Source organism: Miscanthus floridulus, unplaced genomic scaffold, assembly GCF_019320115.1.
Source record: "Miscanthus floridulus cultivar M001 unplaced genomic scaffold, ASM1932011v1 fs_222_3_4, whole genome shotgun sequence".
Taxonomy (NCBI): domain Eukaryota; kingdom Viridiplantae; phylum Streptophyta; class Magnoliopsida; order Poales; family Poaceae; genus Miscanthus; species Miscanthus floridulus.
This window is the reverse complement of record NW_027096408.1, coordinates 57,822-120,000: the sequence shown is the minus strand read 5'-3', so window position 1 is coordinate 120,000 and position 62,179 is coordinate 57,822. Positions and strand designations below refer to the sequence as shown.

Below are 62,179 nucleotides of genomic sequence, written 5' to 3'. Positions count from 1 at the left end.
GCGGCGTTGACTATTTGAGGTACCTTCCTCTTACTGATGCAGCCATGATGATTCTACAATTTGTTAGCTTTCAGAAAGCTGAAAACTGTTATCAGTTAGTGCAACTGTCGTTGATATCTCAGTTAGCTTTCTCAGCTGAAAACTACTATTAGTTGTTCGTCTGATCTTCTTCTTCGTTCTATTTGTTTACAGGTTGAGAACCAGAAAGCTAGTTGTAGTCATAGCAGAACAAGCTACTCATGTATGGAGTTGTCATGCTTTTATTATTTTTTTTAACGGCATGCTTTTATTTTCTAATTTCATAGTATCTTGAAAATTTGCTAATTTCTTTGGCTGTCATGATGATGTATGGAGTTGCAGAAATGCCAATGCATAGTACCTTAAAAATTTCTAATTTCTTTGGCTTCATTTTATGTAGTCAACGTAGCTGTGAATCCATTATTTATCAAATAGCAACACAATAGTATACAAAATGATATTCATAAATGATCTTTGCTACATGCAAAGCATTAAACAGTTTGCAGACGCCCCTTTGTCTGTGGGTTGTACGATCTGTCTTTCTACCCATCTGTACATCAAATTCGAAGCTCTTACAGACGACCTCCCATCTGTGAGTTGTACATGCCCTAAAGCCGGCCAAGTCTGACGGCCACGCCCAAAGTCCAAGCCACTTGCACCTGGAAAATGCTATGAAATAGATTAGGTAGAGTCTTTGTACTTGTTTAGCATTTGGTTTAAGGTTTGATATAATCATGGGGATCGGTGTGGCTTCTGGCATTCACACAAACCGAGGATCGGTATCATGTGGCCTCGAATTCCAATGCTTGCTGCCTCTTGACAGAAGAATCCAACGAGCGAAGCTTCCAAGCCGTCCTAATTCTGATGCCTCCCGTTTTCAAAGCCACCGACGGAAAACCGACGGATACAGACTGTTCGGCTGGAGTGAAACGATCGTAAATTTTCAGTTGGAATAGTATTTTTCTCTCACACAAACCAATCAGCAGTACTTCTTCACAAACTAGCTCTAGCCAAATGAATAGCCTGTCAGTTGTTCAAGATTTAGGGCCGGTTCGCTTGGAGGAATTCTGGAGAAATTTGGATGGTTTAGCAGGAATGCTGAAGGAATTTGTAAGAGAAAAATACTGTTTCGAATAAAAAAATAAGTAGGATCAAACCGAATTTAAGGGCACAGCGAACGAAGCCTTACACTCCTGAATCCTGATGTGCCTCGCCGCCGACAAGTGTAGGCAAAGCTAGGATTACTGTTTGACTACATAGTTGATAGAAAATAATATTGGCATCTGTGTCTTAAATAGGTTTGTTATGAAAAATATATTTCATAACTAATCTAATAATATTTATTTATTATCATAAATTTTAGTATTTTATAGATTTCATAAGATTGAAATTGTTTGACTTCTCGATGAGCAAGAATTCCATTCTTCTTAAAACGAAAGAAGTAAATAATAGAGTCCAGACTCAGAGCGTAGGGCTTTCGTATCCTCACGACTCAGGATAACCTGCTGCTCAACTTCAAGTCTTAACAGGGCTTTTTGTCAAAGAAAAAGTCTTAACAGGGAAGTTCGGCTCAAATCTGCTCGGAACACATAAGCAAACTAACCTCTAAATGCCACTGCAATACTGCATATATCTAATCCAGTCTCAACTGTTAATGTCTACAGAGATCGTCGAAACAGGTCGGGAGTTCCGAAGCTACCAGCAAAATACCCCAGAACCGGTTACAGTCTACAGCTCTGACTCAGAGTTCAGACTGCAACACAAAAACTCCCCAACCTGACAAGGCAGCATACAAGTATCTGAAGCAGAATCATAACTGACCAAAGGCATTTCAGCCACTCAAACCGCAAAGCAAACAAACAGCAGCACAAGCTCAAAATACGACCCAACCCCTGTCAAGTTCTCAGTGTTTCTTCATTCCAACATATCATCCTCCTCCTAGAGTTCTTCATCCGTCAGTTGCTTGGCGCCACCTTCAGTCCTGCGTCGTGCCGCCAGAAGACTTCCTGCCACTTTCAGCATGGTGTCAACGCCCTCAATCAGCTCTTCCTTGTCCATTTCAGCATACAAACCTGTCCAATAGTTCATTAGAGAAACTTAAAATTCAATAGTTTCTCCCAAATATGCTCCCAAGTATCCCTTAAATTGTCAATCAGCCATCTCCTAAAAGTTACCACAATTTCACCCTTTTTGACTTGAGCTACACTTAACTCTTTATTCTCACACAATTCATATAAATCTGGAAATAATGTCTCCAAAGGTTTTTCATATAGCCAAGAGTCCAACCAAAAGCAGGTTTAACCTTTCTTACATGCAAATATATGTCTTTAACTTTGAGTAAATCATACCAAACAGGAAAATCATTATATTTGTGCTTCACTTGAGGAATAGAACCAGTTTTTGAGCAGTCAAGCAAGCATTGCGAGCCAAGGCGAGGGCAGACGAGTGGGTGCCAGATGCCAGTGCGAAGGCGAGGATGGAGGGAAGGTGGGCTCCGGCTTCTGATAGCAAGGGCAGAGCTGCGGACGAGCAGGCTTAGCCACCACCACCGCAGAGTGCAGCCACCAGCCGTGGGAGCCGTGGAGTGCGGGCGTGAGCAATTGCAGGAAGAAGAAAGGAAAGAAGAAAACAAAGAGAGGGACTCACGGGTGGTTTCCACGGTCAGATGCATGATCCCACTTTTTACTGCCCCCAAACCAAGCACAAGATAGAGACGGTCCCATCCCTCTCAACCAAACATGAGACGAGATCATCTCATCCATAAAAACTGGGATGGGAACTGTCCCATCCCACTTCTTCCAAACTAAACACTCATATTCTCCAAAGTTGAATCCTCTCAATATTACCACTAGGCATAACAATTAAAATGTTGACCTGCTCTTGAGATTTTTGCTACATCTCTTTAGTAACTACTAAAGGTTTGCACTTTAATGCCTCCATCAGTAGTAAAACTTTAAGTGTGGTAGGCGGATGAGGGGCATAACAACACAGCGACTAGAAACACCTAGTTTCTACTTCATAAGCATACTTTTATAAATTTAAGAAGAGCTAACCAAGTATTACTGTTTTTTAATTTCAACTCAATGGAGAAGGATCAAGACACCAAAAATACTTGATTGCAATCTTTTGAGCTCATACACTAAATATTCTTAGTGCATATTAATTCATAACCTGCAGCAGGACCACTATTTCAACAAAAGATGGCATTCTCTCTGTTCTTTTACAAGGGCGTTTCCTTACTTGCCACTGGCAAGAGAATCTCAATCCCCGATATGCCATCAGGATATGTCGACAACATGTAGGTCCAAGGCCCAGTGTGTCATAGACAGAGGTGATGAAAATTTCAGATTAATGAGATTCACTATGTCACGTGAAAGATTATTCCTTTTTATACTACAAATATTTTGCAGTCTCTAAGACAAAGTTTTACAATTAATTTCTATACATTAGTGAAAATAGTAACAAATAAGAAGCTATGGAAGTATCTTCAGTTATAATTTATAAATCTAATTCTGTAGATTTGAAGTGCTCAATGCAAAGGCTTCAACATATATCCATGGTACATATTCTAATATTTGACCATAAGGCTTCTAAAGTGTCATTCATATAAGTATTATTCACAAGACGCAAAATGTTTTGTTACCTTGCACTTATGTTCAACATAGCAGCCAGAACTTGGGAACCCCTTCCTAATACCAAAAAGATTTCTTTTTTGCAAATTGAAAGGCTAATAGTTCATGCGAGGTACATCGTAGACATGGCGACTGGTGCAGAAGTTTCGAAAACTTCATTAAAAGTGCAATGATATAGTCAGATAACTCATTTAGATATACATTAAATGCTTTAAAATCCCTCACATATATCATCACTTACAGCATGACACCCATAACTCCTTGACAGAATGCTAGTTTTCTTAAACAAAGAGGTCAATAGCAAGATCAATATGGTAAAGATTATCTACAAAGATATGTAGGAATATTAAATGAAAAAATAACAGTACTCTATGAAATGTGTCATCAAATTATTCATTTCATACATTAGGATTCGAGTCAAAAAATTTATTTTCTATAATGCTTATTTTTCATCTATATTAATACATTACACATTTAAATGCTGGAAAGATATGTAACATAGCTAGATATACATGAATCTGTGTGCATACGTAAAAAAAAAGAAGAGAATCTTCTGCAGCTTATCAGACTTCCTCAGCACCAAGCTGGCAACACCTTCAGAACAAACCTTCCTCTCTCACATTTGGAGGCTGTTGCCTGACAGAATGGCCAGGCACAGAACACCATTTTGTGCTAGCAAGATTGGAGAACGGCCCTCTGAAACTTCTGCACCGGAAGGGCACTCAACCAACACTAGAGTATGTTTGTCCAAATCAAACTCAGCAATGCCATAGTAATGACCAAGAGGCATCCAATACTGCCAACCAGGACGCCGGGACAACCAACATAATAAACCACAAACGGAACAGCCGCTGAGACGAGATTGCTCCATTTGCCTGTTTGTGATGAGTAAATGCAGGCGAACACCTGTGTGTGTCGCACCCTTGGCCGCCGGCGATCGCCGTCGACGTGAGCACACAAGAGTAGTAAGTGACGAAGGCGCCGGCAGGGTAAACCCCTCTGCCTTGGCTACTTTTTACTTTTCTGAAGATTATTCGGTCCAGACAAAGGTTCAGCACTTATGTGCTTTCTTACACCGACTGACCATCAGGTCCCACTGAACAGACTCAAATTGGAAAACGTAAATAGATGTTTACGCCAACAGTTTACGAGACACGGTTTCTCTGCTCTTACATGTCGCCCAACACGACATCTCCTCCCCCTGAGCTGCCGCTTGTCCCCAAGCTGGCGCATCTGAAAATCTCTTCTTGATCACATGGTAGTCTTCCCACGTCATAGCTGATGCTGGCAGACCGGTCCAGGTGACCTTGACTTGAGGAATCGCCGTATTGCCTTTCTTCACCAATCGACGCTCCAGAATGGCTTCAGGCTTTGCCGCTGCAGCTTCCAAGTCGGTAGTCACTGGAAGTGTGTCATACACAGGAGTATAGTCTGCAATGAAAGGTTTCAGTTGAGAAATGTAAAAAACAGGATGAATTAGAGATCCTTCTGGCAATTCAAGCTGGTAGGCCACATTTCCAATTCGCTCTTGTACTGTATAGGGTCCAAAGTACTTGTAAGCGAGCTTTGGAAAGGGTCTGTTAGCCACTGAGGATTGTGTGTATGGCTGAAGTTTGAGCAACACTTGATCGCCAATAGAGAAATGATAGTCCTGCCTTTTCTGATCAGCCAGCGACTTCATACGGTTCTGTGCCTTAGCTAGATTAGTCTTTAGGGCTTGTAAGTGTAATTCCCTGTCTGCAATGATCTCAGCGACAGTACTTGAGGTTGAGTCTGGGACAGTAGGAACCGCCCCAACATTTGGCTCATAGCCATACAGAGCCTTGAAAGGTGAGCATCCCAGGGAAGTGTGATAGGATGAATTGTACCACAGTTCAGCTAAGGACAGCCACTGAGTCCAAGCTTTTGGGGAGTCTTGCACAGAGCACCGGAGATACATTTCCAAACATTGGTTGACTCTTTTCAGTCTGGCCATCTATTTGTGGATGGTAGGCAGTGCTTAGTTGGATATTGACTTTATATAGCTTAAAGAGTTCTTTCCAAAAGTGATTGAGAAAGACAGTGTCCCTGTCAGTGACTATTGTGCTTGGTAATCCATGTAGTTTGACTACATTGTCCATGAAAAGCTGGGCAATATTTGCTACAGTGTATGGATGTTTGACTGGCAGAAAATGTGCAAACTTGGTAAGCCTAGTCTACCACCACCAAAATGACACTGAAGCCTTGGGATTTGGGTAATCCTTCTATAAAGTCCATGGACAAATCCCTCCATACACCCTCTGGAATTGGTAGGGGCTGGAGTAAGCCCAATGGATGATTGTTGGAGTGTTTGGACTGTTGACAGACAGAACACTATTTGATAAAGGATTCCATATCTTATTTCATACCTTTCCAAGCAAAGTGCCTTTTAAGTCTTTGGTATGTAGCAGCCATACCTGAGTGGCCTCCAAGAGCACTGGAATGACATGCAGCAAGTATTTTGGTTTGTAGTGCTGCATTTTGAGCAATCCAAACTTTGCCATGATGCCTTATCAATCCTCTGTCCAAACTTGTAACCCTAGGCATCAGGACTGGAGATGGCTAACTTTGTTAGGAGTTGCTGGGCTTGAGTGTCTGTAGTATAAGAATTCAGGACTTCCTGTATCCAAGCAGGTTGTACTGAAGACACAGCTTGTAATGCCATAAGATGGGCTACTCTAGAGAGGGCATCAGCAGCCATATTTTCTTTGCCTTATCGGTATACAATTTTGAAATGCAGTCCCATGAGCCGTGTCATTGCTTTCCTCTACATCTCAGAGTGTAGATTTTGTTCATTGAGATAGGCTAGGGATTTGTGATCTGTCACTATGATGAACTCTTGTCTTTGCAAATAAGCTCTCCACCTTTCCACTGCCATGATCAAAGCCAAGAACTCATTTTCATATATGGATAAGGCTTTATGTTTCTCTCCCAATGCTTTGCTAAGATAAGCAATGGGTTGACCTTTTTGCATCAACACATCCCCAATACCATCCTGACAAGCATCTGTTTCAATTGTAAAGGATTCTTGGAAGTTGGGCAGTGCTAGGACAGGTGTTCTTGTCATCGCCACTTTAACACTGTCAAATGCTGACTGGGCTGCAGGAGACCAACTGAACTGTTTCAGTCTCAACAAGTTGGTCAGTGGTTTGGTTAGGACTCCATAACCTTTGACAAACCATCTATAGTAACATGTAAGACCCAGGAATGCTCTAAGTTCTATGAAGGAAGTAGGAGTTGGCCAATAGAGCATAGCTAATATCTTGTTTGGGTCTGTGGACACCCCTGCTGCTGAGATAATATGGCCTACATATTCCAAACTTGACTATGCAAAAGAACATTTGCTCTCTTTGAGGAATAGTTTTTGTTTTCTTAATTCAGCTAAAACTTGTTGCAAATGATGTTTGTGGTCTTCCATAGTGGCACTAAAGATTAGTATGTCATCTAAGAAGACCAACACAAACTTCCTGAGAAATGGCTGCAAAATTTGGTTCATGATGCACTAGAAAGTAGCAGGTGCATTTGTGAGTCCAAATGGCATCACCTTGAACTGATAGTGGCCGTGATGAGTTTTAAATGTAGTTTTGTACTCATCCTCTGGATGCATTCTCACTTGATGATATCCTGACCTCATATCAAGCTTGGTAAAGAACTTAGCTCCATGTAATTCATCTAAAATCTCTTCATTGATTGGCATGGGAAACCTATTTTTGATTGTGATGTCATTCAATTTTCTATAGTCCACACAAAATCTCCATGTACCATCCTTCTTTTTGACCAAAAGGACTGGTGAGGCAAAAGGACTATGGCTATGAGCTATTAAGCCAGCATGCAGAAGCTCCTAAACTTGTCTCTCTATCTCAGTTTTGTGTAATGGTGAATAGTGGTAAGGTTTAGAATTAATGGGGATAGATCCAGGCAATAGTGGAATGGTATGGTCATAGGCTCTTTGTGGTGGTAGGGTTTTGGGATCAGTGAACACATCACTATAGGTTGAGAGAATGGCAAGAATTTTAGATGGTGGGGAAGTTGCATTGGGTTTGGTTAGATTGGTGGCTGGAACATAGTCTAGTAGAACAAAAGCCCAAATGTCATTACCCTTTGTGGAGTTAAATACCTTAATGGCTGAGATAGACTAAAGTTGGAGAGGAGGGTCTGTTATTCCTTTCGGCTTGACAGGTTTGCCCTGGACCCAAAATTCTAGTGTTTTGTGTTGCCAGTCACACTGCATGGGACTATTGGATTGGAGTCAATCAAAACCAAGGATGGCATCATATGGATGCATATCCAAGACCACCATATCAGTAGATAGTGTATGGCCTTGACAATACCAGGACAATCCTTGTACTTTTTTGTTGGTGGTCATCCATTCACCATTTGCTAGCTTGACTTTTTTCTCTTGAGTGGACACTGTAGGTAACTTTGTCAAAGCAACAACTGAGAGCTAATGAAGCTATGGGAGCTACCACTGTCCACAAGGATGAGCATCACCTTATCCTAGACTCTGGCTTTTAGCTTGATACAGTTTGTGTTGTCCACACTAGAAATGGCATGCAGTGACAACTAGCAAAAGTCTTCATGAAGTGTGTCTTCAGCTGCTAGTTGGTTGAGGACCTCATTAGAGAGTTCTTTGTCAAGATCATTGATGACCAATGCATTGACTTGAGGTTTGTTTCTCTTAGGACATACTTCTAGGTGACCAGGAACAAATTTGTCACCACAGTTGAAACAAAGGCCATTTGCCTTCCTGTAGTCCCATAATTGCCTATCCTTCCACAGAGAAGTGAGTGGAGTGGCTGGCTTGGGTTCAACTCTTGGTGGCATGTATGGTTTTGGTTGACTAACATTTTTTTGATATCTAGTCTTGCTTCTGTCATAGACCCCCTGCTGAATCTTAGCAATTATGGAAGCCTGATGCACTGTTGTTGGCATTTGACTCTCTACGGTTCCCCTAATTTCTTCCTTGAGACCTCTGATGTAATGAGGTGTGAAGAACATGTCATCATAATGAGGATTGTGCATGGTGACAGTGAACTGCAATGCTTGGAACTAGGGTGGTGTACTCTATCACTGTCCCAGTCTGCTTGAGATCCAATAAATCATTCATGGCTATTCGGTAGTCATTGGCTCCAAACTCCTCTTCCATGACAGCACAAAAATGATCCCAATCCCTGAAAGTATGGTTTAGTTTGTAAGCTTGGTACCACTTAGCAGCATTACCCTCAAAATGCAAATGAGCAGCCGTAATCCACATGCCCTCTGGCAGATGATACAAATCAAAGTAACTCTGACAATCATCCTTCCATATCTTAGGATTTGTACCATCAAATTTGGGAAATTGCATTTTGGGCATAGCTGGGCTAGGCAAAGTGTCTCTTTCCCTAATTCTGTGTGGGTGTCTTTTGATCTTTGAAGTTTCTACCTTAATTGTTTCTTTATCTCTGGCAAAGACATTTTGAAAGGATGCCTTCTCTCCAAACAACATGGATGCCCCATCATCATCATCATAAGCAGCCTCCTGGTCAAACTGTCTCATTGTCAATTGTGCCACTGCTACCCCATTGGCTTTGACTTGTTGAGCGATCATGTGTTGTTCAGCAGAATAGTTATCCATGGCTACTCCCCTGATATCCATCTGGGCTTTCATCTGCTGTTGAAGTTCCCCAATATCATTAACTCTTGTGAATAACAGATCGAATTGCTCCATGACCTTGTCCATGAACTGCTTCTCATCGTCCGCACTTCTGGCCATGGTGTCCCAACAGAATCTGGGTTTGTTTCGATGGTTTAAGTGGAGCCGTGGTGACCAATGGAGTTTCTAGAGGAGTAGAGAGGGGAAGGGGGCAGGTAGTCGACACCAAAACCATCACTGACCCAACTCAACCCAAAGGAGGGACCTCTAGGATCTCACGTCGAACACCATGCGGGCGTGACGGAGATCAACCTGCCCACCGGAATTACGAGCTGTAGATCAAAGTGACGGGATTGAGATGGTACCGGAGAGGGAAGAGCAGATGTGGAGCAAAAATAGCGACTGCGGTGATGGAGGAGGTGGGGAGGTGGTAGGACGTCGTACCAGTAGAACCGTCGGTGAATGCGTCGGATGTGCGGATAAGAAGCGATGAGGAAGAGCGTTGCGCCCATCACCCACGCCAAGGATAGAGTGTCTCTAATACCACTTGTCGCACCCTTGGCCAGTCGGCGATCACCGTCGACGTGAGCACACAAGAGTAGTCAGTGACGAAGGCGCCGGCAGGGTAAACCCCTTTGCCTTGGCTACTTTTTACTTTTCTGAAGATTGTTCGGTCCAGACAAAGGTTCAGCACTTATGTGCTTTCTTACACCGACTGACCATCAGGTCCCACTAAACAGACTCAAATTGGAAAACGTAAATAGATGTTTACGCCAATAGTTTACAAGACACGGTTTCTCTGCTCTTACATGTCGCCCAGCACGATAGTGTGTCATTGCTGCGGGTGACAACAACCACTGGTCCACCTTGAAGGGGTAGGGCAGAAATCGCCAGTGGACGTGGTTGTGGTCGCTGGCAGCAGCGCAAAGTACCACACCGTTCCAGATCGTCCTCTCTCTGTTATCCAACTCTGTCGGAATGGCAACCCGGCGGTGGTCGCCTGTTGGGGGATCCCACACAACTATCTCCTTCTCCTTCAGGCTATAGAGGAGCATGCGGCCGTGGCGACATCCAAAGTTTCTTCCAATTGTTAGGGTCACAGCCACCCTTCTCATCGATGATTGGCTGGACAGAAGTGCCTAGGTGGGATGAGATCTGGCGGGTCCATTACGGATCTGAAGAAATGGAAGTCTACAAATTCATCGAAGAAGTCGATATAGGGGCGATTTGGGTAGCGGGAGCGGAGGCGACTGATGGAAATGGGGATCAGTGACTGAGGTGGCACCAACGCTTGCAGACAAGTGAGGCACGGGGGAGCGAGGAGGGCCACGGCGGTAGGTGGAAGAGGATGTCGTCAGTCGTCTGGTAAAGTCACCGGCGCGGTAGCGCTGGCGGTGGCGGCCGTAGTGTCATCTCATGTCTCGCCGCCTCCAATGGAGTTAGGGAGACTGGAGACGGCAAGGAAGTTCAGATCCTAGCGCATGGCAGCGATAGGATTACCAGGCAGGGGTTCCATGGTGGCCGTGAGCGTGTCGACTCAGGATGGAGAAGAGGTGAGGGCACTATAGATCCGCCTCCGGGGCCAGCGAACGCGATGGTGCTGTGAAACCCTAGCCGCCTACATGAGTGAGCAGATTCAGAGCGAGGGAGGGAGTGTGGACTATGGAGGGATGAGGGAGCCGCGGCACAGAACAATTTTTTTTTCTCTGAGGGGATGTCTGCCCTTCGTCCCCGGTCTCCCGTACGGTCTAATATACAGCCCAAACAAATAAGGGAATCCATTATAAAAAGATGGTAGTTGTTTATGAGTTAATAAAAACTTTCCACACCATTTCATTCACCTTCCTGACATGTGGGCCCAACCAAGAAAATGTCCAAAATGTCCCATCTCTACCAATCCCTCCCCATGTTAGGCTCCTACCCCTCCAGCGCTGCCTGCACTCTCGTTCGAGCAGCCCGTTCTCATCATCGTGGACGCCATGTGCGCATCCTCGCTGCCATGGACGCAGTCTCCTCACTCACGGCTGCAGCCGTAGCCGCGCCATCCTAGTCGCCTCGCTCGTAGTGTCTGGCCAAATCACGGCGAGCACCTCGCGGATGACTGTCATGGCCTTGGCGCTCCAGCCCGTCTCGCAGGACGACCATGCACGCGAGATGGCCCACACGTCTGGGGGGTGGGGGGCGCTTGTGGCGGCACCCATGATGATGACCCATGCGGCCGTGGGGGTTGGGCGGGGTGCAGGTTAGTGGTGATGGCAAGCACCTCGCTGGTCCAGCTCCTTGGTCAGCGCCATGGCCGTCTACGTGAGCACATCCCTGTGCATGTGCTTGTGCATGCTGGTGAGGCGGAGGTGCATGGCAACAGGTGCAGCAAGTCTAGCCACTACGTGGTGTCGGTGCCGCTGAGGTCGATGACTTGCACTGTCTTCTCTGACTCCATGGCCTTCAGGACGCACTGGTTAGGCGGTGACGACCGCAGGCGGAGGAATGAGCAGATGTCAAGGAAGCGGCGCCTCACGGTGGCGAGCTCGGTGAGCGAGGCCCAGCCCGAGGTAGGAGCAACGCGCGGATATAAGGAAATATGTGGTAATGAGATACCCCTCAGGGGCTCTCGGTGTTTCATTATATAGAGGTATTGTACAGGGATTACATGAAGCAGTTAGACTACAACAAACCCTAGCTACAATTGTGGGATAATATCACCACATTTACAATCACCGGAGCATATCAACTCTTAATTGAATATCTCATCATTTAACATCCTCCCACAATCTCAGCCACTTGCAAGGTTGAGATTGAATCTAAATTCTCGTAACTTTGCTGTAGAAATAGGCTTTGTAAAACCATCAGCTACCTGATCACCAGTGTTAATAAATCTAATGTCCAACAGTTTTTGCGCCACCCGTTCACGCACAAAGTAAATTGATTTCTATGTGCTTCGTCCTGGCATGGAAAACTGGATTAGCAGACAAGTACTTAGCACCAATGTTGTCACACCACAACTGAGCCACCGAGGAGTGTGATATACCAAGTTCTGTTAACAATCTTTGAATCCACATCATCTTCGCCGTCGCATTGGCTAAAGACTTGTACTCGGCTTCAGTACTAGAACAGGGACACTATGGGTTGTTTGCGAGCTGCTCCATGACACAAGATTTGGCCCAAAGAACACTGCAAATCCCCCCATTGATCTCATGTCATCAACACATCCTACCCAATCGGCATCAGAGAACGCACTTACAAGAGTGGAATTGGATTTCCGTAGTTTTAGACCCATCGTGAGAGTCCCTTTGACATAGCGCGGAATTCTTTTCACAGCACTCCAATGCACTGTTGTAGGTGAATGAAGGAATTGGCAAACTTTGTTCACCGTGAAGGATAAGTCTGGTCTGGTGAGCGTTAAGTACTGAAGAGCACCAACCACACTCCAGTACTTGGTGGAGTCTGCTTCCCCAAGACTGTCACCCTTAGTGAGACTGAGCTTCTCGGCTGTAGAGATAGGGGTGTCAATCAGCTTGCAATTCCACATGTTGGCGCTTCACAACATCAGTGGCATACCGCTGTTGAGACATGACCAGGCCATCACTGCTTCTCTTCACCTCGATGCCAAGAAAATAGTGAAGATCACCAAGATCCTTGAGTGCAAACTCGGCCTCAAGATCTGTGAGCAATGCCTTGGTTGTTGCCAAAGATGAACTTGCCATAATGATATCGTCAACGTACACCAGCACAAACATAGTAACTATCCTTTTGTGATAAAAGAACAGAGATGTGTCCCCCTTGGACGGTGTGAACCCCAGCTGAACCAGCTTGCTGCAAAGTCATGCATACCAAGCACATGGAGCCTGTTTGAGACCATAAAGAGCCTTATCCAGTTTGCAAACATAGGTTGGATGTTTCTCATCTTCGTATCCCGGAGGCTGACACATATAGACCTCTTCCTCAAGAACACCATGAAGAAAGGCATTCTGTACATCCAGCTGGCTCAAAGACCAACCCTTTGAGACTGCCACTAACAAGACAAGGCGAATGGTTGCAGCCTTAACAACTGGACTGAAGGTATCCTCGTAATCAATCCCATAACGTTGCTTGTAACCCTTCGCAACAAGACGTGCCTTGTACCAATCGATTGTGCCATCAGCTTTCTGTTTGACTTTATATACCCACTTGCTCCCTATGATATTCTTGTCTCTCGGTGCAGGAACCAGATGCCAGGTTTGATTGTTCATTAAGGCAGTGTACTCCTTGTTCATGGCCGAAGCCCAGCGATCATCTTGCAAAGCGGCTTTAACACTGGCTGGTTCGGCTGCATCAACGGAGCTGTGAAGACCCCAGCGCACTATGCCATCAGTGTTTGCTTGGGCTTGGTGATGCCATGTTGTAACCGTGTGCCATGACGATGTGGAGGCAGAGTAGCCATAGCTAGCACAGACGAGGCTAAAGGAGCAGTAGCCGTAGGGGATCCAGAAGAAAGATCTCCTGACATTGATGAAGACACGGGCGGCGAGGTGGCACCAAGACCAGGATCAAGACCAGGATCCGGTGTGCCAGTAGACGGTCCGGGAGCCGTGGGCGCAGTCGAGGCAGCAGGACTAGACCCGGACGCGACCGACCCGGACTCTGATCTCGCGTCAGTCCGAGGAGTAGGCGAATCCACCCCGGAGGGCGTGCCGATGTTGTCGCGGCACGCCGAATCCATGGAGCACATGAAATAGCGCTCAGATGCCCTTGTTTCTTTGCTGTTTTCCACCGGACTTGTTCCTGTTGCATCCAGAGAGGAAGAAGAACTTGACACGGCATTAGTGGGGTTAGAATTAACCAAGCATTGATCATGTACATGAGCATTCCCAAATTCAGGTGATGGGTTCTTAAGTGCATCGGGTAGGAGTTCAAGGTTGGCACGGAGACGGGCCCCGGCATTAGGATGGAGCTGAGAGAAAGGATATACCGATTCATCAAAGACCACATCACGTGAGATATACACACGACCTGTAGAGGGATCGAGGCACTTGAAACCCTTGTGTAAGTTGCTATACCCAAGGAAAACACAACTGTATAGAACGAAATTGGAGTTTCTTAGCATTGTAAGGCCTCAAGTTCGGCCATACCGCACATCCAAAGGTTCTAAAGAAGGAGTAGTCCGGAGGAGTGTCAAGGAGACGATCGTGTGGTGTATCATTAGTGATGACTTTAGACGGTAGGCGGTTAATGATGAAAACAGCTGTTAGGAAGGCTTCATCCCAATATTTTAGTGGCATGGATGCGTGTGCAAGAAGGGAGAGACCGACTTCGACTATATGGCGGTGTTTGCGTTCAGCGGATCCATTTTGTTGGTGTGCATGTGGGCAAGAAACATGGTGAGCAATGCCTAGGTGCTTAAAGAAGGAATTGAGGGACTGGTATTCTCCTCCCCAGTCCGACTGCACTGCAAGAATTTTATGATCAAACTGGCGCTCAACCATGTGTTGAAAATCATGGAAGCATTAGAAAACTTCATACTTATAACGCAACAAATAGATCCAGGTGAATTTGCTAAAATCATCAATAAAACTGACATAATAAGAATGCCGACCCACCGAGATTGGTGCCGGTCCCCATACATCAGTGAACACAAGCTCAAAAGGTTTGGATGACACACTGTTTGACTTAGGATAGGGTAACTGATGGCTTTTTCCCATCTGACATGCATCACAAATCACACTTTTATTTGAATCACTAGAAAAAGAAAGCTTATGATGACTAATAATCCTCTGAACGACGGGTGATGAAGCATGACCTAGGCGACTATGCCATAAGGAGGTGGAAGGCTTGAAGGCGCCAAGAACTTGTTTATTCGGTGGAGAATGATTTTGTGTATATGGCTTCAATGGATAAAGACCTTCCTCACATCGCCCTTCTAGGAGTGTCTTCCTTGTCACCTTGGTCCTTAAGAGAAAAATGTCGTGGGTGAAGTTCAAGAAAGGCATTGTTGTCTTTAACAAGACGATGAGCAAAGACAAGATTTTTACTTGCACTCGGAACATGAAGAACATTGTTTAAATGGATATCACGAACTGGGAAACGCAAAGTACTATGACCAATGTGATTAATTAGTCATACCTGGCCCATTGGCCGTAAGCACTTGTTCTCCGCCACGGTACTTGTCGCGGAAGGAAAGCTTCTCCAATTCACCGGTTATGTGATCCGTTGCGTCGGAATCAACATACCAGTTGGTGTCCGCCCCATAGGGTGCCGTGCTTGCGGACGAAGCGCTCTTTGCGGTGGCCCCGTGAAGTTGGCGTCAAATCACTTGAAGCAGTGCACCACTGTGTGGCCCTCCTTCCCACACAGCTGCCACCACCATTGCTACGGCCACCATTGCCATGGCCACCGCCGCTGCGACGAAAACCTCCACGGCCACTATCATTGCGGCCGCGAGACTGGTTGAAGTTGGAGTTGGGGGAGTTCTCCCCTCCCCCGCGACCACCCTTGGCGGCCATATTAGCGAAAGATTGCGACCCGCCGCTGTTAATCTCCTTGCGCTGCTCAAAGGCGATGAGCTGGGCATACAGCTCGTTGACGGAGATCGGTTCCACGCGAGAGGCCATGGTGGTCACGATGGACTCGAAGTCCTCGCCAAGGCCGGTGAGGATGAAGGAGACAAGTTCCTCGTCCTCCAGCTTGCGGCCCGCCGAAGCCATGTCGTCGGCGAGGCCTTTCATCTTCACAAAGAACTCGGCCACGGACGACGTTCCCTTGGACGCCGTGGTGAGGGCCATGCGTGTGGACATGACGCGCGCCCTCGACTCGAAGCATGAAGATCTTGAATCGCGGCCCAAAGTTCCGCCGCTGTGGTCGCCGTCGCGACCTAGCCGAAAACCTCCCTGGAGAGGATTTGAACAGGTAGCTAAGGACGATCTGGTCCTTAGCCACCCACTTTTCATACACCGGATTGGGCTGAGGGTCCACCGTCTTGCCATCCGCAGGAGATGCAGATGCATCGGTGAGGAACGGAGATGGGGGCGCAGCCGTGCTCTGGATGTAACCAGCGAGGCGAGCACCCTTGAGCGCAGACGACACGGTGGCGTGCCACATGTTGTAGTTCCCGCGGGTGATCTTCTCCGAGACGACGGGGAGAAGGCCAAAGGCAAGCGGCGCAATGGAGGAGGAGGCCGCCATGGGAAGGAGGCGATGCAGATTAGATCGATGTTCGTTAGGAACAGAAGGCATCTGATACCATATAAGGAAATATGCGGCAATGAGATACCCTTCAGGGGCTCTCGGTGTTTCATTATATAGAGGTATTGTACAGGGATTACATGAAGCAGTTAGACTACAATAAACCCTAGCTACAATTGTGGGATAATATCACCACATTTACAATCACCGGAGCATATCAACTCTTAACTGAATATCTCATCATTTAACACGCGGCACAGCCTGGGCCACACGCGGAGCACGCACCGCTCCAGCGCCTCCGCGAAGGCGGTGACCAGTCGGCCCCTCACTGCGTCTCTGGATTTGTGACTATTTCCCTTTAGGTGGCGTTTGGATATAATTTGGGAAAGGGATAGAGAAATAGGTGGGTTATGGCGGACTAGGTTATGGTCTGATTACGAGAACTCTATCGCATATTTCCTTGTTTGGCAATTTAGTTTGGGATAACAGCATTATGTGGGACCCGTTCGCTATTTCCTATTAACAAATGGCCCGTCCTGGAAGACTCGATGGTTCTCGACAGAAGACAGGCATCCAGCAGCATGCGAATGGTCTTGGCTTGCTCCTGCTCCAGCGCATGGCCTTGTCTTGCTCCTGCTCCCGCGCATCCGAGGCGAGCGGCCTCCAGCTAGACCCATGCGAGGTGAGCGGCGGCTCTAGCGGCGCGACATCTCCGAGGCGAGCGGCTGCTGCTCCGGCGGCGCGGCGCATCCGAAGCCGCTGCAGCATGCGAGTGAGGCTTGTCTCCGACGCCGCAGCGAGAGTGGCTTCGACTTCGGCTCCAGCGGCGCACGCGGATTCGAGTTTCCGCGCTGTGAGGCGAGCCGTGCCTCCATCGACGGCGGCGACGCTGATGAGTCCGTTAGATGGCCTCTGTTATTCTTCTTCAAAAAAAAAAAAAAAATAGATGGCCTCTGTTCGGTGGCGTTGGTGTCGCGGCTCATTTCCTGGCATAACCCACCCCTATCCCTTTCCCGTTGCTTAAATCCAAACGTAGGATATGATATCTCCATGCCCTTATTTTCCTATCCCACCTCTGGTTTCCCTATATCCAAACGTCACCTTAGAAAAATACTGGCAGTGAACCTCTCTCGTTCATCTCTGGATATGTGTCCAAGATTAAAAGATCCCATGGACTTGTACCAGTAGTCCTGAGGGTAGTTTAGATTTTTACGAGCGTAGTTTGACACTGTTTGAGACAAAAGTGGACGGAAAGGCAAAAAAAAAAAAAAGTTTGACCAGTGGCACATGTAACGATATTATACCTGCTAACAGTGACGGATCCCCGGGGCCCTGCAGCCCCGGGAGCTAGTTTCAGCACTGAATCACTGTAGCAGAAGCTTCAAATCTTCATTGCAAATCATCTTTATTATTTAGCCTCCCTTGTCTCCATCATATCCTAGATCCCCACCAGCCTTACTAAGAACAGTTTAACTATCATCTGTTCTTACCGGTGCCTTTAACCGTGTCACGATATAAAAAATAATGTCAAGATATTGTAAGTATGAACGTGTCTTATACCAAAATGTCAATGATACTGATGATGCACTACATGTCCCTTTATATTGTTTGTTATAAATGGACAGTCGTGCTTTCTCATATGGTCATCATGGCCTTGACAAACTCATCTTAATTGATTTAGCAGTTGTCCGACATGACCCATATCTTGCTCGTTAGACTGTCTCCAACAACACATGCAAAAGACGACCCAAACGCAAATTGGATCAGTGTACAGTGTTTTTACGTCCCAAAATCGTAATCCAACGGAGGACGCATTCAATCCACCCATTTTGCGTAGCAGCGGTGTCAGAAGGCAAAAAAGCGTCGTCGATTCTCGACGACGCAAAACACAGAGAGAGAGACGGAGGCTGTGGGGGTATTAACCCCTATACCCTTACGGCTAAGCTTGGGCCGGCCCGGATCAATGGGTTCGGTCCAGCCGAAAGACGACGTGCGGCCCAGCCAACCTGGTTGGAGTCCCGCGCAAGGAGTCAAGGCAGATTTGGCGATCAAGTAGGATCCTGGTCGGTTAGAGTAGGAATCCTTATCCGTCCACATATGGCAATTGTAACTGACTAGGATTAGTTTCCAGATCTGTAACTCTGCCCCCCGGATTATATAAGGCGGGCAGGGGATCCCTCTAAAAAAACATCTCTCATTGACATACAGCAATACCAATCAGACGCAGGACGTATGTATTACGCCTTCTTGGCGGCCGAACCTGGATAAAACCTTGTGTCTGTCTTGCGTCACCGTCTTGTTTGTGACTTGCGCATCTGTCTGCCGACAATCTACTACCATTGGGCATACCCCTAGGTAGGCTGCCGACCGTATTTCGTCGATAGTGGCGCTCCAGGTAGGGGGTGTGCGTATTGCTCTCCAAGCAAACAAGACGGTCATCACCTCCGGCTCCATGGCTACTCTCAACGGCCTCACGATCACCATTGGCCAGATCACCTGGACCACCGGCTCCAACGACGCCATCGCCATGACTACGGGGGAGGCGTGGATTCATTCTGCGCCGACCACTACTTCACTTGCGTCGGCTACGGCTCCGACCACTACGGATACGGCTCCGACCACTACAGCTACGGCTCCGACCACGATGGATCTAGCTCCGACCACGGTACATCTGGCTCCGACCACGCCTACATCACCTTCAGCCACGCCGACGACCCGTCATCCGCTTCCCCGCTACAAAGGGAAGCAGATCGACAACACCGACCTGCTCGATTCCATCGATCGGGTCGGCACCAAACTCGCTGAAACCCTAGCTCTGGTAAGTACGATTCAAAGTCAACCTAATGAGTAGGTAACCACTCCCCACAACAGATCTATCCGACCAGCTCGGACCAGTCGTCCTACGCGACTTAGAACAGATCTCGTGGTCATATCTACTCCTGAGGGGCGCTCCGCTCGTCGCCAGCTGACCTTCGCAACAGGTCTCCGACTCTCCGAGTACGAAGCCTCGATGGAGAACCACCAGGTCCAACCCTACGGCCTGCAAAACACTGCTTCCAGCTACGCGTACAACCTACAACGCCGCCCGGACCTGTGTTCTATGCGCCGACCTCGGCAGAAGCCACGCAACTTTGTCAACATGGTCCGGATTGAAGATCATCATGAAGGATCCGTCCACACGATCCAAGAGGGTGACTCCAGCTTCTTGTCTGGCACCGCATCTGATGCCTCTGTCCACACCAAGCTCCAGCATCACGAGGATGAAGGCGTCGAGTACGATCTGAATATCCCGGATCACGCCTCGGGATTCCTGCAATTCCCGTCCTTTCCGCCAAGGCGAGGGGGTTTGATCAACGTGGTCAACAATGACGAACCACCGGCAGTTGGCGAAACAGAACAAGAAAGGACTGCACGCGAAGCACGCAACATTGACCGGTTTAATCGCCGACAAATTGAAGCCGAAGCAGACCAGGAGGCACGGCGCATAAGGGTCTAGCCACGTGACCTCAATGATGCTTTCGACAGGGTGGGAGACAAACAAGTCTTTAGGACTCCAAGTGCTAACGTAGCCGTCGCCATGGCGACAATGCAACGGCTACTGAACACCCCGGAAACCCAAGCAGTTCGCGATGAAATATAAGCCTATCTAACGGCTGCTATGGCCCAGACCGCGGAGATTGCAAACCAAGCTCGGGCTCCATCCGAGTCAGTCGAGTCAAGCCACAGCCGCCAGCACCCAAGTCGTTCACAGCCACTCAACCTAACGTGGCTCACGCAACAACGATGGCCATGATGGTGGCCAGAATGACAACCGTCGTCGGGACAATGACCGCTGGGACAACCGCGACAATCGCCGCGATAACCACGGTCGCAGAGCTAATCCAGATGGCAATCGGGATCGCCGCGATGGCAATATCGATCTTCGTCATTACCTCGGTGGACGGGATCTGCGCGCTCGCATCAACCAGAGAGCCGACGATCGAGCATCCTACGAAAGCCACCGCCGTATGGAGTATGACACCACCCACGGTCCGCCGGGTCTGAAGCAGTTTACTCCGCACCTTCGCCAAGTCATATGGCCCAAGAATTTCAAGCTCGAGAAACTTCAGAAATACGACGGCAAGGAAAACCCCAAATTATGGGTCATGCTCTACGAAACTGCGTGCCGATCAGCCATGGCTGATGAGCACGTCATGTCTAACTACTTCCCAGTCACTGTTGGTCATGCAGGTCACCAATGGCTGGTTAGCTTACCGGCGAACTATTTTGATTCTTGGCAGGAGCTCAAGCAGGCCTTCATCGACAATTTCATCGCCACTTGTGAACAACCCGGCAACAAGTACGATCTGCAATGGATCCGAGATTAGAAAGACGAACCACTGCGCGAGTACATTCGACGTTTCTCAGACATGCGCATCAAGGTCCCATCAATCTCCAACAATGAGGCAATCGAGGCTTTCATCACTGGTCTCCGCTTCCACGACGCCCTAAGAGACAAGCTCCTCCGGAAGAGACCCAAATCAGTCACAGCGCTCTTGGCCACCGCTAAGAAATATGCGGACGTCGACGATGCTAAAAAGATAATTGTTGAAGAAGCAGCAAGGGTTCCATGCTCCAACCACCCTCCACGCCACGATGATTACCGCGGTAGTCGTGGTCAGAATGACAATTTTGACCGTCGCAACCGGCGCAATGACTCCCGCGACCACCGTGACCAACGTAATCAGCGGCGCAACCACCGTGACGATTACAGGAGCAAGCGTGCTCGGGAAGACAACATCGAGGTCAATACCGTTAAAAAGGGGGCGGACGTCGTAACTACAAAGACGACTACGCTAAAGCATTGAAGGGGCCCTACTAGCTCCATCCTAAGTCGAAACCATACCATGGAGAATTGCCGCGTCCTCAAGACTATCTACATGCGTCAACAGGCTCTGGATACGTCCGACAAGCCTAACGACACTAGGAGAACAGCGCAACAAGGATAATGACGACGACGATGCAGACCCTCGTCACAAATACGTCAAGCCAACCGATCGCATGCACACCATCATTCGGCGGCAAGGTGTCCATTGAGACCAAATGAGAACGCAAGCTGCTCGCCCGTGCTTGCTTGAACATGGCAAACACCGATAACCTTCTCACCGATCCGCGGCTCCCACCGTGGTCTCACCATGAAATCTACTTCAGCAGGAAGGACCAATGGGCCGCCATACCTGAGCCAGGGCGTTTTCCCCTGGTCCTCGACCCTTGTATCAACAAGGTTTAGTTTGATAGGGTACTGATCGACTGGTGGCAACTCTATTGATATACTGTTCAAGAATAGTCTGCCTGCCCTGAAAATAGCCCAGGCGGACTTGAAGCCAGTACGAAGCACAGTTCTAGGGCGTTCTCCCTAGACAGAGCTCTACACCTCTTAGGCAGATCACGCTACCTGTGCAATTTAGGGACTCCGGACCACTTCCGCACCGACTACGTCAACTTTGTGGTCGCTGACTTCGACGAACACCTACCATGCTATTCTTGGTCGATCGTCGCTCACTAAGTTCATGGCCATACCTCATTATAGGTATCTGGTGCTCAAGATGCCTACTAAGAAGGGGGTTCTAACCCTCAGGGGCAACGTATACGCAGCTTATACCTGCGAGGATGACAGCTTCAAAATAGCAGAGGCCTACGACCTCTCTATTCGCATGGCCAAGACCAGTGCTCGACGCTAAGGAGACCTCAGCCGACCACCTGAAGATCCCAGACCTCGAGACCCCACGCAAGAACATCAAGTCAAAGGAGCACAAGGTGATCTAGCTGATCGATGGCGACTCCAGCAAAACAGCCCTTATCGGGGCCAACCTGGATCCTAAATAGGAAGACGCGCTCGTCGGGTTCTTGAGAAGCAACGTGGATGTGTTCGCATGGAAACCTGCCGACATGCCCGGTGTACCTCGAAACTTGATCGAGCACTCCTTAAATGTCAACAGGAAGGCCAAACCAATCAAGCAGAAGCTACGACGGTTCGCTCGCGACAAAAAGGAGGCGATTAGGGTAGAAGTCACATGGCTTTTGGCAGCCGAATTTATTAAAGAAGTATATCATCCAGAGTGGTTAGCCAACCCGGTTCTTGTACGCAAAAAGAATAATGAATGGAGAATGTGCGTTGATTATACTGATCTTAACAAACACTGCCCTAAAGACCCCTTCGATTTACCTCGCATAGACGAGGTCGTAGATTCAACCGCCGGTTGCGAGCTGCTTTCCTTTCTCGATTGCTACTCTAGTTATCACCAGATCGCTCTCAAAAAGGATGATCAGATCAAGACGTCTTTCATCACGCCTTTCGGCGCCTACTGCTACATGACTATGTCGTTCAGGCTCAAGAACGCCTGGGGCTACATACCAACGCGCCATTCAGGCCTGCCTCGTAGACGAGATAAAAGATGACCTAGTAGAGGCCTATGTGGATGATGTAGTTGTCAAAACCAAGGAAGCACATACCCTTGTTGACAACCTAAAACATACCTTTGCGGCCCTCAATACATACCAATGGAAGTTAAACCTAAAGAAGTGTATCTTTGGTGTTCCTTCTGGCATATTGCTAGGCAACGTCGTTAGTTACGACGGCATACACCCTAATCCGGAGAAAGTCAAAGCTAGTCTTAGACATGAAGCCCCCAAGAAGGTGAAGGATGTCCAGAAGCTTACCGGATGCATTGCCGCCCTAAGCCGTTTCATATCAAGATTAGGAGAAAAAGGGCTACCGTTTTTCAAACTGCTCAAAGCATCCGAGAAGTTTGAGTGGTTGGAAGAAGCAGACGCTGCCTTTACGCAGCTAAAACATTACCTTACATCACCTCCAGTCCTCACTGCTCCTAGAGAAGACGAAACCCTCCTACTTTACATTGCAGCAACCAATCGGGTGGTCTCCACTACCATGGTGGTCGAGCGCGACGAGTCGGGCCACGCCTATAAGGTACAGCGGCCAATTTATTTCGTCAGCGAGGTACTCAACGAATCTAAGACCAGGACCCACAGATTCAGAAACTGCTCTACGCCATACTGATAACATCTCGAAAGTTGAGACATTACTTCGACTGGATATCATGTGGTGGTCATGACCGAGTACCCTTTGGGGGACATCATTCGCAATAAGGATGCGAACGGGCGCATCGTTAAATGGGCAATGGAGCTATGCCCATTCTCCTTGGAATTTGCAAGCCATACTACAATCAAGTCTCAGGCACTCGTCGATTTCATCGTCGAGTGGACAGACTTAAGCACGCCTACCTCTCCGAGATCTGACGAATATTGGACTATGTATTTTGACGGCTCTCTCAACATTGACGGTGCAGGAGCAGGGGTTCTTTTCGTGTCACCATCCAAGGAGCAGCTCCAATACGTGCTCTGGATTTATTTCCCAGCATCTAATAATGCCACCGAGTATGAAGCATGCCTGCATGGTTTACGCATTGCGGTCGAGCTTGGTGTTAAATGTCTCTATGTCTACGGAGACTCGGCTCTGGTCATCAACCAACTCAACAAGGACTGGGACACAACCAGCGAAAAGATGGACGCATACTGCAAATCGATAAGAAAGCTAGGAAGGCAGGTTCTATGGCATCGAGTACATACACGTGGTCCGGGATAAGAACCAAGCAGCAGACGCGCTATCAAAGTTAGGATCATCTCAAGCCAAAATCCCACATGGTGTATTCGTCCAAGATCTGCTCACGCCTTCCATCGAAGAGGAAGATTCCATGGTCGACAAAGCTCTGTACCAGCAATTGGTGGCTACGGTTCCAGCGCCAAGCACAACCGAGCCACCTTCGACCACTCATGAGCCTAGACTAGGAGAGTACCTTTCATCAAATACTTAACAGATGGCAATGGTTATACTGATCAGACAGAAAACGAGTGCCTGATGCGTCGCAGTAAGCAGTATCTGCTTGTCGATGGCAAGTTATGGCGCAAAAACGCAAAGGAAGAAATCCTGATGAAGTGTATAACCTAGGAAGAAGGCGAACATCTCCTGGACCAAATCCACTCTGGCTCCTGCGGCAACCACGTGGCCTTAAGAACACTGGTCGGTAAGGCTTTTCGAGCAGGGTTTTATTGGCCATCAACAAGTAGCCGACGCAGAGAAGCTAGTCCGCCACTGTGAGGGTTGTCAGTTCTTCGCCAAAAGAATCCATGTATCAGCACACGAGATCTAGACGATACCAGCCTCTTGGCCCTTTGCATGCTGGGGACTGGATATGATCGGGCCCTTCAAACCGGCTCCTAGGGAAATTTACATGTGTTTTTGTGCTGATTGACAAATTTTCTAAGTGGATAGAATACATGCCTTTGGTACAAACATCTTTGGAAAAGGATGTCATGTTCCTCGACCAGGTCATCCACCATTTTGGCATACCCAACAGCATCATCACCGATCTGGGTACTCAGTTCACCGGGAACGTTTTTTGGGACTTCTGCGATGAAAGGAGCATAGTAGTAAAATAAGTCTCGGTGGCGCACCCTAGAGCTAATGGACAAGTCGAGCAGGCAAATGGCATGATCTTAGACGCATTGAAGAAGAGGATGTATAGAGAAAATGACAAAGCTCCCGAAGATGGCTCAAGGAGTTACCGGCCGTGGTCTGGGGCATCTGAACTCAGCCCAGTCGTAACACCGGCGTCTCACCATACTTTATGGTTTACGGTGCTGAGCCAGTCCTCCCACCAGATATAGCTTTTAGACTAGCAAGGGTAGAGAACTTCGACGAGGGCAAGGTCAATGAAGTACGGGAGCTAGAAGTAAACTAGCGTAGAAGAGAAAAGGCTCGATTCTTGCGTACGTACGGCCAAATACCTTGCTGTTTTGCATAGGTACTACAACAAAAATGTTAAAGAGCGGTTCTTCATGGTCAGGGATTTGGTCTTGAAGTGGAAGACGAACCAGGCTGGTGTCCACAAACTTGCAACCCCATGGGAGGGACCATTCATGATCAAGGAAGTTACACGACCAATGTCTTATAGGTTAGCTCGCCTGGACAGTACAGGACGTACCAAACTTGTGGCACATCGACAAGCTTAGATGTTTCTATGCTTAACTACTGAGATATGTACTCCTTTTGTACTTTCGATTTACTTCAATAAAGCAATTATGATTTCTTCGACCACTCTAATGTGTCACTTCAAATTTTATGGTTATTCTAACTTAGCCAGTAAAAACCGACCACCACTCCTTCTACGGTTTTCAGAGCAGGCCCTGTCTCTAGTTCCTCCCAATACGTGCATGGGATCCGCTCTCTACGTTATGGGTGATCGGCAGGTCCCCCTTGGTTTAACTTGTCTACGTCTACAGTGTGCACATGTCACCGAACCTCACACTCCGACCACATGAAAAACTAGGGCCACACAAACTTTTCGGGATGATGTGTCGAGCACGATGGTACAACTAAACAGAATGTTAATACGTTCTTACTTAGTTACACCAACATAAAGTATCAAGCTTAAATACGCTTTATACAAAGCAAACAAGCTTATAATAATATACAGTTACGTTATTACAAGCTTGCCTGAAGAGGCTCAAGTTCACAATAACACAACTATATCCTTCTTCTACAGCTCTAAGCCTATTACATTGGCTGGTCGGGGCGCATGGCACTTACTGCTCGTCGCTTCCGATACCCTACTCGAGTCTCGGGGACTCTTGTGCTAGTTGAGCTGAAGGGGATGGCCCCGCTGGTGCCTGGCTGGTCGAGACCACAGGCTTCGATGGTTGGCTTGTAGCTGATGGCATTTCCAGCTGACTCGTCGATGGCGTACCCTGTACAGGTGCTATACCACCTCCACACAGGTTAATATCACCAATTATCTTTGACGACAAGTCTAGCTGGGTCGTCCGAAGCTCCTCTGCCTTGTCTGGGTCTACCTCCTTCGGGTACCCAGCCTCCAGGCGCTTGAGATCGATCAGGGGGTAGTGGGCACGCACCATGCTTAGTACATGGGCACCCGTGTACTCACCAGCCTCCTTCACGAACTCCTGGAACCATCCCCACGCTTGTCTGCATCTCTCGACCAGTTGAAGGGTCGAGATGGCGACTAGAGGGGGGGTGAATAGTCTTTTCTAAAACTTAATCGCGTCGGCTAACCGATACAAATGTGGAATTAAAACTATCGGTCTAGCCAAGACTATACCCCACTATATATGTTCACTAGCACCTTGCAAATATAACAATTATGCAACAAAGGTGCCAGGCTAGCTAGAGCTCACCTAACCAATTCTAGGAGCAAGGTTAGATAAACCTATGCCACTAGTACTTTAAGCGACAAGGGAGCTCCTACACATGCTAGTAAGCAAAAGCACAAAGCTAACTAAGCTCACTAGCAATGCTCAATAACAAGGCAACCAATGCCTAATTAGAGAGCGCAAATACTTAGCTACACAAACTAAGCAATGTGACTAATAAGGTTACTAAAACCAAATTAGCCACGCAAGGGAGCTACTTCTATGCTACACAAGCAAGAAGGTAATTAGCAAGCTACACAAGCTATCTAATTACAAGAGAAACTACACAAGCTTAATATGTATAAAAGTAATTGCAAGCTTGTGTAATGGGGATGCAAACCAACGGGAAGAACAAGGTTGACACGATGATTTTTCTCCCGAGGTTCACGTGTTTGCCAACACGCTAGTCCCCGTTGTGTCGACCGCTCACTTGATGGTTCGGCGGCTAATTAGCATCACCTGCTAAGCCCGCATGTCGAGCGCCGCAAGAACCTACCCCTTGAGTGAGGGTAGCTCAATGACACGCTTTACTAGAGTTCCTCTTCATGGCTCCCGTGGGGCGAGCACAATGCCCCTCACAAGCACTTCTCTGGAGCGCCGCACAAGCTTCTTGCGGGCTTCAACAGAGACCACCACCAAGCCGTCTAGGAGGTGGCAACCTCCAAGAGTAACAAGCACCACCGGCTTGCAACTTAATCACCTAGTGCCACTTGATGCAACCTCACGATGCAATCGCACTAGAATCGCTCACTCACACAATCGAATGATCACTATCAAGTATATGTGTGATGGAGGGCTCCCAAGCACTCACAAGCATGGACACTAAGTCCCTTGAGGTGCTCCGCTCCAGCCATGGCCGAAGGCCACTTCTCTTTATAGCCCCAAGGGCTAAACTAGCCGTTACCCCTTCACTAGGCAACGGTCGGGCCGACCGGACGCTCCGGTCGTGTTGACCGGACGCTGGACCTCAGCGTCCGGTCGCCCATAGACGACCACGTGTCCCAGTTCCAACGGTCACTTGACCTGACCGGACGCTGCAGCTTTCAACTGACTGGACACTGAACCCCCAGCATTCGGTCGTTTCCAGTAAGCTCCCGAGCATGACCGGACGTGTCCGGTCGAATGTGATCGGACGCAGCCAGCGTCCGGTCACACTCCAGCTACTGTGTCACCGTACGTCAGCCTGACCGGACGCAGCCAGCCAGCGTCCGGTGCTTTCAGACCCAGCGTCCGGTCAGTTGACCGACGCTAGCGTCTTCACGACCAACTCATTTTCACTTCTAACTTCTTCACCCTTGCTCCAATGTGCTGACCACCAAGAATTTTGCATCCGGCGCAATAGAAAATAGGTATTCCATTTTCCCGAAAGCGCCGAATCTAGAAGAGAGGGACCCTAACCCATCTCACCCCTGCAAACACCACCTCCTTTGTAAATGTGCCAACACCACCAAGTGTACACCACCATGTGTATGTGTGTTAGCATTTTCACAATCATTTCCCAAAGGATGTTAGCCACTCAACTTGCCACGCCACTCGATCCTAGCGACAATGCAAAGTTAGATCACTCGAGTGGCACTAGATGACCGATATGCAAACAAGTTTGCCCCTCTTAATAGTACGGCCATCTATCCTAAACCCGGTCATAAACTTCTCTACACACCTATGACCGGTGAAATGAAATGCCCTAGGTTATACCTTTGCCTTGCGCATTCCATTCCATCTCCTTCAATGTCAATGCAACACATGCACCAACACGATCAACAATGATATGATCCACTTCATATCATCACGTGATCATATTGGTTCATCGATCTTGACTTTACTTGCTCTTCACCGTTGCCATCGTCCATCGGCGCCAAATCTTGCTCAAGCTTCACCGCCACGCGGTCCATCACTCCAAAGCCTTTGACTTGCCCTTCACGCTTACAACCGGTCCTATCAAGCCAAGTCTTGTCTTGATCTTCTCCACCTTGATCACATGACTCAATGTCATGTCTCATATGCATTTAAGCTCCTTCATCATCACATGTGTGAGCTTTGCAACATCTCCAAGCCATTTTCACCTTCATGGCATATGTTGCTCACACACATGTATCTATGGACTAATCACCTGTGTATCTCACATAAACACAATTAGTCCACCTAAGTTGTCACTCAATTACCAAAACCAAACAAGGACCTTTCACCAGTCTGAGCTAGGGCGTCCTCGGCTCTTCCTCTATGAGCACCGGGTCAATAAGGTCAAGGACGGGCACAATGCCAGTTGCCACTTCTTGGCACCTGGTTCTTCCACGTGTCCCGCTCCTCGGTGGCCTTGAGGCATCGTGCTTTCCAGTCATCACGTTCTCTGATCACGACCTCTAAGTGCTTCTTGGCATTGACTTTCAAAACTGAACACAGTACAAGACATCAAATGTGAAAACACGACAAACAAGGTGGGCAACAGAATGAGGAAGGTGATCTGGAATACTTACTTTTTAGTTCCTCCTTCATTTTGTTGGTGTGGTCTTGGAGTTGAGACTGGCTGCGTGCTAGCTTCACGTTGTCCTCCTTTAGGCGACCACACTCTGCGGTCACACGGCTATTTTCTCCTTGGAGGCAGGTCACTTCAGCTTCTAAACCTGCATTACAGCTGTTACTACCAAGAATACAACAACACAAGTCCTACACTTGCTACGATAAGATGAAACTTTACTTGTTTTCTCTAGCTCTTTGTTATTGAGCTGGCTGACCAGGTTTTGGTTCTGTGTTTCTCGATCTATCCTCTTCTGGTCGGTGGCTTCAAGTTGGCGCCGCAAGCGTTCCACTTCGGCCGAAAGTTCCTTATTGGTCGCCGTGATTCCTTCAATCTGGTCGAAGCACCTCTTTCGGTATTTTGTGGTTTTCATCAAGTCCTGCATACAGATAAGCTAAGTCAAACAGTTTCGACTACATAACAGGGTCAAAGATTCAAGCCAAACATACCTGGACTTCTGTCACCAGACGCTTGGCCGCTTGTTCGACTCTTAGGGTCTCTTCGACCTCTGGGATTTCTTCGTGCATAACCCATTCATCGTTCCAATAGCGCGACACATATACATGTTGTCGTCTATCTTAGGGACGGCCCAGGACCTCTTCTACTTCTTCCTCTTCAGCCTCCTATTCGGGAGGCGGCGCTGGTCTAGAGTCTGCAGACTCCACGACCACCAGGACTTTTCCACGAGCCAGTCGCGTCGGCAAGAATGCTCTAGGCCACTTCTGGCTGCTGCTCCTCAGCTAGATCTAGCTCCCTTGGAGCCATGGTATCCGCCTTAGTAGGGTTCGTGCTCGGAGCACTTGTACTCTGCTCGACTGTCTTCTTGACCAGCCGCTCGGGGACTGGCGTCTGGTTGTTCGCCTGCTGAGGTCCCGGCGGAGTTCCTGCTATAGGCTCTTCCACGGCTGGCTGCTGGGCAGTTTGTCCCGCCATAGCTGGCGAAGTTGTGCCGCACCCAGCTAGCTGGTCGGGGTTCTCGGTGGACACCGACCTAATATATCAGAGACAAGTTCAGAGGATAATAGTATCCAATGCAAATTACAAGCTTACATCAAAGATATAGATACTTATAGCTTTGATTTGTGGAATGATGTTGCGAAGGAGCGTCTCCTCGACCGCCCCTGCTCCGCGTGCTCGGCAGGTTCCACCGGGTCTCTTTCCACCTTCGGTACAGGCGTCGGGGCTTGATGCTCGGTGTTTCCCTCGCTTGTCCTCTGTGTGGCAGTGGTCGGTGATGCGACCGCTGCTGGCACAGAGGAGCCACCTTGCTCCGACGATCCCATCTGTCTTCTCCTCTTTCGAGGGACGAGCCAGAAGATGTTCGCATCCTCTGCTTTGTCGTCCGACAAGGGGAAGATGGCTTGGCGTCGTTTGCTAGCCGCTGGACGCTTGCTAGTGGCTCTGGTCGATGCGTCCTCCACAGTCTCAAGTGCCGCCCAGTGGACGTCGTCGGTCCTGGTGCTGGTCTGGGCGGCTGGGTCGGCAGCTTGAGGCCACTCTACACCGGGGGGAGGCGACACGAACACTGCTGCCCGGTCACGACCATTACATTGAGGAACAAAGCAGGGGACAACAGTCAATTTATGGTTACAACACGACTCTACAATTAAAAGGAGGCATCATTTACCTTTGGGAGAGGTCGAGCTAGCTTGAAGGCATGCTCGATGTCGTTCAGCCTGATGTAATTGGGATTGGCCAGGTTGAAGAGCTCCCCAATCCTGGCCTTGATTTCCATCTTGTCGAGCGGCTCCTTCCTGGTCCTTGTTGGATCGGCGCTCCCCTAGTACTCGAAGCCTAGATGAACCCTCTTCTGGCAGGGCTGGATCCTTCGGCTGATGAAGTTCCCGACCACACTTGGGCCATCTAGCTTTCCCCATGGGATCATCCCGAGCAGTTCGGCGATCTGCTCCAGACTCTCGGGCTTCTCTGTCCAGCTATTCTTCTTCTCTGGAATCAGCCCCACGTCGCATAGGGTGATGGTGTTCGGTTCTTCACGGATGTAGAACCACTTCTTGTACCACTCATCCAGCGAGGTGTTCCAGGGGTAGTGCAAGTATTGTGCCTTCATGCCGTCGCGCAGATTTAGGTAGACGCCTCCGGCAATCTTTGAGCCACCGCTCCCTTTCTTCCGAAGACAAAACAGGTGGTGAAAGAGGTCAAAATGGGGCTAGAAGCCACCATAAGACTCATAGAGATGGATGAAGGTGGAGATAAGGAGAATCGAGTTGGGATGCAGATTGCAAATCCCAATCTCGTAGTACAAGCAGAGACCCTGAAGGAATGGGTGCACTGGAATCCCGAAACCCCATTTGAAGAAGTCTTCAAAAACCACAATCTTACCTGGTTGTGGATTGGGGAAGCTTTCTCCTTCCGGCGCACGCCATCCCGCGAGTGCCTTGTTGTGAAGCACTCCCATGGTGACGAGGTCCTCGATGGTCTGCTCATTGCTCCGCGACTTCCACCATTCCTTCGCCATGACCCCGCCTTTCTTCTGGGCATCTCTCTTTGCCACTAGTCTGTCCTCACTAAGGGGGTGGATGCGGTGGCGAGGGGATTAGCGATGATTTTCGGAGGAATAGGTTTCGGCAGGAGGAAGAAGAAGGTTGCGGCGGCGGATGACAATGGGGAATGGTGTGAGTAACTTACCAGATCTACATTATATAAAACAAAGAGCTCTGTTGTTTCGTTCGCCCGAGATTATTGGGAGTCATGCACACACGCCGCAGACGGTTGTTCACACAACCTCGAAATCAACGCCAATAAATGCGCTCCTTCGTTACCAGTGTACGCGCCTCTTCGTTGATAGTGTAAGAGGGCCCACACTGACGCACCTCCATACAGGTGCCAGGCGATTGTTTGACAGAAAAGAGTAAGAAGACAGAATGACATACTATACCCATTTGCTTTTTTGACCAGGCGTGTCAGACTGGACTTGGCAGAGAATAGAGATAAATAAATACAACGAATAAATACATTAATGGCGTTCGAGTTTTTGATGCCTTTTTCGCGTTCAAGGATGGACCAGACCACTGCCATGCTCTGGGACCGCCCAGACCACTGCTGTGCTCGGGGACTGCCCAGACCACTGCTGTGCTCGGGGACTACACCGACTACTATCGTGCTCGGGGACTGCTCCGACAGCTAGTGTGCTCGGGGGCTATCCCGACCACTGATCGGAGAATTGTTCTCCTCGGCTACATATGATTTGTACTCACATACAGTTGAGAGATATTTATTTAGACCTTGCTATAAGGCTCATACTTCGCCTTCCAGCAAGCTCAGGGACTACATCGGTACGATGCACCTGCCGGTGCATCTCGTATCGCCTGTACGGCGATTAGGTACTCAACTTAACTGGGAATTCTTTTTAGACCCTGGCACCACGTGCCTACTTCACCTACTACCAGGCTCGGGGACTAAGTGGGCACACTTCACCTTGCGGTGAATGTGTTTGTTTTTTGACCGCTACGCCTCTGATGATCAAAGATGCTACGCTCCGAGACGCACTTACATTTCTTTTCAGAAATACAAGTGGGCACACTTCACGGGACGGAAATCTTTTTCTTTTTTCTTAAGAGCACCATACATTCTTCGGACAACCTATTTCTCCGGCGACGACGGTGGTCGAAAGATGTCAAGGACTCGGGCAAAACTTGTCGGAGAAGGTCGAAATGGCGTGTCGCAGCATAATACATGGTGCTCGGGGACTAGCTGTGGGGATATTAACCCCTATACCCTTACGGCTAAGCTTGGGCCAGCCCGGATCGATGGGTTCGGTCCAGCCAAAAGACGACATGCGGCCCAACCAACCTGGTTGGAGTCCCGCGCAAGGAGTCAAGGCAGATTTGGCGATCAAGCAGGATCCTGGTCGGTTAGAGTAGGAATCCTTATCCGGCCACATATGGCAATTGTAACTGACTAGGATTAGTTTTCAGATCTGTAACTCTGCCTCCCGGACTATATAAGGCGGGCAGGGGATCCCTCTAAAAAAACATCTCTCATTGATATACAGCAATACCAATCAGACGCAGGACATAAGTATTACGCCTTCTTGGCGGCCGAACCTGGATAAAACCTCGTGTCTGTCTTGTGTCACCGTCTTGTTTGTGACTTGCACATCTGTCTGCCGACAATCTACTACCTTGGGCATACCCCTAGGTAGACTGCCGACTGTATTTCGTCGACAGAGGCCGATGGAGGTCAGTGGGAGCAGGGACAGGTGACGTCGGAGCAGCCCGCAGACGACGACGGCGAGGCGGGCCCGCGGACGGGGGCGCTCGGACAGGCGGCACCGCGGACGGGGGCGCTTGGCCAGGCGGCACTGCGGGCAGGGGGCGCACTCGGCTGTGCTCGCCTCGCACCCGCCGGATCTAGGCAGCCGGCGCATGGGCAGCTCGCGCCGTCCATGCGAGGGACAGGGGAGGGGAAGGAGCTCGCGCCGTCCATGGGGCCTCGCCGGAGGTTCATGTGGACCTCCGCCGAAGTCGCCGGTGAAGGTTGGGCACCACCGCTGGCCGGGAGGAGCAGCTCTGGCGCCGCCACGCGTCGGTGGTGCCTGGCCGCCGCGCGCCGGTGAAGTCTGACGCAGCGGACGGAACAGAAACGAAAAGGAAGAGGCGGCGGGGCTCGCGAGGTGTTGCGCCCGACGGTTGGAGAAGAGAGTTTATGGGTCACGGACCCTTTCACTGTGCGCAACAGTAAAACCGAGGAATGCGTCTTGTTTTTGGGTTGGACCGTTGGAGACAGTCTTATATACGGACAGCCATGCCTTCATATAGTCATCATGGCCTTGACAAACTCTTAGTCTAGCCGTTGCCGAATGGTTGGCGTGCACATCGCCGCCTAGCAGTTGAGCACGACATGCATGCATGCCCGTCAAAACCGGGACAGTGCGAGCGCGCACAACGATCTCAGACATACAGTCTGTTCGTCGGCTTATTCGCTCGTAGCTAACTTATAATCCATGGACTTGAACAGTATTTTTCTCTAACACCAAATCAGCCAATAGTACTTTCAGCCATAACTTATAAACCAATTCAGCCGAAACGAACAGAAATTGCCACAAGCTTTCTTCCACATTGAGACGATGTGACACGCATGCCACGTGGGCTAAGATACGGTGACAGAAGGTCTATGTCCATGCGTTGCAATAGGACACTAAGTAGGTATGTTCGGACAATTTTTTAGACAAGACAATAGAAAGAATTAGTTCAACCACGTATCATGCAATCTACGTGATATGCACCCAAATGAAAATTACTATTGCCCACCACGAAATTGATTTTTTGGTCACTTTATGTAGATTGGGCCACATGGCACCTGGGAAATGCTATAAAATAGATTAGGTAGTCTTTGTATTTGTTTAGCATTTGGTTTAAGGTTTGATATAATCATGTGAATCGGTGTGGCTTCTGGCATTCACATAAACCGAGGATCAGTATCACGTGGCCTCGAATTCCAATGCTTGCCGCCTCTTGACAGAAGAATCCAACGAACGAAGCCTCCAAGTCGTCCTAATTCTGATGCCTCCCGTTTTCAATGCCACCGTTGTTAGGTTATGGTTGACAGGGATAAACGTAAACCGACGGATTCAATTGTTCAAGATTTGCACTCATGCTTGTCCCGATGATATATCTGCATATGCCCTCCCTTCGAGGAGAGTCGAAACTACGCCGCCAAGTGTAGGCAAAGCTAGGATTACTACCTGACTGCAAAAGTACTCCTTGGTCTAAAAATAGAATAAACTTCGATGTTTAGGATAAATTTTTTCTTATATTTTATAAAAATTTATAGAAAATAGTAACAAAATTTATGTTTAAAATAGGCTTACTATAAAAAAATATATTCCATAAACAATCTAATTATATTTATTTAGCAACATAAATACAAATCGCAGCCTGTTCACTTGCTCGTATACAATCGTGGATTATAAGCTGGAACAATATTTTTCTCTCACACCAAACCAACCAACAGTAAATAATCCACGACCGTTTACGACAAAACGAACATGCTCTTAGCTTTTGCTATGCACTTAGATATATATTAGAAAAATCAAAACTTCATACAATTTGAAACGATTAGTTTTTTGGGAGAGATTTGGTTAAATTTGGAATTGCTTCAAGAAGTGAGAATTGCATTTTTTTTAAGAACGAAAGAAGTAAATAATTTAGCTACAGCCTGACCACAGAAGCTCAAGGCTCCAAAAGAGAACAGTAAAACAAGAGAATGCAAAGCAGTAGGGTCGAGACTCGAGAGTAGAGCTTCGTATCCTCAGGAGTCAGGACTAAGGAGCACCTGCTAGGCTGCTAGTCAACTTCAAATCTTAACAGAGGAGTTCGGCTCAAATGTGCTCCGAACACATAAGCAAACTAACATCTATATGTCACTGCATATATCTAATCAAGTCTCAACTGCTAATGTCGACAGAGATCATCGAAACAGGCTGGGAGTTCATACGTCAAGCAATTATTCCCCACAAATTCACTTCGCACTTACAATTCACAAGTAGCCGCTACATAAAGGGTCAATTTCAACATAAGATAAGCCACCAAGCCACCTGTCCAGCGCCATCAACCTCTAGATACCTGCAGGGTAACAACTCCAACAGTCACAAAGTTCACCTTTTTATTATGCTTTGTTCAAACAGTAATAGTAAATTCAAGGGAAAACTGTAGCCGCCAAAAGCTTTTTACATGCATCTCATTTTGCATTTGACGTCTCACATTATTCTTCTTCTGTAGTTTCAGAATGCAGTTACAATTTTGATTTTCTGAGTGTGGCTCTGAGATATGTAACTCCAGCTAACGAGTAGGGATCTGTTCCAGGTGCAGGAGGGTGTGGGTAACAAAGGCTATGCTGCTGCCGGGAAGGAGCCCAAGTTCTCTGAGAGCTCTCCGGTGATCTTGGAGCCTGTCTTTGTTAGCGCCCACAACAATGAGACCGTGTGTGAGGTGGCGAAGAGTGAGAATTCTAGGGTGCGAGAAGTGCCAGTGTGTAATGTTAGTCAAGACTTGTAGATGCAGGGCACTGTGGGGTTTCATGCTGAGAGGTTGAGGAAGGGCAAATGGCCATTAAAGCACAAGCTGCCTTCCGCGGTTATCTGGTAATATTTAACTTTCTCAAATAATTTGTTTCATCTACCTTAACTACTTGTGCTATCTGGTTGTGCCATGTTCCAAAGTTATCTAGCACTGTTCCAAGTCTCTTAGGGTCATTCATATAAAAATGATAAGGCAAGTAAAATAGCTGATTTTGATAAGCTTATTATAACATATACGTTCATCAAGTGCAAATAGATTTCTCAACCATTTTTTGCTAATCTTGTGACTTGAGTGCCTCAATGTGTGTTCGCATTTATGGTTCCAAATCGATTTGGGTCTGATGTTTATTTATCTTTTATTGTATTCAGTGATGGAGGAATGACCAGGGGGGACAACAATCTCATGCCCAAGGGGCAAGATGACGTCTTACTGAAATTCCCCGATCATCATGCTAGCGCTACTGAAACAAACTACCTTGGTCATCAGGCTAGCGCTGCTGAAACAAACTGGTATGCAGTCTGTAGTACTAACACTATCGCAAAACCTGCGATCTGTAAAAACAGAAAATCACATTCAAAACCGATAAGTATTGTGTCGACACTACCACAAAACCTGCAATTTCTGAAAACAAATGCTAAGCACAAGTACAGAACCTACTACTAATCTCTAAAAACAGAACCGGAAACTCTAAAACCTGCACTTGCTGAATACCAAAACTACTAAACTATAGAAAACTATAAAACTGTAGCAATCCGACAATAGCAAAAACTGAAAGCAAATGCTACTTGTTCTCAAGGAAAACTGAAAACAGATGCTACTGCTACAATTAATTTTCTTTGATCCCTGAGCCTGTATATTTTTTAGTCATACATAGATAGCAGTTCAGAGGAGCAGGTTATTACCATGTACCTTAGTGACGTGAGAGTTAGTTGCTTGTTTTCTTGCCAATCTGGACCAGTTCTCAGAGTAGACAAAAATAATGCTTAGGAGTCTCGTATTGACATGCTAGAACCCTCCTGTTTGCCTTTCTTGTTAGTCATATATTTGACAAGCTGTTTGTTAGTCGCTGAATTCTCACTCTTGGTAGTAGCAGAATTCTTACTCTCATCGAGAGAGGATGACACTAGGAGTTGTGATAATTTTCTGGATTATTTCTCAATGCCATACCAACCCGAGGGGTTGGGATACATATTTATAGGCTGCTAGCCAGCCAAGCATATGCCAAGATGCTAGTCTAAGATACTATCCTAGATGCTAAGATGCTGTCCTCTAGTCTAAGATGCTGTCCTAAAAACACAAAGACCACAACAACCCCACAAAGACCACAACAGCCAGACTTATCCATCATTCTCCCCCTAAGTCTTGTGTGTCGTCTTGTGGGAAAGTTGAACTATCCCGGTCCTGGAGTAGAGCTCAAGGAACTTGATCCTCCCAAGGGGCTTGGTGAGCAGGTCCGCAAGCTGGTCCTTGGTGTTGATGTAGCTCGCCTTGATGCTCCCTTCCTCAAGACAGCCTCGGATGAAGTGGTACCTCACCCGGATGTGCTTGCTGCGTTCATGGAAGACAGGGTTCTTTGTCAGGGCCAGAGCGGACTTGCTGTCCACCCTGAGCTCCACCGCTCTAGTGTCTCTGTCGAGGAGATCACCAAGCAGTCGAGCGAGCCAGAGCGCCTGAGTCGAAGCGGTGGAGGCCGCTATGTACTCGGCCTCACAGCTGGACAGGGCCACCACCTGCTGCTTGACCGACTGCCAACTAACGAGGCACTTGCCGAGGAAGAAGAGGATCCCGCTCGTGCTCTTGCTGGTGTCGATGTCGCCGGCGTGGTCGCTGTCGCTGTACCCAACGAAGTGTGCCGCCCCAGGGCACCTAGGGTAGTAGAGGCCGTGGTCGAGAGTCCCCGCAACGTAGCGGATGATCCTCTTCACAACTTGCTGGTGCTCCGTTGTCGGTCGCTGCATGAACCGACTAACGTAGCCGACGGAGAATGCCAGGTCCGGCCGTGTGTGGGCGAGGTAGCGAAGGCTCCCCACAAGACGCCGGTACTGCGTAGCGTCCACCTCCTCAGTCGTGCTGTCGCGGCTCAGCTTCAGCCTCTCCTCCATCGGAGTGAGAGCTGGGTTGCAGTCGATGAGCCCAGCTAGCTCAATGACGCGCTTGGCGTAGGCGGTCTGTCGAAGCGTGATCCCGGAGTCATCCTGGTGCACCTCGATTCCCAGGTAGGAGAGAGGCCCCAGGTCACTCATCTGGAAGGTGGCCTTCATCTCTTCCTTGAATGTCGCCACCTCCGCATCCTTGGTGCCGGTGATCACCAAGTCGTTGATGTAGACACCCACCAGCAGAGCATTACCTCCACTGCCCCGTCGGTAGATGGCCGCCTCGTGCGGGCTTTGCTCGAAGCCCATCCCCTTTAGCATGGAATCCAACTTGGCATTCCATGCCCTCGGTGCTTGCCGCAAGCCATAGAGGGCCTTGCACAGGCGGAGCACCTTGCCCTCCTTGCCGGGGATCGCAAATCCCGGCGGCTGGTGCACGTAGACCTCTTCCTTCAAGTCGCCGTTAAGGAACGCCGACTTGACGTCCATGTGATGAACACGCCAGCCCTCCTGGACAGCTAGCGCAAGGAGGAGTCGCACGGACTCCATCCGTGCCACGGGAGCAAAGGCGTCGTCGAAGTCGACCCCCTCCTGTTGCACGAAACCTCGTGCCACCAAGCGAGCCTTGTGCTTGACGATGGCACCGGCTTTATCCCTCTTCAGCTTGTACACCCACTTAAGGGTGATCGCGCGGTGACCACGAGGAAAGTCAGCAAGCTCCCAGGTGCGGTTCTTCTCAACCGCATCCATCTCCAACTGCATCGCGACGCGCCACGCCGCATGTCTCTCGGCCTCTGCAAACGACCGAGGCTCGCCGTCGTCACACGCAAGGTGCAACTGCGCCTCCAGGTCGTGAGGCACCGGTCCCGGCACCGGCTGGTCGCCGAGAAGGTTCTCCATCGTACGGTACCGCAATGGCTCGCCGTCGTGGTACGCGTCGACGCGCTCCTCGTCGTGAGAGAGCAGAGTAGCGAGCTCAACCGGGCCGTGCTCGACACGAGCTGGTGGTGGAGTAGACGTGCCCGGAGTGGTGCCTGTCGGTGCTGGAGTGCGTGGCGTTGCCGGCTGTGGTGGAGTCGGCAAAGAACTCATCGCAGCCGAGGTCCTGGCTGGAGAGCGTGGTGCTGTTGGAGTAGCAGGCGCCGGGGTCGGTGGAGGCTCGGGGACTAGGGTAGACGCGCTAGCCGAAGAAGAGCCGCCTACTCCCCCAGCTCCCTCGAAGTGGACGTACTCGACAGTGAAGTCGTCGTACGTCGGAGCCGAGCCGTCGTCCACCGCCTTGTCCCACGCCCATCCTCGCCTTTCGTCGAACACAACGTCGCGCGCCGTGCGCACACGCTGTGTCTTCGAGTCTAGGATGCGGTAGGCCTTCGAGCCCTCCGCGTAGCCAATGAACACTCCCGGAGTGCTCCTGTCGTCGAGCTTGCTGATGTGGCCAAGCTCCTTGGTGAACAGCGAGGCAGCCGAAGACCCGCAAGTGGGAGACCGCCGGCTTGTGCCCATGCCAAGCCTCGTACGGCGTCCTGCCGTCGAGCGCCTTGGTAGGCGAGCGGTTGAGGATGTAGACGGTCGTCACCACCGCCTCTCCCCAGAAGACAGCCGGCATCCCCCTCTGCTTGAGGAGGGCCCGAGCCATCCCCACAACCGTCTGGTTGCGCCGCTCGACGACGCCGTTCTGCTGCGGGCTGTACGGCGCGGAGTAGTGGCGCTGAATGCCCTCATCAGCGCAGTACGACGCGAATTCAGCCGCCGTGAATTCGTCGCCGTTGTCAGTGCGCAGCACGCGCAGCTTGCGGCCGCACTCCGCCTCCGTAGCAGCCTGCGCGCGCCTGATGGCGTCCGCAGCCACTCCCTTGTTGCCGAGGACCATCACCCACATGTAGTGGGAGAGGTCGTCGACGAGCAGCAGGAAGTAGCGTCGTCCTCCCGGTGTGGCCGGTGTCACCGGGCCACACAAGTCCCCGTGCACAAGCTCGAGCCTCTCCTTGGCTCGAAAGCTAGCCCGCTGTGGAAAGGGGAGTCGCCTCTGCTTCGTCAACACGCAGACGTCGCAGAGCTGCTCCACATGGTCGAGGCACGGTAGGCCTCGCTCCATCTCCGTGGCACTGAGCCGCTTCAGGGCCTCAAAGTGAAGGTGCCCGAAACGCTCGTGCCACTGCCATGCCTCGTCGTCCCGACGAGTAGCGAGACAGAGGGGTTGTGCCACCTGCACGTTAAGGACGTAGAGTCGATTTGCGCTTCTGGATACCTTGGCAAGAAGGCGACGACGACGATCCCAAATCCTCATGACTCCGTCCTCAACCACCACGCGCGAACCGTTCTCATCCAGCTGTCCCAAGCTGATGATGGAGTTCCTCAACGTGGAGATGTAGTAGACTCCGGTGAGTAGCCTGTGCTCACCAGACACGGTGGTGAAGATGACGGAGCCGACGCCCTTGATCTCCACGCCGAAGGCATCCCCAAACTTGAAGGAGCCTCGGACGCTAGAGTCAAGCTCGGTGAAGAACTCCCGTCGACCGGTCATGTGATGGGTGGCGCCGGTGTCGAGGCACCACCCGTCAGTCTTGTCGTTGCCGGAGCTGTCGCCGAGGAGGGCGTGTGCTTTTGGCTCGTCGAGGTGGAGGAGAGCCGCTGCGGCCGATGCCGCTGGAGGTAGCTCAATGCTTGCATTTGCCATGAACAGAACCGGCTCCTCCTCCTCCGCCTGTGCGACGTGGGCCTGGCCACGTCGTGGCTGTCGGCAGTCCTTGGCCCAATGGCCGAGCTGGCCGCAGTTGCGGTAGGCGTCATCTCGTGCCGGCTTGTGCCTGCCGGCGGCGCCGCCCTGGGCACCTCCGCGGGCATCACCCTCGGCACGTCCTCGCGCCCCGGCCTGGGCGTCTCTGCGCGCCTTGCGTGGCTTGCCACGCTTGCGGCCGCCTGTCGCGGAAGAAGGCTCCCCCTTCTTCCGATCACCTTGGCTGGCAAGCCACTGCTCACGAGTGAGGAGCTTCCCGCCAGTGGTGATGGGCCTCGAGAGAGACTGTGGCTCATCGCTGTCGACAACCTTGAGGCGACCTATCGCCTCCTCGATCGACATCGTGGAGAGATCCAGCAGGGACTCGATCGATCGAGCCATCTGCTTGTACTTCTCGGGGACATAGCGAAAGAGCTTTTCGACAACTCTCTCCTCGCCGTAGGTGTCATCGGCGAACTGCACCATCTTCTGCAACAGAGTGTTGAGACGGAGAGCAAAGTCATCAACGTCCTCACCTGGCTTGAAGGCCAGGTTCTCCTACTCCTTGCGAAGTGCCTGCAGTGTGGACTCGCGGGCGCGGTCGCTGCCGATGCGTGCCGCAGCGATGGCAGTCCGCTTGTTGGTAAGCGAGAACTGTATCTCGGGCAGGACTGCAGCGATGAGGGCTTCCAACGCCCGTCGATCTAGGTCGTAGTCGACGTCGCCGTATCGGACTGCCTCCCACAGGTGCCGCACCTGGAGCTTTACCCTTATCACCGCAGCCCACTCGACGTAGTTGGTCTTGGTGAGGGTAGGCCACCCACCACCGGGACCGACGTCCCTAACAACAGCCTGGAGCCCGTGGTAACCACGGTACCGATCCGAGGAGAGAGAGCCACGCTGCCTGTGAAGGCCGCGCTCTCCATCGACCCGTCCGCCACCGTTGCCGTGCGCGCCTCCTCCAGGAGCGCCGCCGGCGCGTCCGCGCCTGTCTGGGCTGCTGCCGCGCTCGTGGGCGTGCGCGGCTGCCCCAGGAGCGCCACCGCCGTGCGCGCCTCCTCCAAGAGCGCCGCCAGCGCGTCCGCGCCTGTCTGGGCTGCCGCCACGCTTGTGGGCGTGCTCGGCTGCCCACTGCGCCGCCCACGCTCGCGCTGCCTCCCTCTCTAGCAGCTCGAGGTCCGCGTCGGCGGTGTCGTCAGCGGAAATGGAACTGCCGATGCTGCCGCGCAGAGCCTCGACCTCCGCTGCCGCCGCACGCGCTGCATTCGCCGCCGCCGCTGCTTCCGCCTCCGCTCTAGCTGCTGCCAGCCTCGACGCCCTTGCCGCCGCCGCAGCAGGTCTCTGCCGCCGCTCGCTCGCGTTCCTCTGCCGCGGCAAGTTCAACCTCCTGCCGACGCCGCGTGCTCGAGGCGACCGAGCGCTGAGACTACCCTGTGGACATGACGCGCTACGGGGGGCTGCTGCGTGGGGAGAGGGCTGCTTCAGACGAGCTGCTCGTCTGCGCGGGGGAGGAGTGAGCAGGAGTGGCCGGAGCTGCTGCTCGCAGCTGGGGCTGTTGTGTGGCTGGGAGAGGAGATGAGCAGGAGATGCTCAGGCTACAGGATAATACGGCTCTGATACTAGTTGTTAGTCGCTGAATTCTCACTCTTGGTAGTAGCATAATTCTTAGTCTCATCGAGAGAGGATGACACTAGGAGTTGGGACAATTTTCTGGTTTATTTCTCAATGCCATACCAACCCGAGGGGTTGGGATACATATTTATAGGCTGTTAGCCAGCCACGCATATGCCAAGATGCTAGTCTAAGATGCTGTCCTAGATGCTAAGATGCTGTCCTCTAGATGCTAGTCTAAGATGCTGTCCTCTAGTCTAAGATGCTTGTCCTATGCTGTCTTAAAAACACAAAGACCACAACAGCCCCACAAAGACCACAACAGCCAGACTTATCCATCACTGTTGGACTCATAATAGGATGCTTAGTTGTGAACTTGTGATCCCTTTAGTTCCCTTGCATTCTGACATCGATTTTAGGTTCCCCTACTGAACATAGCTTCTGAACATCAGCATAGCTATTATGACATAATTAAATTTATTGTATAAGAGATAAGCTACCTAAATAAAAAATCATTCAAACTTGTTAGGGATCAAAACTAGGATTTGGATGTTCCATTATAAGCACGTGGACATTGTAGGCGATTATTCAATTTCTAAAAGAGCCACGTGTTATTTCAACATTTACATGAGTTTTTTAGACTCAGAGTGTACTATTTATGGCCCGAAAAAATGAATTGTTGAGCATACAGAGCCTAATATTTCACTTTTTTTGAATGGAATATAATTCTCACTTGTTCCATGTACTACCGCAGTTTATAATTGTAGATTGACAGCAGACATTCAACTGTGATAACTACATATAGGAAGGTATTTCCATACTCTTCAATCAAGGATTGACATCTTTTAAATAATGTTTTACTGATAAAGTGTTGTCATTGGTGTGTTTGAATTGTTACCTTTATTTGGATTTAATAATATACATGTTTTGAAAACTCACCGTGTCTACTGTATAAGAACTAGAAGATATGTATCAATTGAATGAATGGGAAACCGTAGTGCATGGGAAGTAGTAGCAACCTTTCTTTCAGTACTCTATCTATTATTGTTCATATTTTCCGTGTGTTTCTTACCAGTTGGTGAGATAGTTTTTACTAACACCGTTGTCTTTTAGGCAACATCGGCAACTAGCTCTGTCAAAGCTAAAGTGTGACAAAGAGCCACTTAATAACAAGTGGTTGTACTCTGTAACACCCATGTCTTCTATGGACCAGTTCTGAACATGGTTCTTATGTTATTAACTAGATTGTTTTGATTTCATATGAAAAATTGAATTATATTATAATTGTTCATCCTTTAAGAAGACTCGTGAAATAATGATGTTATGAAATAAGTATCATTTCATTTTTTGGGTACAACACACGTTCATTGTCGTGGTATTGTTTCTTTTTCCGTTGCAACGCACGGGCATTTACCTAGTTTAGATATACATTAAATGCTTTAAAATCCCTCACATATATCATCACTTACAGCATGACTCCCATAACTCCTTGACAGAATGCTATTTTTGTTAAAGAAAGAGATCTATAGCAAGATCAATATGGTAAAGATTATCTACAAAGACATGTAGGAATATTAAATGAAAAAAATAACAGCACTCTTCGAAAAGTGTCATCAAATTACTCATTTCATACATTACGATTCGAGTCAAAAAATTTATTTTCTATAATGATTATTTGACATATATTAATACATTACATATTACACATTTAAACGCTGGAAAGATATGTAACATAGCTAGATATACATGAATTTGTGTACATACGTAACCATTGAGTAAACTTGCCAATGATCATGCTCCCATTGTTTACTGCTATGCATATGATAAATTAATCGAATTTTCCCCACATAACATAGAAACAGCCCGCCATTGGTAAATATAGCGATGGCTAAATGATAAAATTAATAGTGACACAGTGGTAAGCTCATAGTATACATTAAAAGAGGAAAGAAACATGACAACTAGGTTTAATTTGTTAGCCCAGAATTTCAGTAGCAAGGTAGAAACCATAGAGGTACTTTGGCAACCAAGTACTGTGAACAATTTGGATTCTTTTTATTTTAAAGAAATATAGACAAGCAGTTACCTGAATCATAGATACTTGCATAGGGATGATTTTTGGAGATGATATTTGTTTTCCAAAGTTTTGTGAACTGCAGGGAGTTGAGTTGTAGAAAGCAGCAACTGCCATCAATCCATAGTGACATCACATTGATATCATCAGCATAACCAAGTATCGCCATGCTAGAACTCTGCCCAAGAATCTTCTGCAGCTTATCAGACTTCCTCAGCACCCAGCTGGCAACACCTTCAGAACAAACCTTCCTCTCCCACATTTGGAGGCTGTTGCCAGACAGACTGGCCAGGCACAGAACGCCATTTTGTGCTAGCAAGATTCGAGAACCACCCTTTGAAACTTCTGCACCGGAAGGGCACTCAACCAATGCTAGAGTATGTTTGTCCAAATCAAACTCAGCAATGCCATAGTCATGACCAAGAGGCATCCAATACAAGGCATTGCCAACCAGGACGCCGGGACGACCAACATAATAAACCACAAACGGAACAGCCGCTGAGACGAGATTGCTCCATTTGCCTGTTTGTGATGAGTAAATGCAGGCAAACACCTGTGTGTGATTGCGGGTGACACCAACCACGGCCACCTTGAAGGGGCAGGAGCAGAAACCGCCGTGGACGTGGCTGTGGTCGCTGGCAGCAGCGCAGAGTACCGCGCCGTTCCAGATCATCCGCTCTCCGTTATCCAACTCCGGCGGAACGGCAACCCGGCGGTGGTCGCCTGTTGGGGGATCCCACACAACTATCTCCTTCTCCTTCAGGCTGTAGAGGAGCACGCGGCCGTGGCGACATCCGAAGTTTCTCCAATGGTTAGGGTCACAGCCGCCCTTCTCATCGCCGATCGGCGGACAGAAGCGCTTGGGTGGGATGAGATCCGGCGGGTCCATTACGGATCTGAAGAAAGGGAAGTCTACAAATTCATCGAAGAAGCCGATAAGGGGGGGATTCGGGTGGCGGGAGCGGAAGCGGCGGCGGAAGTGGGGATCAGTGACGAGGCGGCGCCAGCGCTTGCAGACGAGCGAGGCGCGGGGGAGCGAGGAGGGCCGCGGCGGTAGGCGGAGGAGGATCTCGGAGAGGATGTCGTCGTTGTCCGGTAAAGTCGCCGGCGCGGCAGGGCGGCGGTGGCGGCGGCCGCGCGTCATCTCGCGTCTCGCGTTGGGGGGAGACCGGAGATGCGGAGACGCCAAACGAAGTGGATTGTTGATATTTTCAGTATACTGTGCATTTCAGTAATCTTTTTTTTTTTTCTCGAGAAAAGGGTGGATTGCATTACATCTAACACAGTACACCCAAGTTACAAACAGAACCCTGATGAAGTATGGAATTACAACAAAACGCATACAAGTCCTGGACATGGTCTCCCCTGCTCATCTTCTCGGTGCCAAAGCCACGGAGAATCGACGAGACTGGAGCAACAATCTCCAAAGGAACCGACAAGGTAAGAGGCTTTTACCTGTGTACCCTTAAAAAAGATGCCACACTTCTGCATACCCCTCAAAAGTTGGTCGTCACCTATATGCCCTCGTTCGAACTTTTCTTTTCCCTCACGCCATTCCGTCGGCACTCTGTTAGGTGTTGACCGTTTGGCGGCTCTGACATATGGGACCGGACTAGAAAAATACCATCCTTGCCCCTGGATCATTGCAATGAGCGCTGGAGGAGCCATATTTTCAAGCCTATCGGTCCTTTGATTGAACGTGCGCTGGAGGGGCCATTGCAATGAGGCTACTGGAGGGGACATGTGGGACAGGCGCTGGAACATTGCCCGATGCACGTACACATATTTTCAAGAAATGAACTGCAGGGGCCATGCATGTACGTACACGTACTACTGAGCACAGTACTTTGATTGAACGTACTACTGTTGTTTATTAACCTGTATACTGTTGGTGCACTGGTACGGTGTATGCTTTTTTTTTTTGCGAGGTCGATTCGTCTGCTTACATGTTCAATTAATTTCGACAGTGCAAAGTGCCGGTTCTCTGAGGAGGAAACCACGAGCGCGGCTCGCGCCATGTCGCCGGACAGCGCGCCCCGGGGCCAGACGGCGTCGGTCCAGGATTCTATGCCGCCGCATGGACGACCACCAAACCGGCGATCATGCGCTTCCTGCGGGCGTTCCACGACGAACAGATCGACCTACAACGCATCAACAAAGCACTCATCGTCCTGATTCCCAGGACAGAAGCAGCAGCCACGCCGTCGGCCTTCAGACCCGTCTCACTGCAAAACTGCCCAGTTAAAATCCTAACCAAGCTGCTAACGTCAAGACCACAGCAACAAATCTCCACTTCTCCAGCCTGATCGATGTAGATCAGACCGGGTTTATCAGAGGTCGTTCCATCTCTGAGAACTTTGTTCTGGCTACCGAGCTGGTGCAGTGCTGCCACAGACGCCGTGCACCTACGTTGGTGATCAAGCTGGACTTCGCAAAGGCTTTAGAGTTTGACTCGGTTAATTGGGAGAGCCTACTGAAGATTTTGGAGTCCATGGGCTTCCCGGCAAAATGGCAAAGATGGATGAAAATGCTCCTTTCAACCTCCAAGTCGGCGGTGCTCGTCAATGGAGTTCCAGGTCCATGGATACAGTGCAAGAGGGGCCTCCGCCAGGGCGACGCTCTGTCCCCGTACTTGTTCCTTCTGGTGGCCGATGTCCTGCAACAGCTCATCAAGTCCGATGGCTTAGTCCTTCACCCGTTGAGCGACAGTGCGTGCCCGGTGCTTCAGTATGCCGACGACACCATCATCCTTATCAGAGCGGAGGCCAATGGTGTTGCCAGGCTCAGGAGCATTTTGGACATGTTCTCAGCGGCGACTGGACTCAAGATCAACTATGACAAGAGCACCATCACCCCGATGCACTTGCCGGAGGGTGCCCTGGAGGAGTTCTTAGGTGTCCTCAGCTGCAAAGTCGGCAGTTTCCCCCAGATTTACCTGGGATTGCCGCTGTCCAACGTCAAACTGCCGCTGTCGGCGTTCGCGCCGCTCATCGCCAGGATCGACAGGTACCTAGCGACATGGCAAGCATTGCTGCTCGCCACGGCGGGCAGGGTGGTGCTCGTCAACACCGTCCTCACTGGAGTTCGAACTTATGCCATGGGCGCTATGCTACTGCCCCCTGGAGTGCTTGCGGCCATCGATGCACGACGTCGCGCGTTCCTGTGGACGGGGTCAGACCACACCTCGGGAGCGAAATGTTTGGTGGCTTGGGAGAACGTCTGTCGAGCGAAGGAAGACGGTGGGCTGGGGGTCAAGCGCCTCGACACCCAAAACGCCTGCCTCCTACTCAAACTAATCCATCGGCTACACCACCCGCACGGCTCGTCTTGGGCTATGTGGGCGCGTGAAGGACTGGACCTCTCCGGAGACTTGGATGGCACACACTGGGCGGCCATACGCAACCTACTACCAGCACATCACGACTGTCTCGGTCGGGAACGGGGCTGCAACATCCTTCTGGCACGACATCTGGCTCATGGACGAGCCGTTAGCAGTGAAGTTGCCGGCGCTCTTAAGCCACTTCAACGCCCAAGTCGCCTCCGTGCGCGACGTCGTCGACGGAGGCCTGCACAACTTGCTGCAACGGCGTCTATCCAACCAGGCCACCCATGAACTCCAACTGCTCGACACTGCTGCTGGAAGTGGCCCTCGACGGCTCGCCGGACCAACGGTCCAGCCTTTTCCAGGATGGCAATGTCACAGGGGAAATGAAAAAGTTCAGACACCCATACAAGCCCATGGGCAACTGAGTCATTCTCCAGAGCCGTTACCCACCGTTAGGAGCAAATGCCGACGGAATGGCGTGAGAGAAAAGAAAAGTTCGAGCAAGGGCATATAGGTGATGATCAACTTTTGAAGGGTACGCAGGAGTGTGACATCTTTTTTAAGGGTACACAGGTAAAAGCCTCATAAGGTAAGGCCACCACAGGCCAACTCAAATTTTGAAGCCACTACGGACGGTATCCTGATCCCAAGACACCTGAACCAACTAGACAGAGACCCCGTCGGCCTGTCTTCCTCTGCAAGGAGAAGCAGAAGCAACGGCACCACCGAGACCAGACGGAGCAGCGGGCCGAAGAAGAACTCTAACCAGGTGAGCAGAACTGACTCCACACCCCCAACCATTATTAGTTCCGTTAACAATGGAGCTGGGAAATTTTCGGCCCAGCGGCTTTTGACGGAAAAAAGGTAATTCCTTTGGGCCTTCTCCGTAGGCTGCTGGGCTAGGAAAGCCAACTAGCCCAGGCCCAGTAGCCAGTATTTTCGGATGATTTGCCTCTCCGTCCCCTACCGTGCCGCACCCCCGTCCAAAATCCCACTTCCCACCGACCCACGACTCCAACTCGCGCCGTCGGAGCGAGGGGCTGAGCACAGAACCGCGCAATCTTCCCCTCCTCCTCCTCGCCGCTACCAGATGCTCCGCCGCAGCCTCTCCGAGGCCGGGTCCTTCTTCCGCCGGCTCCTCGGCCGCGGCTCGCTCGAGGGCGGACCAGCTGCCGGCGCCACTGCGCCTTTCCGGCATTTCGTCGAACAGCTTGTAGGCGGCGCGGCCCCGATCTCCTGCGCCCCATCCGCCGCCGCCTCCGCGGAGCGTGGGACCGGAGGAGGCGACCGGGCTTCTCTCACGGTCCACTTCCTCCGCCACTCCTGTGGCCTCGAAGATGCCGACGCCGCGAAGGCGGCCGAGCGCGTGCACCTCCGCTCCACCAAGAACGCGCGCGCCGTGCTCGCGCTCCTCCGTGACACGCTCGGCCTGCCCCCCGCCTCCGTCGCGCGTCTCGTCACCGCGTACCCCGCGGTCCTCTCCTCGCTCACACTCGGCGCTAAGTTGAACTTCTACCTCCGCGAGCTCGGCCTCTCCCCCGCCGAGTTGCGCCGCTTCCTCCTCGCGAGCTCCAACCGCTTCCTCACCGCGGGGCTCCATACCCGCCTCCGCCCCAACCTCAGCCTCCTCAGGAACCTCCTCGGCACCGAAGAGAACGTGCTCGCCGCCGTCAAGCAGTCCATGGAGCTCATCTACGGCAACCTCGAGATCGTCCTGCTCCCCAAGCTCCAGGTGCTCCGCGACCACGGCGTCACGGAGGAGGTCCTCGTCAAGCTCGTCACCACCCACCCCAAGGCGCTTGTGCACAGGTCCACCCGCTTTGATGAGGGCTTGGCTGCCATGAAAGACCTCGGGGTGAGCCCAGACTCCGGCATCTTCCCCTACGCCTTTGGGGTGTTCGCCAAAATGTACCAGTCCAAATGGGACCGCAGGGTGCAGAATTACATCAGCCTGGGGTGGACCGAGGAGCAGGTCAGGCGGGCATTTGTCAGGCACCCCTACTGCATGTCGGTGTCCGAGGACAAGGTCAAGAAATGCATGCAGTTCATTGCTGAAAAGCTTGGCTGGAACCCTGATTATGTGTCATCGTGCCCGACTATTCTTTCCTTCAGCCATGAGAAGCGGGTATTGCCGAGGTACAGGGTGCTTGACATACTGGTGTCCAGGGGTGTCATCAAGAATGGCATCAGGATGAGCCATTTGACAATGTCGGAAAAGAAATTCAAGGAAAAGTACGTTGATAGATACCATGAAGATATTCCTCAAGTACTGGAAGCTTATGGAGCAAGAACAGTAGCATGATGATTCTGCCTCAACTCTACCTTGGAACAAAGGCACTGTATCCCTTGTCCTCAGCTGTTTGATTTTGTTGGCTGCTTTTCTTTCTGATATCATAGGGTGCAATGAACTCGGATTTAAATTTTGTTGGCTTCACTGCTGATTTTTAATGGTTAGGCATTTCAGTGGTAACTATGTACGGTAGTAGAACTATGGCTATGGGGATAACACTCATTCACTCAACATGTCAAATTCAACAAATCCAGGCCTGAAAAAAAACAGTTTGATATAGGAGTCCTATGAAATGAATAATCCTACAAAGCTGTAGAGCTAACACAATGAATATGGAGTGTTCATGCCATGTAAACAAAATGGTGTGAATTGGCATGGCTGAATATGAAGACAGTGTGCAATGCAGAATGTTATACTTGGCATATATATCTTCACAAGCACATCTTTTCTAACTTAAAAAACCACAATTCCTTACATGTCGCCTGAACTTTCCACAATTCCTGGATGCTGATCTTTGGATAACAAGTGAATTATACTTAAGGAAAGAGTATATGGTCCCTTTAGTAACAGCAAATAAGGTTGATATGACTAAGGCCCTGTTTGGATCCATTAGCTACTAATAGTTAGCTAGCTAATTCTCACAAAAAAAAATAGGTCATAGCTAATATTAGCTAATTTGGCCCAACTAGTTATATAATTGTTAGTTGAGTATTCAGCTACCAATTAGCTAGACTATTAGCGGGACCCGTTTGTATCCAAAGGAGTGAATTATTAGCAGCTAATTATAGTTCTATGGGTCCAAACAAGGCCTAAGTAAATGAGGTACCAAAATTAATAGTCTCACAGTTTCTCCGTAGAATTCAAAATCAAGTCCTAGAGATTAAAATCAAGAGATACTATCTCTTTCTAAAGGCTAAAGAAACAGCTGAACCCTGTCACTTTCCCTGCTCAAGGAGCTTACCAATCAAAATAGACTGTTAAATCTTATGAAGAACGAACAGAAAATTGAGCAGGGTGCTGGAATTTGAGTTAGGTACCCAGACATTGCCTACAAATACTTAGTTTGAACTCTAGGATGACCCTGATGCCTGGAAAGTGCAAACCTCAGACCATTCTCTGCATATACATGCATGATCCACACCTCTCAAGCTCTTGCTCTGAGCTGATATTGGCTGGCCTTGTTGCCAAGCCTAAATTTCCTGTACATATGGCGCCGTGGAGCCTGGCGGCTCCCGGAGATGCTTACCTTGCTGAGGACACAAAATTAGCATGACTGCATTAATCCAGAACCTGTTCTCTAGTACTCGTCCACAAAACATGTAATTTTGTGCAGGTCAAATTAGCTAAACTTTGAACAAGTTCATAGTGAAAAATATTACTGTAACATTTGTCTCCAACAAGGAAACAAGGTTTACTACAAAAATATATTTTATAATTAATTTAATGGTACTTATTTCGTATCATAAATGTTAGTACTTTGTTATATAACTTTGGTCAAACTTCAAATCGTTTGCTTTTGTTGACGGAGGGAGTAGTTTGAAGATCCTCAAGGCAATCCTCAGAATTGATGACTCCTCTGAAGAACAGTCTTCTTTAGTCAGTATCATTAGCGGCTTGACCTTGTAAACATGTCCATGGAAATTAGGGGCATGCAGAGGCACGCTGAAGCTACATTGTCCTAGCGTGTACTTGTCCTGCTGCTACGATTATTCTCCAGGAAAGCACAGCTAATGAGGTATCTGACACACAATGAGGTACGTACCTGAGTACCTGACAGATAGGCTATAGAGAATACGGATCAACCTAAAATTCTTCATTAGTTCCTACGATGACGACACTGAAATTATTAATGAATCAAGAAAGAAACTCTAAATTGTATTTTTGTCCAATCAACGTGGAAATGTCTGGCCTCTATAGACCAAAATGCGGCATGTTATGTACGTATGTGTTCTCAAATTAATTTTATACTTGTAGTTGTGGGTTAAGTCACAAGTGGCTATGTCAAACTGAACCTTACACTTGAGCAGGAATGATTCCTATTTGGCTGATTTTATTCTTTTTTGTGACACCGAAAGGTAGTTGCACGGATCTGGAGTGGGGCTGAATTGAAGCGGGCTTTGATTTCATCTCTTCCTTTGTGTCGGAGGGGATTTCAAAGATTTGGTTCATATTTTCGTGGACACGAGGACATATATATTACGAAAATAAATTGCCTGGACTCGAGTCAGGTAGGTTCTATATATGCGCGTCTGTTCTGGTAGAGGTGATGGGAGACTCATAAACGCAGACTCTGGTAGATATCTTCGCATATTTGCCTTGGGAATTCTGAGGTACTAGCTTCAGGCCTTTTTGCAAGTTTCAGAGGCGTTGAAGGGGGCCGGTATTGATGGAGCCAAATAACGTCCAAGACCACATGGAGGAAGGAGGATGGAAGGAAGGAGGATGGTGATATGTTCAGCAAATAATTGCCTGATGACATTTCACTTGACATCTTGGGGGAAAGGAGACATGCATGGCGTGCATCAGGGTCAGCTTCTCGTCATCTGGATGGAGGCATCTCCTTCTTTACTTCCTCACATCAGATCAGATTAGATATTGGAGACTTTCTGCACTCCGACAATGCTTTGAATCCTATATAGCGTTACATGAAGCGATGTCATCTATATGACCAAAGTAGCAAGAAGTATCACTGGACATTGGGTGCGCTAGTGAGAAAAAAGCATCAAGAAAGCAGTAGGCCTTCGTCTTTTGCCCACTACCAATTATTTGTATCAGATTGGCGATATACTTTGCGAAGGTATTGACAGTATGGTGAAGCGAAGAGCGTGGAGCTTGCCCTACCAACTGTAAAGTCCTCTTTGGAGTTTGGATTGTGATGATATGGATCTGAAAATACTCGTTCAAACCACATCTTCAATGGAACTGTTAAAACTCCGTAAGAACATAATTAAGAGTTTTTTTAAATATATATACATATATATATGTATACAACGACGCACATCCATAGCATCTGTAGATGTACATCATCGTGAAAGTTGAGATGCAAAATCATTTTGTATAAAAAAGACGTATCCAGCGCAGAGAGCTCTCGCTCTGTGCGGGGTCTGGGGAAGGATGTTAGTGGCAAGCCTTACCCTCTAACACCCTTCTCTAGAGCCTATAAGTTCATACAAAACAAATTTCATATGTATATGCAAATTTCTAAAAAATATATCTTATAGTGTATATGCATCTATATAACACAAAATGTCTTTGAGCAGAGAATTTGAATGGTTCCTGCCTTACCTTCTGTCCACTAGAGATAAAAGCACCATGTTCAATATCACGTGGGTCTTATCGATGCTGTTTAACAGTGAATGAAATGAATAAGATTTGAAAATAACCACTTTTCATTGATCTGTCAAATGGATTATATACATTTGAGGGGGTGTCTCCAAGAGACAACCGTTCACCAAAGGACAGGCCCCTTGGTGACGGGATTAACTACTAATCTACTACTAATCCTAACTATCCCATAGATGAGATCACCAGTAGAAGAGGTGTCTGTTGGTGTGCTGGTGCCTCTTCGCCTGAAAACACCGTTTCACAACACTCCCTCTTGATCGAATCTTTCTTGAGATCAATACAGCCGTAAGCTTGGATTCCTCGAAAAACCCTGTGGAAAAAAATATGAGAAATATGTATGTATAGATATGCTATAAAAACTCCTTTAAACCTTATAGGAAAATAAGGAGAAAATAACATATATGAGTGTGATTTAAATAAATCACTATGTCATTGGTATCCCATTAAAAAACTCCGTGGGGAAAAATATTGGAGATACGACATATAAATTACTTCCCCAAAAACCATTTCAGGAAAAATACGAGAAGCAATATAAAGTGATATGTCGCTAAAACTCCTGTAAAAATCCAGTGGGAAAATTAGGAGAAAATATGACGACATATTATTGGTATTGCCTCTTGGATAACTCATATGAAAAACCTTTTCAGGAAAAAACCATGTATGAGTTGTGAGGGCATTATGTGTCTTTGATATTTCCCACAAAAACCCCAGTGGAGAAAATAGGAAATATGACACATGCTTATGTTAATATTACCTCATTAAAAACTTTAACAAGAAACCTTATAAGTAAAACTTGTGAAAGAAAAGAGTGTAATATGATGCTGGTACAGGTCAACATTTAGAAGATGTCTCCCTCTGATTCTGGCAAATCTTGAAGTCGTCCGCATACCAATTTCATGTACCAATTTTTGAAACACAGAAGTTGGTAAGGACTTAGTAAATAGGTCAGCGAGATTATCACATGACTTGATTTGGAAGATGTTTATTTTCCCGTTTTGTTGTAATTCATGGGGATAAAACAGTTTAGGAACAATATGCTTAGTGATATTGCTCTTTATGTAATCTGATTGCATCTGTGTAACACAAGCAAAATGATCTTCATAGATAATTGTAGGTGATTCGATTGAACCAATACCACATGACTGTTGTATGTGGTTAATCATTCTGCGAAGCCATACACATTCTCATGATGCCTCGTATAAAGCAATAATTTTAGAATGATTAGTAGAGGTTGCTGTCAGAGTCTGCTTAGAAGACTTCCATGAAATAGCTGTACCTCCATGTAGGAATACAAATCCTGTTTGGGATTTTTCGTTATGAGGATCAGATAAGTAACCAGCATCAGTGTCGACAGATTATCGTCAGCAGTCCTTCGAGGGGTATCCCACGAAGGTAGATTGATCAGTAGAGGAGCGCGAGATCAAGAACAAGAAGGCAACAGAGACACACAAGTTATACAGGTTCAGGCCGTTAGTATGACGTAATACCTTACTCCTGTGGTCTGTTGGTTTGTATTAGCTATCGTATGATATGCCGTGATTTTAGAGGGGTCCCTGCCCGCCTTATATAGTCTAGGAGGCAGGGTTACAAGTCGGTTAGATCTAAGAGATAACCGGAAAGTAATAACTGATTACAGGAATCTTGGGATCATACATATCCTAACAGATCTCGTATTATCTTCAGGATATCTTTCTGATGTCTTACGGAAGGTGCCGAGCAGAGTCGTGCCTCGCAAGGCTTCTTCTTGTGGGCTAGGCCACCCCTAGGGGCGCAGCCCATGTAGTCTGCCATGGATATCCGGGGTCGTACACCCCACAGCTAGTCCCCGAACGCCTTATACCCGTTGTGCAACGCCGTCTTGAGCTTGTCCGAGCAGGTGCGAATGACACCGAGCAGTCAAGCTCATGGTCCGACCATCATGCTGTACTGCCGAGCAGCGTGAACCGTCGTCGAGCAGTGTGAACCGTGGCTGAGCAGCACGACCAGTTACCGAGCAGCGTGAACCGTCGCTGAGCAGCATGAACCAAGTACAGCTTGCCATAAGGGTGTAAGGAGCTCAATTTTAGAATCGAGAATTTCTCCGCAGTGAGTTATGTGTGCCCGCTTAGAGTCCGAACAAAATTATAGGAGCCATTCTTCCTCTGTAGGCATGCAATCTTCGAGAAAAAATCTCGCACACTCACCACGAGGTGAAGTGTGCCCACTTAGTCCCCTGAGCCTGACAGTAGATGATATAGTCATGTGGTGCCAGGGTAAAAAACTAGAAGAAAAGTAGAAAACCAGCCGAGCAGGCAACTAGTCCCCGGGCGTGACTCAAAAAGAGACACAGCACATTCACCGCAAGGTGAAGTGTGCCCACTTAGTCCCCGAGCCTGACAGTAGGTGACACAGTCATGTGGTGTCAGGGTAAAAAACTAGAAGAAAAGTAGAAAACCAGCCGAGCAGGCAGCCAATCCCCGGGCGTGACCCAAAAAGAGACACAACACATTCACCGCAAGGTGAAGTGTGCCCACTTAGTCCCCGAGCCTGACAGTAGGTGATGCAGTCACGTGGTGCCAGGGTCAGAAACAGAGAAACAACCAAAAGCCAATAGAAAAGACCACCTTTCCGCGAGCTACAGGCGGAGTTATAGGAGTAATCCAACAGTGGAGGAAAAACCGGCGTAACAGCTAGACATTGTCAATTACTGAGCCTCAATAAATGGCGGAGTAGTCGGCGATATTTAGGCGAAGAGCAACTGAAGGCAGCGATAAATGAGCGCCATGGGCTGCGGTTTGTGTAACAACCTGGATTTTTCTGGAAACAAAAAATTATGAACTTTTTAAAATTTTTCCTGTAATCGTGTGAAGCATGTAAACGTTAGGTCCAACACGAGTCAAACCCGCTAACAAAACGATGCAGGCATATAGAATTGTTTGTAGAGATTTGCCGGAGCTCTTTTGTTGCCTCGTGTTTGGGTCTTGGTTTCATTTTGGAGAAGCACAATCTATAGCAACTCCCGTGGATTCCTCGCGAGATTATTCTGACTCTCCCTTGAACCTCTCTCTCTAATTCTTCTCATTAAACAACCATAACACGACACTGTTGTTGCCGTGGACTTAACCCTAAACCCATAGATAACCCCTAGAGGACCCCACTAGGAGCTGTACATGTTGGCAACACGTGTATACCAATTTAGGAGCTTTTGGAAGTAAATATAATAGAGGAATAAATAGATAAGGAATTAGAAAAGGGGAAAGGAAAATAGGAAAGCCAAACCGGCCCAACCAGCTCAGCAGTTCGGCCTGCTCGCGCCTGACCGGCCTAGCTCGCCCCACTAGCCCACTCGCCCTTCCTCTCCCTCACGGCCTGCCTCGCGCGTGCAGAGAGCCCAGCTGCTTGGCTCAGCAGTGCGGAGGCCCGCTCGCGCGCGCACGGCCAAGCAGCCCAGCGAGGTCGGCCCAGCTGCCCCCTTGCGGCCGCCCCTTTCACCGAGCCCCCCCTCTCCTTGCCCAGCTGGCCCAAGCCACCCCTCCGGAACCCTAGGCAAAGCACGCACGCGACCCCACTCCCACGCCGCCGCCGCTCGCCTGCTGTGACCTTGCATGCACGCAACGCCAGCCCCGTGCCCTCGGCTCGCCCCGCGCCCCCTCGCTCGATGCGTGCCGTGTGGCCGGGGAGCGCGGACCCCTGAGAATCACTGCCGTCCACGACCCTTGGCTGCCCTAGCCTGCGTGCATAAATAGCGCCACCCCTCTTCTTCTTCCTCCAAGCCGCCGCCGCATGCCACGGTCCCGCCACTGCTGGACGCATGCTCACCAAGCCGACAACGGCGAACGCGCTCACCGTCCTCCACCTCGAGCCCATGCTGCCGTCGACGCCTCGCCACGGCGACATCATCCACAGCCATGCCGAGCACCTTTCGCCATGCTGCCCCGAAGCACGCCGAGCTAGGGCCGCTGCCGAAGCCGCGGTGCCGCCCGCGACACCGTGCTCCCCGGTCGCCCAACGAGCACTGTCCTGGACCTGAGGCTGAGCCCGAGGCGCTGTCCTCGCCACGGCACGTCCACAGGGACCACCGATGGAGCCGCGACCGCGTCAAGCTTCGCCCCATCCCCAAGCACCGCATCCATGATGAACCGCCGAAGCCACATCCACGCCCAACGTCATCCTCGCCATTCGAGCGGCAACCACAATGCCTCGCCTCAGCGTCCATGCTTCGTCGCCCTCTGCGCCTCACCTGCATCCTCACCGAACGCTACGGCCATGTTGCCGCGCACGCCTTCGTCCATGATGCCTGGAACTATAGAAGTTGTCGCCCTTCCCGATCCCGCAGTGCTCGCCAACTTTTGTCCATGACGCCCACTGCATGCTGCGTCGGCACCCTCTGCTTCTGCCCGTACCACGAAATCAAGTTGAACCACGACGTCGCCTTGTCTCAGTCACCTTTTGCTCCATCCTCGGCTACCATGGTCACCACCTCGCTGAGCACCTCTTCATCCCCGTTGGGAGGCACGCCCCTGCTCGAGCTCCAAGCCTCTGGACAGCAGCAATAGCCCTTCCTCGCTATGCACCACCGACCACTTCGCTAATGGACCGCAACATCTTCCCGGCATCGACCGTCGTCATCTTCTGTGACCGGCCTTCGAGCCGTGTAACTCTATGTGCAGGGAAGAAGCCGGCCCCTTGCGGTGTCTTTCACAAACCATGGCTGAGCTCCATCCAACAGCCGCCACCTCTTTGGCAATCTATATCCTTCCCACTTTTGTGAACGTGTGTCTATCTTTCATTCGCACATGACCATCATCTATGTATCATCTATCTATCCGTGATTAGTAAATGCCTGTGCTGACCATCACCGTCGGTCTACTCCTTTGTTTCCATTTCCCTTCATGATGATCTATCTATTACGCATGTCTATCTCTTGTACCTTGAATTCTTTTCCCTAGTGCTTCGATTAGGTGCTACATCTTCGTCGCCCGATCACCCGGATGAGCCGAAGCCGTTGGACGACCATAGGTGCGATCAACTACAAGCTCCACCAAGATCACGATACCGAGCAACGTAGGTCATGTCCTTCCACTTCGACAAACCTCGGTGAGACACCACCAGTGTCCCTCTTTCCAACCCCGACTTTGCTTACCGGCCATGGCGTTCCAACCATGGAACGTGTAGACCGAGGCCACCTCTAGCCTTTGGACACACAAGCACACACACACATGACTAACCCAAGCCAAATCGAACCACCGGAGTTCCAAGAATGCCGGTGTGGTTGCCGACCACCATTGAAGCATTCTCTAAAGCCATGTCTCGTCCACTGTGAACCACGCCAGATTGAGTCAAACCTTGATCGTCGTCTCTGACATTACGACGAAGCTCTACTGCTCCTAGACACGCCCACACTCACTAGCATGAGACCAGACTTAGCCAAATAGATCCACGGCATAGGAGATGCCGAAAAGGACTTATCGCCTGTAAAACCCATCGTGGCCAAGCCATGCCGCGGCAAAGAGTTACCATGACCTCATCGTGAGCCCTGAAGCCATAATTGGACCACGTGGTATTGATCGCCGCATCATGGACTGTAGGATTCTCTTTTTGGTTGCCCTGATGGCTCCGTGGAACCCTATGCCCGTGTTTCACCACTATTCCGGCTACCTCGAGTCATGAGGACATGCCATCGAGATCTACCGGGACCCGCACTAAAGGCCTTTTGAAGTAGACACATTGCACAACTCACGGACAAAGCCCTGGTATGCACCGCATGACCTAGCACCATGTCGTCATGGTATTGAGTCCATTCCTGACATTTCGGCTGCCTCATTAAGCAAGGGCAAGCCATTGTGAAACCGTGTGATCCCTAGCATCGTACCGATGACAAGTGGAGTCTTTCCGACATCCCGGTCGCCTTGCCTTACAAGTGCGTGCCGTTGAGGAGATATCATGACCTTGTCTACTAGTGAGCTGTAACCTCTAGACCATGAACCCTAGTCGTATGTCTTATCGAGACCATGGAAAGCCCCATCTCGCATCTTCCTGTATACGCATATCTACCTTGTTGGGCCATATTCTTACGACCTATCTGTCCCATGACTGTCTTATAGGATCTATCCATCACCCAGCTATGGAATGTGCTACTTCGCAGTCCTATTGAGTTGTTGCATCTTTCGATCGTGTTTGGTTCTTATCGCTGGTTGTTGGTGTTGCTGCCTATGTGCCGAGCCTTCGAGCTAACTGAGGGATCGTACCTCGTTTCGGACGTTACGATCGCGGGATCCGTCTCATCATGACCGTGATGCCGAGTGTAACTCGATCGCTCGCTTTTTAGTTGACTTCATAGTACCACAAATGTTAGCTCCTGTCTTCGGCCCTAGAACATGGTTGTGATGGATTTGATGTCGATACTAACATCGATGCGGATATCACCTGCATGCTTTTGAGCCCTCAATGACCAAGTCCTATGGGAGATGACTTGGAGATAACAATCATAGAACGATGGGTGCCAACTCATTGGTGTAGCTTATGGCCGCGAGTTCGCCTCGCCATGACCATGGAGCTACGCCTCTCTTTCGCTTTTGTTTGCTTCTTCGTGCACAAGCCCTTGTATGCTTGTACCCCATTCAACCATCACATTTCTTTGATTCTCACGGTGACCACCGCACCATGATGAATCAGAGAGATGACTTAGTGCCAGTGCACCCAGGTCGGGTACCCTATGAGTGGTTTGCGCACTTGTATTCTTTAGTGAGTCGCTCCTTCCGATGCATTGTCTTCTATCATGGCGTGTGTGTTGGAAGGAGCAAACCTCTGTTCTTTGCTATTATTGCCCTATTAGCCCGCTCTATTCGATTCCGCCTCATCCATGGCGATTGGATCAAAGACTGGACTATCTCTTTTTAGTTAGCGAAGCTATAGTCTATGTCGTACCTTGGACCCATGCGTGTCTACTCGATCGGCCGTCTAAAACCATCTTTCCCGAAGATGTGTCTGAGAACATGACATGGATGTGCCAAGCTAACCCCCGCATCTCTAACCGTGTTGAGCGACCCTCTTCTCGGCCCCCGACGTTATTGTGTCATGTGGATCGAGGGGAAACGTTGATGTTCAATCTCTTTGTGCTACCGCTTTCTACCATAGCGGATGAGCCGAAGTACATTGGAGATAAGTCATAATAGTGTTAATCGCTCTTGTATGCTACTCGTGTCCAATTGTGACTTGCGGGATAAGGCTATAAGAGCCGAACCCTGTCGTTCTTCTTTCTTGGGACCCGACTTCCAATCCCCATCAATTTAATGACACCGGATCGAAAGATCGTGAGCCATGGTGTTTGCTCTGGATAAGCTCTGGCTTAAACCATTTATCGTAAAGCCATACTAGCTTGGCCATGACTTAAGCTTGTGCTCAGCATATCACCACTCGTGTTTCTTGGCCCGAGGGAATCAGACAACTGCCGAGAGGGCCAAGCCGTGTATCTTTTATTGTCTCATCGGTGTTATTGGATTTTCCTGTGTCTCGTCGTCTTTTCGAGTGTTGAGTGCTCTCTTGCCTTGTGTGTCGCTTCATGGAGTAGCTAACAATCGGACCAAGAGAACAAGGACGACGACAAGGACTACGGAATGGAGTCAACATAGGAGGAGGTGACCCCGCTAATAGAACACCAACGAATGGAGAATTGTACCACTACTACCTCTACATTGTAGGTGTCATGGCAGCACCCTCTTTTAGAAAATCCTATTAGACATTGCATAATATCTAGAACTGCTAGCGCTTTATATTTAATCATTTGCTAGTATATTGATGCATGCTACTACCTGAGCCATTATCACCCTGATGCAACCCATTCTACCACGACACCCTGCTTTGCGCATTCGCTCACTTATACATGCTGACTTGCCTGCTTGCTTGCATATTACACCACTGTACTTATTATTAACCCCACTTTGCATTATATTGGGGATGTGATGCTAGTGGTGAACCCCTGGGGATGGTTTGGCTTGGGAAGCCAGACTCAGTGGTGTATGAGCGTGCTACGTGTGTGCCTTGGGTGTGTGGAGAGTGAGGGTTGTGTCGACCGAGCTAGAATAACGATGAGCCTGGGGCGAGTCTTGCCATGTGGTGCTACCTGGGCACTTGGATATGGAATACCTGTGGCGGGTAAATGGTAATTGGAGGTGGCCTTGGGTGTGAACCTTGGAGAGGTGGAGCTCGGGGTAAAGGTGCTGTGGTGGCACGTAAAATGGAAACCCTGATGAAGACATTCTGGCTTGGTCAATCCCTAAGGACTTACTAGTACTCAGACTCACCGGGAATCCTTTACATCCCACTCGCCCTATATGGTGTAGGACGGTCGGACTACTTGGTAGAACGTTGCCACTACTGCTAGGTGAACGTGTGCAAGGAGGTACAGGGAGCGTGGTTTTCTCCCACACCCTTCCGAGACTTCAGGAGGCCTTGTGGACCTGTCTCT

At 49.3% G+C, this 62,179-nt stretch overlaps 2 protein-coding genes, 1 non-coding gene and 1 pseudogene across 7 annotated transcripts; 1 reads left to right on the top strand and 3 right to left on the bottom strand.

The window, feature by feature from the left end:
* Positions 1-1,706: 1,706 nt before the first annotated feature.
* LOC136530865 (F-box protein At5g03970-like) lies at positions 1,707-46,013 on the bottom strand. 4 transcript variants are annotated; one of them, XR_010777899.1, is made up of 3 exons: positions 44,786-46,012; positions 3,662-3,803; positions 1,983-2,090 (listed from the first exon to the last, which is right to left on the bottom strand). XR_010777899.1 is itself a non-coding variant. In XM_066523574.1 (2 exons), exons 1-2 carry the CDS (start codon positions 45,915-45,917, stop codon positions 1,957-1,959), a joined length of 1,266 nt encoding a protein of 421 aa, XP_066379671.1. In that variant the 5' UTR covers positions 45,918-46,013; the 3' UTR covers positions 1,707-1,956. The 4 variants fall into 4 exon arrangements, 2 of the variants coding, with proteins under 2 accessions (XP_066379671.1, XP_066379672.1); XM_066523574.1 differs by lacking the exon at positions 3,662-3,803 and having other exon boundaries at positions 1,707-2,090; positions 44,786-46,013; XR_010777900.1 differs by lacking the exons at positions 3,662-3,803; positions 44,786-46,012 and adding an exon at positions 2,367-2,869 and having other exon boundaries at positions 1,962-2,090.
* On the bottom strand, positions 3,972-11,281 carry LOC136530866 (uncharacterized; annotated as a pseudogene).
* Positions 15,824-15,962, bottom strand: LOC136530870 (small nucleolar RNA Z247). Its single transcript, XR_010777901.1, has one exon. It is a non-coding gene; the product is annotated as a small nucleolar RNA Z247 (small nucleolar RNA).
* A 3,075-nt stretch (positions 46,014-49,088) lies between the features above and the next one.
* Positions 49,089-52,823, top strand: LOC136530869 (transcription termination factor MTERF15, mitochondrial-like). Of its 2 annotated transcripts, XM_066523581.1 has the most exons (3): positions 49,089-52,142; positions 52,464-52,616; positions 52,751-52,823. In XM_066523581.1, exon 1 carries the CDS (start codon positions 49,189-49,191, stop codon positions 50,398-50,400), a length of 1,212 nt encoding a protein of 403 aa, XP_066379678.1. In that variant the 5' UTR covers positions 49,089-49,188; the 3' UTR covers positions 50,401-52,142; positions 52,464-52,616; positions 52,751-52,823. The 2 variants fall into 2 exon arrangements, with proteins under 2 accessions (XP_066379678.1, XP_066379677.1); XM_066523580.1 differs by having other exon boundaries at positions 52,464-52,817.
* Positions 52,824-62,179: the final 9,356 nt, after the last annotated feature.

What these genes read in the sequence shown, in the direction of transcription:
- LOC136530869 (XM_066523581.1), top strand. Translation starts at nt 49,189, where the DNA reads ATGCTCCGCCGCAGCCTCTCCGAGGCCGGGTCCTTCTTCCGCCGGCTC.
- LOC136530865 (XM_066523574.1), bottom strand. Translation starts at nt 45,917, where the DNA reads ATGACGCGCGGCCGCCGCCACCGCCGCCCTGCCGCGCCGGCGACTTTA. An exon ending in TGCAAGTATCTATGATTCAG is followed by an intron (nt 2,091 to 44,785) that starts GTAACTGCTTGT and finishes ACTATTGGACAG; the next exon opens with GTTTGTATGCTGAAATGGAC.